General features: G+C 35.5%; 4 protein-coding genes, 3 long non-coding RNA genes and 1 pseudogene across 10 annotated transcripts in view; 5 read left to right on the top strand and 3 right to left on the bottom strand.

Annotated features, from left to right (window-relative positions):
- The window catches only part of LOC113742019 (norfluorocurarine oxidase-like), a 4,238-nt gene extending 3,540 nt beyond the window's left edge, over positions 1-698 (top strand). Inside the window, exon 2 of the mRNA XM_027269695.2 lies at positions 1-698. This exon is cut by the window's left edge and continues 201 nt beyond it. Within this exon, the coding sequence (XP_027125496.2) occupies positions 1-411 (411 nt within the window). The 3' untranslated portion in view covers positions 412-698.
- Positions 699-4,239: 3,541 nt separating this feature from the next.
- LOC113742601 (cytochrome P450 71A8-like) lies at positions 4,240-6,436 on the top strand. Its single transcript, XM_027270476.2, has 2 exons — positions 4,240-5,471; positions 5,665-6,436. The coding sequence occupies exons 1-2, from the start codon at positions 4,512-4,514 to the stop codon at positions 6,271-6,273; spliced, it is 1,569 nt and encodes a 522-aa protein (XP_027126277.1). The 5' UTR covers positions 4,240-4,511; the 3' UTR covers positions 6,274-6,436.
- LOC113723263 (uncharacterized) lies at positions 5,520-10,283 on the bottom strand. The gene is made up of 4 exons (XR_003456943.2): positions 9,914-10,283; positions 8,317-8,408; positions 5,999-6,398; positions 5,520-5,887 (listed from the first exon to the last, which is right to left on the bottom strand). It is a non-coding gene; the product is annotated as an uncharacterized lncRNA (long non-coding RNA).
- Positions 10,284-22,430: 12,147 nt separating this feature from the next.
- Positions 22,431-27,631, top strand: LOC113742577 (V-type proton ATPase 16 kDa proteolipid subunit-like; annotated as a pseudogene).
- An 8,857-nt stretch (positions 27,632-36,488) lies between these two features.
- LOC140006030 (uncharacterized) lies at positions 36,489-39,079 on the bottom strand. Of its 2 annotated transcripts, none has more exons than XR_011813614.1 (3): positions 38,725-39,079; positions 36,624-36,812; positions 36,489-36,542 (listed from the first exon to the last, which is right to left on the bottom strand). It is a non-coding gene; the product is annotated as an uncharacterized lncRNA (long non-coding RNA). The 2 variants fall into 2 exon arrangements; XR_011813615.1 differs by lacking the exon at positions 38,725-39,079 and adding an exon at positions 38,599-38,706 and having other exon boundaries at positions 36,624-36,776.
- A 5,426-nt stretch (positions 39,080-44,505) lies between these two features.
- On the bottom strand, positions 44,506-48,053 carry LOC113741471 (uncharacterized). Of its 3 annotated transcripts, none has more exons than XR_003460631.2 (5): positions 47,862-48,053; positions 46,081-46,200; positions 45,541-45,621; positions 45,342-45,451; positions 44,506-44,812 (listed from the first exon to the last, which is right to left on the bottom strand). It is a non-coding gene; the product is annotated as an uncharacterized lncRNA (long non-coding RNA). The 3 variants fall into 3 exon arrangements; XR_011813613.1 differs by having other exon boundaries at positions 45,342-45,448; XR_011813612.1 differs by having other exon boundaries at positions 46,081-46,137.
- Positions 48,054-51,877: 3,824 nt separating this feature from the next.
- Positions 51,878-52,462, top strand: LOC113740715 (cytochrome P450 71A8-like). Its single transcript, XM_027268245.2, has one exon. The coding sequence runs from the start codon at positions 51,878-51,880 to the stop codon at positions 52,460-52,462; it is 585 nt and encodes a 194-aa protein (XP_027124046.1).
- Positions 52,463-61,780: 9,318 nt separating this feature from the next.
- Positions 61,781-66,161, top strand: LOC113742071 (norfluorocurarine oxidase-like). Its single transcript, XM_027269773.2, has 2 exons — positions 61,781-62,729; positions 65,345-66,161. Exons 1-2 carry the CDS (start codon positions 61,815-61,817, stop codon positions 65,954-65,956), a joined length of 1,527 nt encoding a protein of 508 aa, XP_027125574.1. The 5' UTR covers positions 61,781-61,814; the 3' UTR covers positions 65,957-66,161.
- Positions 66,162-72,089: the final 5,928 nt, after the last annotated feature.

Raw genomic sequence — 72,089 nt, 5'->3', positions numbered from 1 at the left:
GTTCCTGCTCCATTACTGGTTCCTCGAGAATCAACTCGAGACATCAAAATAATGGGGTGTGATATACCAGCAGGCACACTAGTGTTGGTGAATGCTAGTGCAATTGCAAGAGACCCCATTCTATGGGAGAACCCTGAGGAATTTCAACCTGAGAGGTTTTTGAATTCCAAAATAGATTTTCGAGGTCTTAACTTTGAGTTAATTCCTTTTGGTTCTGGACGAAGGGTTTGCCCGGGTATCAACTTCGCCATATCCGTAAATGAACTTGCATTGGCAAAATTGGTCAACAAATTTAATTTTGCATTGCCTGATGGAATGAAGCCAGAGGATCTGGACATGACTGAAGCATCTGGTATCACAGTTCACAGAAAACATCCTCTACATGCTATTGCCACTCCATATCTTTGTTAATGGCTTCGTATTCATATGCTTTCTTTTTTATTTTGTGTCTTATTTCTAGTGGAAGTTCACGCTAGTCATAAAAGTTCTCATATTTCCATCGTTTTATGTTTACTTGATGTCATGTACAAGTATGGTTAGAACAAACAATTGAGTGATCTAAATAACTTATCAAGTAGGTCAACACATAGGAAGCTTAGAACCACCTATGTACAGGTTGAGTGCCTTCGGTTTGCCATTGTTCTGCCCTTGTACTCCTTATAAATGCCTACTCTTAATGACTAGGGATTTGGTCAAAATATTGAATTTCTATATTGTACAATTGAAATCATTTGCATGAGAGAGGCTTGCAAAATAGTATAGAAAAGCTATGAGACAAAAGATTAATGATAATAATAATAATTAAGTTGCTCCACTTTGGATCCAGTGCTGCCGACTTTTGATATGGGTTATAAATGAATAACGGAAAAATGGCCCCGTTTAAATTGTATTTTTCTGGATTTTTTGTAAAAAAATTACTGTAGCGATTTGATATATATGAGATAAAAAAGTGATAGAAAAATGTGTTCACGGAAAACGTAACAATTTTTCTGAGAAAAATCTCAATCCAAACGGGGCCACGTTTTTATGGCTCATGTTCCTACACCATTAGTGGTTCCTGTCAAACTTGGCTCCAAGCATCAACGAAAAGGGCCTTGACCCACAACGGATCTTCTGTCGCACATTCTATGTCACTCTCTATCCCACTTTTTATTATATTGCTATTTCTCCTATATAAACATATGTTTTAGTTCTTTTACTTCCTTAAAATTTAATAACTATTAATTGAGTGAAAAATAAATACAACAGCTTAAAAAAAGTAATATATAATAGAAAATTAAAAAATATAGCAAAAAATTCATAAAAAATCTCATTTTTTATGCATTTTAATTTTTTGAGTTTGTTAAATTTTGTGTATTACTCAATTAATAGTTATTAATTTTAAGGAAACAAAAAAGAACTAAAATATGATCTTTATGTAGAAGAAATAGCAATATAATAAAAAGTGGGACAGAGAGTGGCATAGAGTGTGGGATAGAAGATCCGTTGTGGCCATGACCTGTTGCAGCCGTACCATGTAATTAATATTTGTGAATTATTGGGCAGTTGGCAAAATCCATTATTGAGGAGAAAAGCAGCAAGAATTCCAGGGCAAGGTTCTCCACATTTGATGTTGATTTTCGACGTTCAGCTTTGGATCAATTCTATTTGGTAGTTAGTGGCCGTTAATGACCTTTTGCATTGCCATTAATGACTTCATTTGAGCAACATGTTTGGGCACGTATGATGTTGCATTGCCTGATGGAGGGAAACCAGAGGACATGAACATGAATGAAGGCGGTGTGTTTTGAAAATTGGACTGGAAGGACCGGTTCAACTGATTGAACGAAGAACCAATTGATTGTCCGACCCAAATCTCATGAAAAAAATAAGTGGATGTGGGTGGCTTTGCGCTTTTATTGCTCGAACTTGATGGCAAGTTTAATCAACAATTTATCTAATAAGTTTAATTTGAGGGAAAGATTGAGTTGGATGATAAGATGGGAGAAATTATAAGTAGAATGCCATGAATTCAATATCTCTTATTTACAAAAAAAAAAAAAATTAATTAAACAAATTACTTGTGTCAATTCTTGATCCAACCCGTTCGACTTCCAAACGCATGTGCTAATTATGCCAAAGCATGTGTACTCTTCACAAAAATTCTGCAAATCCAAAAAAATCTTAATTCGATAAAATATATAATATTAAAGTGACTGTATCAATATAATTTCAAGAGATAAAGTGATAATAATAATGCAATAATACTATAAAATAAAAATGTATTTTTGTTCAGAATTTGTTAACATGTTGAATTGAATTACCTATAGAAGTGAAGTGATTAAAAGATAATGTTAGGAGGTAAATTAATAATAGTGATATAGTTTTAAGGAGGTAAAGTGATAATAATCCATTCCGGAAGTACCTAAACTTTGCTCCTCCTTAGCACACTTGCAACATCCACAATGTCTTGGCATTTAGTGGAAAGTTCAATCACGTCGGACCTCGGATTCTTCAATCTTTAAATTTCTGCTAGAATAATTTAATGAGAAGACCGGTTTTCCCTGCTCTTTTACTTCTCTACCTTAACGTTTTGCCTAGTGTGGGGATCAACGCGATTAATCTATTAAAAACTTGAGGGGAACAAAATTACTTGCGAAAAAATTTCAAAAAATTCTGGATGAGAAATGCAGGCAAGGGATTTCGAATCCATTACCTAGCTAGCTCAATAGCTAAAGAGTAGAAATTAACTCCTCCCACATCGTGAATTCTTAAGAGTATGCCCATGTTTAATTTATGTTTTGAAGTCCAGCGAAGCATTGCACCGCGGACGAAGTGAGCGGGTCAAGGTCAACACATATGTGGTGCCAGGCTCTGCAAAGTCCTCGGGCCATTTACTATAGAAATACAGGCTTGGAAACAAGCAAACTTCTTGGACTTGGGAGGCTATCACATTCATGTGATGGGCGGAGACGCGTGTGGAGCCCTGTGACTCTTGTCCAGAAGTACCTTGGCCGAAAAACAGTTATTCACTTGGTCCATTGAGGCTAACAGAACGGGGCTTACGATCCGCGGTGTTTACTTTTTGGACCAATAGTATTGTTTTACCCTTTGTTTTTCCGTCGCCAAATTATGTTCGTGAAGCTGAAATGCGGAAGAATTAATTATTTTCCTCTTTTTTACCCTATAATTGTGGTTTTATTTTTGTTCCCTCTAGTTGCCAAATTCATTTTGGATTATGGATATATGGATTCATTTTGTATGTTAATTTCCATTCTTTAGTATTGGGTTGTACTATTATTTTGATTATAATGCAGTTGTTGTTTAATCATATTTTTCATTTGTGACGGGAATCGAGCAAGATTCAATAAAACAAACAGTTAATCAAGAAATAAAAATATAAAAAACTCAGGTGAAATTGTTTTAGCTTCTCTCCCCTTTTTTTTACTATCCCAAAGTTATAAATTTTAAGTTGTAGTTTTGTTTGAAATTCTTTAGTTCGATGCACGTAGTAAAAAAAAAAAAAAAAAACCAGTCCTTGTTGTTCTCATATGTTCTCATGTTGTAAGAGGTTTCGATTTGTCCTTATTTTTTCGGGCAATTACATTTTATTCCTTGTGGTTTAGTATTTTTGTACATAACCCTCTACAATTTCAAAAGTTATATATAATCTCCTCATGATTTGAATTAAAATATCATAACGGATTCATATAAAATGTCAAAATACCCCTATATAAAGTTGAAAAGTATTTATTAACCACAGGAGGGTTATGTGTATATTTTAAAAATTTTAAGGGGATTATATGATAAAATATTAAACTATAAGGGGGTTATATGATAAATATAAAACCATGCGGAGTTAGTGTGTTATGTATATTATGTTTTATATTTTGGTTTACTTCAACCATTTTAATTTTTAAACAAGGGTGATTTTGATATTTTAAAAAGTTTCATTACGAATGATCATTTTCGTCATTTTAACACTTTAATCCAAACGATGAGGGGTTATATATAATTTTTGAAACTATAGGGGGGTTATATACAAAAATACTAAACTATAAGGGGGTAAAGTGTAATTTTGTCCTTATAGATTTGTCCTTATTTTTCCATCCTCTTTTGTCATTTTTCTGCAAGTCTATCCATATAGATACCACACGCCTGCCAACTGACACAAGCTTGTCCATACTTTTTTTTTTTTTTTTGTCGCAACGATAGATGTTGTATAACTTAATCTAGCCTAGTCTAAGGGGAAGAGGATGGGGTTCGAGCCTAGTCTAAGGGGAAGAGGATGGGGTTCGATGTGAGTACAGACTCCATCGATGAAGGTCAATTAAGACCGCCACAAATGTGGCAAATTTGTGGGAGGCAGGGATTGAACCCCTGACCTCCATCATCACCTTTTTATGGTGATGGCCACTGGACCAAATGGCTAGTGGCCAAGCTTGTCCATACTTGTCCATACTTGTTTTCCAATTTTTTGTCTGAAATCAGAGTCTTGTAGCCTGAGCAAAATACAGGGGAGATTAAAGCAAATGGCAAGCTTATCAGGCTTGGTATCGGAGCTAAAGATTGATGTATATATGTTTCATCCAATCTTTTTTTCGCTTTTTCCTTTAATCTTACTGTGGTTTCTCTTCAAATTAGTTTCAAATTCGAGAAAGAATCAGCCACCATCGCCACCAGGACTTCCGATTATTGGAAATCTTCATCAGCTAAGCTCACTGCTTCACTATCCTCTCCACTCCTTAGCCCAAAAATATGGTCCAATCATGTTTCTCAAATTTGGTAGTGTTCCCACGGTTGTCGTTTCATCAGCTGATGGAGCTAGCCTAATCATGAAAACCCACGATTTGATTTTCTCTGATAGGCCATTTTCGAGCACAGCTAATAAACTTCTCTATAACATGAAGGATATATCGGTAGCACCCTATGGCGAGTATTGGAGACAGTTAAAGAGTATTTGTGTTCTTCAGCTCCTGAGCAACAAAAAAGTTCAGGCGTTTCGTAATATAAGGGAAGAGGAAACGTCGATTATGATGCAGAAGATTAAAGACGCTTCTTTGGATTCAACACCTGTGAATTTGAGCGAAATGTTTGTTTCGCTGACTAATGATATTGTATGCAGATCGGCTTTTGGGAGGAAATACGGTGCAGGGGAAACTGGAAAGAAATTCAAGCTGCTGTTGGGCGAATTCTTGGAGTTACTGAACGGAGGAATTTTAGTCAAATCTGTGCCCTGTCTCAGCTGGATTAATCGAGTTAATGGTTACGATGCCAGAGTGGATCGCGTTGCTAGAGAAGTAGATGAGTTCTTGGAGGGCGTGGTCCAAGAAAGGTTGGATGGTGCAGTGGAAAAATATTCCTGCAGGCCAAGTGGTGAGACGATTGATGGTGAAAGCAGGGAAGACTTTCTTGATATTTTGCTGAAAATCTATAAAGATAACGCAACGGGTGTAACCATGGACAGGGACAGCGTCAAAGCTATAATATTGGTAAGCACAATTTTCTCTGCGCAGTGAAAATAAAATCATTAAGCTTCATTTTCTGAGTATAAAATCATTAAGCTTCTATAAAATCATTTTTTCTGAATATAAAATCATTAAGCTTCATTAAGCGTCATCTCTGATCATTCTCACGGACAATCAACAAATCATTGATTTTAAGTGTATATCTTTTTGACTGTAGGATGTATTCTCTGCTGGAACTGATACCACGGCTACAGTTGCAGAATGGGCAATGGCAGAGATCTTAAGACACCCCATTATCCTAAAGAAATTGCAAACTGAAATAAGAGCGGTTGTTGGTGGCAAAGAACAGATATCCGAGGATGACTTGGCCGAGATGCATTATTTGAAAGCAGTGATCAAGGAAACTCTTCGCTTACATCCTCCAATTCCGTTGCTGGTTCCTAGAGAAGCAAGAGAAGATGTCAAAATAATGGGATATGATATTGCAGCTGGTACAATGGTGATCATCAATGTTTGGGCAATAGGTAGAGATCCTGCATATTGGGATGAACCTGTGAACTTTATGCCAGAGAGATTTATGGATTCGTCTATAGATTTCAAAGGGCATGATTTCCAGTTAATCCCATTTGGTGCTGGTAGGAGGGGTTGTCCTGGAATCGCTTTTGCTGTTGCCAGCAATGAACTTGTGTTGGCAAATTTGGTAAGCAAGTTTGATTGGCAATTTCCTGATGGTGCACAGGGAAAAGAGTTGGATATGACAGAATGCCCTGGCGTTGCAGTTCGTCGCAAAATTCCTCTTCTTGTTATTCCATCTCCACTTTCTTGAATTCTTCACATGGCCGAATGCTGCAGATTCTGTATTCTTGTCTTGATACAAATGTTGGATTGATTCCTGAGAAGGGCTGCAATTGCACTGTGCAATAGAAGGTCTAATCTCTGACCAGATTTGAACTGAAAAAATGAGGAGGCACCAAACTTGTTATCGTGAATAGTGCAATAGTAATTATAACTTGTGATGGGATGGATTAGAGTAATGCCACGACAGCAATCTATTATGCAAAGCATTATGAAATAATCCCTTATAAAATCGATTTAAACAATCTTGTTAGCTGTCAGAAAATTGAAAATTTGAACTTGCCAAGGGACAAGACTACAATCACAACATGATAATCAAATCCAACCAAGAAGCAATATCATTAATTTTGGCGGCTGAAGTTTGGAATTCAGCTCCATGGAGGGCAGAAGACTGCTTTCTAAGATAATTGCTGAAGCTTTTTGTTCGTGGCATCCTTTTTGGCTGCTAGACATTTGGAACAAAATCTAAAGATAGCTTATTTTACATCTCTTGACAAGAAATCAAAACAACTAATTTGGCACGATTTGAACAATTTCAATTTTCTTTTGTAAAAATATGGCTGTTTTTATTTTAAAAGTTAACGACGTATATTTGAGGCACATCAAGTTTGGCTGGACACCTAGATGAGCATGATAACATATCAGAAATGGGTGTGAAGAATTCGGATATTAAGTAAATTTTTTGCATTGGGCAGGAGGGAAGTAGGCGAAGCAAAATAAAATAAAAATGTCTTACATATATTTTGTGTATATATTTTGGAAGTAGGTGAAGCAAAAAAGAACTAAAACGTGATGTTTATACAGGAGAAATATCAATATAATAAAAAGTGGCACAGAGTGTAGGACAGAAGATCCGTTGCGCAATTATTGTGATATATTTGTGTAATATTCAATCTTAAAAAGAATCAACAGCTAATTATTCTGGATCACCACTTTATGCTATTGATAAACTAATTCAATAATTCCAAAAGGGTTAAAAATAAAAAAGCCCCCTGTGGTAAGCCTAATACACAGAAAAGCCCCCTATAGTTTCAAAATATACAATACGACATCTCATGCTTTGAACTAAATTGTAAAAGTGACGGAATCCGTTAAACTTAACGGAAATGACTTATTGGAACTAGGGATGTAATCGAGCCGAGTCGAGCTCGAGTATCACTATACTCGAGCTCGACTCGACTCATACACACAGAGGCTCGAGCTCGACTCGAGCTCGATCGAGCCAAGAAAATCGATACTCGAAGATCGACTCGAAGAATTTCCTCAGGCTCGAGACTCGACTCGATAAGGCTCGATCTTTAATCGAGCCTTATCAAGTCGAGTCTTATCAAGCTTTTTGACTCGATTTGACGAAAAAAACAGATCAAAGGTGATGTTTTGGGAAGAATCAAAGGCAAGCAAGTAGCTATCAGCTGGAGTAAATGAGGCATAAAATCCATGATTCATCAATACAAATACAACTAAAAGTATCCACATTCTACCTCCCACAGTTAGCATCTTTAACACCCCTAAAAATCAGATTCACCACAAAGAAGAATAGAGAAGAAAAAAGGGAAATTCCCACTTGCTGGATTGCTTGACATGAAACTTTCAAATTCAGCAATTACCCACCAATGGTAGGTGCCCACAAGAGCAGAAAATATGGATGATTCTAATTCCTCGGATCATAGTTCCTAAGTGTGCTGCAAAAGTACCCAAACTAACCAAAATTCCCCACAAAATTTCAAAACTCAGCAAAACATGAGCTGAGCCACCAAATTGAGAGACAAACAATTATCTCAAACAGCCACAATATCCCAACTACCACAAGCTCAATTCAGAAACCAATGCCAAGATCTATCCAGAAATTCCTTTTCCCCACAAATATCACTAATTACTAACTAAAGAAAGCTGCTTTAAACAAGAACATGTCAGAAAAATATGTTCCTGGTTCAGAAATGGACCATAGTCCAGCAGAATTACAAGTGTTTGAACAGGATATAGAAGAATGAAGTTGAAAACTCTTGTCACTAACCTGACCCAGCAAAGATGACCTCAATACCACCATTAAAATGCAATCCCAGAGGCTGGAGCCTTTTACAGCAAATTGCAACAGCTCTTTCCAGGCTGTCATTTTAAACAGAGGAAAGAGCAAAAGAATTGAACCCACAAGCAAAACCTCTGAACCTTATACCACACACGACACACTCAAAAAACAAGTTTTCTAGACATTTATCCTACACATTAACATGTCATTAACCAGCGGCCAGCCTGCTCACACAATAGTCATACATTCGGCAAATGAAAGAAAAAGGCTTTAAAATATAAACATACTCCACAATACATAATAAGTTACGTCTCATAAATTAACAAGGTCCAAATAATGAGCTAATCTAGATTTAGAAACATAAATCTTCAAAGCTTTGGCAAGTCGAATTGTTTGATTGTCTTGGCTTCCTACAAAAAGCATAGAGGTAAAAACACAAAAAAAGTTACATAACTTCCCAAAAGAATAAATTAACTTAAAACAGCAAAGTGTGGTCTAAGAAGGAGCAGAAAAAGAAAAAGAATTTTTACAAGCCTAATCAAATATAATTACCCAAAAAACTTAAACCATAATACTAAACCCAATAACATAAACAAATTAACAAAAAATATTAAGCCACAATTATGATCTAAAGTCAAGAATTAATTTATCCCAAAAAGTCATATAAAATAGGCAAACATAGGATTAAGCTCAAGAAAGGCAAAATGGATTTGATTTTTCCAAATTTTGAGGCTACGGTGAACAAGGGGGACTTGAGGGATTAAAATGCAACAAAGCAGGGACCTAATTAAGGGACTTATGATGGTGTTGGAGGCAAATATGAAGCTCAGGAAAAGACAGGACCAAATCACTAAACAAAAAGAAAACGGAGGGACTGAAATTGCAATTTTGGACAAGTGATCATCTTCTCCAACGAGCAAATATCAATTACCATTCAGCAAGACAGCAACCAGAAATCTGGCTTCAATTTCTAACCATTCCAACAAACAATGAGACTCACAACACTCCCTCTCATAACATCAATTCGAATTCACTCGACCGGAAGCATAAGGAGCAGAAAAATGTAAGACATCAACACACCAAAAATTCTTAGATGCGAGGAAGTGAACTGGCCGACTTGGCCAGTATTTTTCATGTGCAAAAATGCAGACCAATCACCCTTCAACTAAAACTTTCAATCAAGCATTTTGTCGAACAGTAAATGGGCATTAAAATTTTGCCGGATTCTCACTCAAATTAAAGCAATAACTAGCCCAAAAATGATCAGAAACCAAGACATTCAGCTCAATCAACGTATGCGGCATGTATATTCAAAAGCATGAGGCCAATCTTTCTAACGGGTAAAAGGTGGAATTTTTCCCCAAGGCCTTAACTTTTAAAGGCTGCACAACTGGAGAGAGCTTCTTGTGTATAAAATACAAAGCTTATGTTATATCACACCTAATCTAAACTACTACAACAGTTAGAGTTTGCAATTGGAAGCTCAGATTTCGTCCCCTTATCAATTCAGGATAACAAGTTTCCTAGTCGATCTTGGCCCATTTTAATGCCAGAGACACAGAGCCAAAAACAGAGGAGCACTTACCTAAGTGAGCCAGAGATGAGCAGTGATGAACCAGCGATGAACTAGTGAGATCTTGGTGCTTCGTCTTCGACACTCGGCAGCGATGAACCAGCACGGCAGGACACAGCCGACAGGAGACGTACAGCGCGGCGGACTGGCGGAGGCCGGAGAGGCAGAGAGCAGCTTCGATTTGGGACTTGGGACTTGGGACTTGTTAAGGCGATGGCGATGGCGATGGAGTCTCACAGATGTGGCGAGCAACGGCGTCGGCGACGAACGGAGTGAGGGTGTAGATTGGTAAAGTGAATTTTTTTGCTAGGCTTCGAACAGAGAAGAAAGTCGCACAGTCGGCACAGAGAACTGAGAGAAGGAAGAAAGTCTTTTCTTCCTTTTTTTTTAGACATTTTTTCTTTTTAGTGTTTTTTACACTTATGTTATTACTTTTTTGCCATTATAGGATTTTATTATAAAGAAGGTAATATTGTAAATTTCATATAACTTATACCCATAATAGTCATTTTATAATTATAATAAATATATATTATTTAAATTATAAATATTTTATTTAATTAACTCTGGCTCGTCGAGCTACTCGACGAGCCACGAGCTCGGAAAATGGGACTCGATACTCGACTCGATTTGGAGTCGAGTTACTCGAAACTCGACTCGAACTCGGTCAACCCGAGTTCGAGTCGAGTTGTTGACCGAGCTACTCGCGAGCTACTCGCGAGTAGCTCGGCTCACCAACAACCCTAATTGGAACCTAAAAAAAAATTTTTATACCTATTTTTTATCAAATATACCAATTCTACCCCTTAACCCTCAATTCTCTCTATTTAGAAAATAAAACAAATGATTTTTTTGAGCTGTCTTTTGCTTAATTATATCAGGGTATTTTGGTCATTTTGACCATTTCCGTTAAGTTTAACGGATTCCGTCACCTTTACAATTTAGTTCAAAGTATGAGGAGTCGTGTTGTATATTTTGAAACCACGGGAGGCTTTTCTGTGTATTAGGTTTACCACAGGGGGCTTTTTTATTTTTTACCCATTCCAAAATGATGTAACATCCAGCCCTTTTGACTCAAGTGCAAAAGCACAGAATACCTAGTCTAACCTATCACAATCAGTTAAGACTGAAAATGATCGATTTGGCTATGTCTGCAATGTGTTGATGATCATACATTTGAATCAAAGACCCTATGCTCTCTTGTTTTTCAAATATTATAAAAATTTTTAAAAAATACTCTAAAACGTACTCTAAAAAGTATTCTAAATTTTTTTTAATGTTTAAAAAATATTTCAAAATATTTCAAAATATATTTTAAAAACTCTACTACTCATAAATATTTCAAAATATTTTCTAAAAATATCCCAAAATATACTGTAAAAACTCTGCTACAATAAAATTTTTCAAAAACACCCCTAAAAACAGCTAATCCAAACGAAAATGATCGAGCATATTTTGCCTCGCTTAATTAGAGCACACGGAGTCGTTAATAATATTTAAGAGCAGGGCTAAGAATAAGATAAGTTCTTATTGTATACGTGTTTATCAAGCAATTGGCCAAAGGTAAACATCATGATGTGGTGTTTTGTTTTCAGATCATTGAAAATTCTTAGATCGAGCATCAAATGTGAACCATTTAGGAGTAGCGAAAGCTAGCCGTCCAAATCCTTATTCGTCTAATTATTTCTACATTGGACGGAAAGTTTTTGATGAGATGAGAGATGCATGGCAGGCCTCAAGGACCACTCACATTATCCTTCCTTTATCTTCTTTGTTTGTATTCTTATGCAGTATTGCCAATTCATTACTCAAGTCAATAGCTAATATTAGCATCTAATCAATTTGGGTTTTAAGTACTAAGCGCTCAGTTGGGTAAAATTCATATGTGATGATATCTTTTGGAGGAGAGATCCTTCAGATTTTGTTGTGCCATTTCTAATGGCGGATTTATTAGAAGGTTAACGAAATTGCAACATCAATACTCAGAGGTAGAAAATGCAAAATCAAGTAGTATATTCATCCAAGAAAGAAATAGAACTACAACCACAAAACGTTAATCTGAATTCAAGAGTTGAAAAATTTTCTGTGTTTTCACATCGGTCCAAAATCATCATATATATATATCCTTACTACTATAAAGACGAGACGTGAATGAGTGGAATTGGATTGCTGAATTATACAAAATTGATTGGATGTTATCCGGCAACTGATTGGTCCAATTTTTCAATGGCAATTGCTATAATTTTGAGCAATATTAGTTATCAATTTTCATAGCATCAATGGTGGAGATTGCTGTAATTTTGAGCGACTTTCGCGGCAATTCCATAACTTAAACATACGACTCTATCGTTTTCTCCATCCAGAATTTCTAAAATTCTCTGCCGGTTTCCCTGCATTCTTAAGTTCGTCCAACGATTCCTCACCTTAACCACAACTTTAAATTTGGCAAAAGGACAAATTACATTTTACCCCTCTATGTTTAGTATTTTTATACATAACCCCCTATAGTTTCAAAACTTATGCGTAACTCCCTCATAATTTGGATTAAAGTATCAAAGTAATGAAAATGATCATTCGTAATAGAATCTTTGAAAATGTCGAAATTAGTCTTGTTTAAAAATTAAAATGGTTGAAATGATCAAAATATATAAACATAATATACATAATACACTAACCCCGTAGGATTTTATATTTTACCATATAACCCCCTTATGGTTTTCAAAATATACACATAACTCCCCTATTTTTAACAAATAATTTTCAACTTTACATAGGGGTATTTTTGACATTTTAGATGACTTCGTTATGGATTGCAAATTCTATCACTTTGACACTTTAATCAAAACTATGAGGGAGTTATGTATAGCTTTTGAAACCATAGAGGAGTTATGTACAAAAACTCTAAACCACATGGGGGTAAAGTATAATTTGTCCAAAAGAAAAATAAAAGAAAACCACCGTTCTAATTGTCTCCTTGCAGGGATGATTTCTGGCCCTTTTTCATCCTTGAAGTGGTTATATTTCGGCATTTTTTGGATCATTTAATTTGTCCCCATTTTTCTAATTCGGTCAAGTGAGGGTGTTCATTCAATTTGTCCCTATTTTCCTAATTTAGTCAAGTGAGGGTGTTCATCAGAGTTATTCACAAGTTGGGATTTATAATCTGTTCGATTTTCTACCCCCTCCCTATTTACTATATTTTCCCAAAATTTCTGCAATTCGAGGGGAATTCTCCATTCAGCAATCAATTTCCAGTTTTCGTACGTTTTTGGTACACCCCTCCGTGAAGCTCCAATATGACGAATAGTGTCAATGATATGCTGCAACCACCGGATATAAACTACCATTCTGAAATAGCACCAAGTTTCTGGTTCTCCACAAGTAGTGTACTGTAATAGCCAGGGCTAGTCTATGAAATCTGCACATACATGAATATTCCTTTCAATGTTCACTTAACTACAGTACTTCTTCAGACTCTTATAGCACCATATAATATAAGGATTAAACTTTGTTACATTGACTAATGGTTTTAGATGAAGACACACTCAAATAAATGATTTTGATTTTTAAATTTTGCACATTTCTGATATACATTTAGACTCATTAGTGCATAAAACTTCTAATAGTAATTTTTTTTTTCCATTGGGTTATGTAGAACAAAAAATTTACATGGCTTGTGAGGGATTTATTTATTTTTTTTAAAAAAGAAGGATTTTGAGGGATTTTTAAAAATACGCAGGGGGACCAATTTATGACTTCCATATACTGGTGTTATGATGAGCATAGTCTAAGATAAAATTTCCTATTTTCTATCTTCAATCCTTTAATCTTTGCTTGGTGAAATGTGCATCTCATTTCCAAAATTGAAAGACAAGATAATTATAAGTTTATTATTTTACTTCTCGCTTTAGGACATTGTCGCTGGTGGAACGGAAACTACCTATACCGTGCTAGAATGGGCAATGACAGAGCTTTTAAGGCACCCAAAAGCGATGAAGGATCTACAAACGGAGGTGAGAGGAATTGCTGGTGGCAGACCAGAGATCACTGATGAGGATTTGGAAAAGATGAAGTATTTGAAATCAGTGCTTAAAGAAACACTGCGTTTATATCTGCCGATACCCTTACTGGTCCCGCGCCAGGCAATCGACGACGCTAAAGTAATGGACTTTGACATTTCAGCTGGAACTGTGATCATTACCAATGCTTTTGCCATTGGAAGACACCCTTCATTCTGGGAAGAACCAGATGAGTTTAGGCCTGAGATTCTTGAATTCTGGCATTGATTTCAGAGGTCATGACTTTCAATTGATTCCATTTGGAGCCGGAAGAAGCGGTTGTCCTGGAATCTCTTTCGCGATGGCTACAGATGAGCATGTTTTAGCTAATCTTATGCTTAAGTTATTTGTCTGATGGAGCTAAGGGCACAGATTTGGACATGACTGAATGCATGGTTTAATAATTCACAAAAAAGTTCCTCTTCTTGCTGTTGCAACTCCAGTTTGGTGATATATATAATAATGCAGCTTAACATGGTGACAATTTGGTGATATAATAATTCAGCTTACCTAAATAACAATAATAATGAGGGCAAATTCCATTTTACCCCCCTATGATTTAACCTTTTTTTACATAACTCCCCTATGGTTTCAAAAGCTATACATAACTCTCTCATGATTTGGATTAAAGTGTCAAAGTGACGAGAATGATCATTTGTAACGGAGTCACCTAAAATATCAAAAATACCCTTATATAAAGTTGAAAATTATTTATTAACCAAGGGGAGTTATGTGTATATTTTAAAAATTATAAGGGGTTATATGGTAAAATAATTAAACCATAAGGGGGTTATATGGTAAAATATAAAAATCATACGGGGTTAGTGTGTCATGTATTTATAAGGGTAATTTTGACATTTTTAGAAGTTCCGTTATGAATGACTATTTCCATCACTTTGATACTTCAATCCAAACCATGAGAGGATTATGTATAGCTTTTGAAACCAAAGGAGGATTATGTAAAAAAAATGTTAAACCACAGGGGGTAAAATGTAATTTGCCCTAATAATGATGATGATGATAATTCAGCTTAAATAGAAGTTTCCATCTTCAGAGTTGCGGTGCTGGTAATGCATGCATCAATAGATGTTCAATTTCATATCTTTCTTCATGCAATAGATGTTACATTTGCGCTCCTTTCAATTGATTTTTTTTTTTTTTTTTTGGCAAATGATCGAAATCATCTTCCAACTTTTTTACGGGACCATTTTTGGTTCTTCAACTTTAATTTAGGATAATATTATCCCTTAACTTTTGTAATTAAACTAATTTGGCACCTCTACGTGGAACAATGTCGTACTTTGATTGTTGGACCAATTTGCTTTTTACTCACTAGCTTATGGAGGGGCAAAGTCATCAATTCATATCTTCTTTTACATGGACCAAATAAGAAAAAACCTAAATGCTCACCTTCCAGTTCTTACTTTTGTTCATGCTATAGATGTATAATTCCACTCCCTTCGTTTTATTTCTTTTGGGTCCCTCTTCTCCCCATTTTACCTTCAACCTAAAGGGTTGTTAATGACTTTATTTACTCCATCTCAACATTAGTTTCAAGGAACTTGGTCGACTTATTGTGCACCAAGTATTATGTTGGCCGTTCATTCTTAAGTTTATCGCCTGATTTGCTTTGGAGTTCACTATATGTAGAAAATTACCATGGCGGCATTAGGACAAATTTCCGAACCATAAACAATTTTACTGGAAAATAATTGACTTACATTTGAGTTATTAAGAAAAACTCCGTAGTTTGATATATAAATCACCTGCTGTTTGCGATAATGAGTTAATACAGAACATGTTCTTTACATATTATCTAGGTGCATGACATCTGAATGGCATCGATTTTCAACTAAACCTTCTGCCTGCATTATAGTTGTCGACTACTCTCAGTTTTTTTAACTCTGCAAGTTCCAAGTAAGGTTTGGTCCATCGAGTTTTACACCTTACAAGTTTTATCCCACAAATAATACATGATCAAGACACATTACATAATTAAAATACTGAATGCTTCGAACATTTGTTTTTACCTTCTTCACTTCCTAAAACACTATAAACTCGTATTTCAGTAATGCAAATAGGTTCGTCCACAACCAAGTATAAAAGCTTTAAAATTTGGAAAAACAAAAATGAGTATAGTGAAAAAGCATGCAAACTTTATGAGCAAAGAAAAGAAAATTTGGAGGAGGCAAAGAAACAAGAGCCAGTAGAGTGAATGGAATTAGTGGCGGTGAATGTAAGAATTGGGGAGGTTAGGTAAATTAACTACTTGTTATGTTCACAGCCAAAAATAAATAAATAAATATAAATGTGTAATGGGCTTCCTAACTTGATTTACTAATGGTGATTGACTAAATGGTTCCTACTCGAGGTTTAACCAACTTATACATATGTGGATAGGCTCGGATAAAAGCGATTTTCAAAAATCAGAAGCCATTCCCTGACCTATTCAAATAGGTTTGGGTAGCCTAACCATTTTCAAAATGTTGAATTGATTACCCTATTTGTTTATTTGAACCAATTCAGTTCTCCAAGTTACCGGCTTTTTTATTTGATTATCTTTTCTTGTTAACACCCTAAGTGGTGACGGATTTTATCACATTAAGAGAATTCCCAATACCTGACGGAGAGTGTACCACAATTAGTTGGAGTTCCAAAATAAACCAGAACAGAAATTCTTTCTTCTGACGGACTTCCAAATTAGTAGAATGGGCAACACAAGGAGAAGCATATACTATTTTAGATTTTGATTTTGACCAAAAAAAATCAATTTGTTAATGCTTTCATTTGCTTTTAGCTTAGATCTTTAAACTTTTTATTAGGCAAAGATGCTAAAATACTAACTCTAGCCAAGAGTGGATTTTGCTGATCGGGATTAATTACCATGTTACCAAATTTACATCAAACGATAAACATCCCTGTATCTATAGCTCTGGTATTAACGTCTTCCCCCTAGTGACGGGAAAATAATGGCTGTAGTGATTGGTTATTGGAATAGTTTCCAATAGGGGTGAGCAAATTCGGCACACATCGAATTTATAATCCAATTCAAATTCAATTTGGTAATTTGAAATCGGATATTTGGTAATTTGGTACAAATTCGGTACGTACCAAATTCTAATATGGTATGAAATAGGTAATGAGATTATGAATTTGGTAATAACCGATTTCGCATTCAAATTCGGTAAAATGAAATAGGGTACCGCATTACAACATTCGAATACCAAATTAGTTTATAAAATTATATAATATATAGATAAATGCTATTTAGTATTAGTATATACTACTAATATATTATTATATTATATAGGTAAATGCTATTAATAATAATCATGTACTTATAATAATAATATGCAATATATTTTAGTATTTGTTAATTGTTATATGACTATAATAATACAAATATATAGTAATACATAATAATATAACATAACTATAATACTTATTATTTTATACATGAGTAATATGACTAGAATTAGATAATAATTATAACATATATGTATAATACTAAATACTAAACAATAAACATAATTAGTAATTAGAATTTAGATATTGGTAATTTGATACATCATTTATATTTGAATTATTGAATATTTGAATGCGTAACCTATAATTTGCAAGTATTAGTATGCTCTAAATTTACATTACATATTTAACATAAAAATTCATATTCTCTATTCACTAATCTTAAGGCTTTAAGTATAGACAAGACAACTAAGCAGTGTAAGTGAATGCATATGAATTGCAAATCAATGTACTAGTGTATTGACTTTCACAATAACATATGTAACTAAATAAGTTTTATTTTGATTTGAAATAAATTATAAGTTTGTAACTAATATAACTTATCACTAATCATTGTAATTTGTAAGTTTGTAACTAACATTACTTATTATTAATCATGGCAAATTATAAATTCATAAATTATTACTAATCATTATACAGTCGAAGGTATATTCTAGTTTAAATTAATCACTTTTTATGTGTTTCTTAAATCATAGACTAAGGATTCTAGGTATAAGTGATCAAATAAATGCCAATTAAACCACAAAATGATTAGAACATAAGTAATGTGTTAAATTATGAATAAGTTTGGGGATCAAATCAATAATAATTTTTAAATTATTGAAGAGCATAATGAACGTATTATAATTTAGGAGCCCTAATTTGTAAATTAAAAATTACACAATCACTTCCTTCAGGACCATAACAGGGTTATCTCATCAGTTTTTTTTTTTAATAAATGAATTCGGTTAGACCGAATTGATAAGTGACTAATTTAAGTAATAATTGTATGACTTTTTATATTATTTTTAGTCACTTTGGGTATATTATTGGAAGAAAATAAATCATTTTGGCTATAATTGGTGAAAAATGCTTTTAAGTGGTTAAATGAGGTTTTTATCACTTTTTACTTGGATTTTGTGCATTTTGACAGTTTTGACACATTTTCGTATTTTGGCTATAGCTTGAGCTACAATGATCGGATTGAGATGATTATTAAACCAATTTGAAGATAAGAGATAGATCTACAACTTTGATGAAGACATCTGAATCCAGTTTGAAGGTTTTCTAGGTCAAAAAGCCGAATTACAGTAGCTAATTTCTATTGGTCGAAGCTGAAACAGGGCAGTGAGCAGTCAAGGGTATTTCGGTCATTTATCAGCCTACACAAATCCAAATGAGGTGATTCTTGATGCATTGGAAAGTTAACTCAAAGGGCTACAAGTTTTATGTTTTGGTCAAGAGCTAAATCAGCTTTTATCATCAAGAAAAGTTCACTTGAAGTTGATGCAAAATTAGAGCAGAGCTGGAAATTGAACAACAGTGCACCAAAATGTCACTGTAGCAATCCGGCCGGAACTTGGCCGGATTTGTGGCCGGATTGTGGTCAGAGAAGTCTGCTCTTTACGCGGAAAACTCAATTTCACCTCCACTAAGTCACATGTGATGCTAGACATGTGAGAAACATTCCCAGCTGTAAAAGGGAGGTGTAAACCTCACTTCTTGACCAACTTTCACCTTGATATAGTCAAAGCTTGCAAGATTGAAGGGAGAATAGAGAGAGATACGGGAGAAAGCTTGGAGTGTAGAAATGTAGCTCTTTCATCTTCTGAGTGTTAGATTAGTTTAGTGGAGACTAGTATAGTTCATCCATTCTTGTAGATTGACTAGAATAGGATGAAGATGGAGATGAAGAAGAAGGAGTTGAAACTCAAATGACATGGGTTATCTCTTTTCCAACTCTTTATCTTTTGTATCAGATTCTTAAGTATAGTTAATATGCAAGTTCTGGATTTTGTGTTCAATATGTGTCTCTAAAGTTTATGCCTTGGGTTTGGTTGAACTTTCTATAATTGTTAGTGCTTATTATTTGGTTATTTGATTGCTATGATTTGAGCAAGTTATTTAGCACTTTGGCTCTTTAAATCATGATTAATCTGGTACCATTGATTGTGATTATCTAAGGTGTTGTTTCTGCAATGAAAATTGAGATTTAACACTAGTTCAAGAAGTGCTAAACATAGGGAGTACACTCACGAAAGTAGAGGTGCACCTATGTGGTTTTTAGTGATTTATTTCATGTAATTTTACTGAAGAAATGAACTTGTAGCTAATTTCAAAATCATGAGAACAGGTATGGATTAGTTTTAAGTGTAATTGATTCACTATGAAAGGAGGATTCAAATGCATAAGGAAATTACACCATAACTAACCTAGATGTAGTACTAAATGATCCAAATATAGCACTTGCATGAGTAGTTAGGGATACCACAACCTAAGTAGTTTTTATTTGTCATTTTGTATAATTTCAGTAGGTTAAATTTGTTATAATTCATTGATAGTCTAAATAATAGAGAAGCTTTAGTAATACCGATAATTGTTCACTCTTCCCTGTGGGATCGACCCGATATATACCCTAAACTATTAGTTAACATGTATACTTATAGTGAACGGGTGTAATTCAGTTTTTTTTTTAACTTGTACGTATATTAAAATCCTGTCACGAATTCATTACCATTTTTGAATTCGAAATCAGTTGCGAAATGAATTCGGTTATAGTCAATTCGAAATTAAAAGCGGTTTAGATTTCTATAAGTCAAATAACCGAATTCACCGAATTCAACTAACCGAATTACCGAATTTGTACCGTTTGCTCACCCCTAGTTTCCAAGCTCTTAAAGATAGCTCTGTTTGGATCCCCTGTTTTTGGAGTGTTTTTCAAATACAATAAAAATTTTTAAAAAGTATTCTAAAAGGTAATCTAAAAATTAGTTTAAATTTTTTAAAAATTTTAAAAAATATCTCAAAATATATTCTAAAAACTCTTCTACTCTTAAATATCCCAAAATATTTTCTAAAAATATTCCAAAATATATTCTAAAAACTCTGCTACAGCAAAGTTTTTCAAAAACAGCTAATCCAATACGATCTCTTTTTCCGGACTAGCTCGCCTATTATATTAATAACCTAGCCATGAATAACCTTTTCTGGGCACCACAAAGGGGAGTAATAGAAACATGGACCAAGATAATCCATAGGGTGGCGTAGTGCCTAAAATTCCAGTATGTTTTGGACTGGATAACTTTGACAGAAGTAATATGAACATTATAAGCATATCAAGGATAAAAATTGCCAGTGTTTTTCTGCAAAATCGATTAATGGTTTACTAATAGTCCAAGTCTAAAGCAAGAGACTTGGACCCTTACAAAATTGTTTATAAAATTTCCTTGGGGTGGCTAAAACCTACGGTCATCTATACTGTATCTAAATCTGTGCATATATGGCTTGTACTATTAAAATTAGGTATTGCAAATCTAAATCAAGAAGAGAGGGGGTGTGAACTTATTATCAATTCACGAAAAGTCTTATGAAACATTAACAGTTGATTTTTCCGTATCAATATAGTAGTCACGTCACTATTTTTTCACGTGGAAAAAATGGAAAAAGAAGAATAGTTAAAATGTTTAGCTTTTAATTATTGACACCAAAAGTAATAAAATAGAAGCTTGCTAAGGTACATTATTTCAAGATGGCCTCATAAATAGCTTTTGAATCACTTGCATATGGGGTTTTAATTCATACCGATGAGTGTGTGAATTGCGGAACTAAAATAAATGATAATTGTGAGGATTCATTGTGAGTTTTGGTGTATGCATAGTTATGATATATGTTTCTTTTGTAGTTTAGTTCGGGTGTATCTAAAAACTCTAAGCATGCAATTTATTAGTTTTTCTTTTCAAACAATGTACTCACCAACTATGAGCTTATGATCATGAATGCGAAGATTATATGAAATCCAGTTCTCGTAAATTTGTTGGTAAGTCTTGTGATTAAAATTCTTGTACAGTCCACACTAGGGTTATAAATGAATCAAGCCCTTAATAAACAGTTAGGCCTCAATTTGAATTCAATTTTTAGCGAGCTCAAGATTGAATTTGAAAGATAATTAGGATTCTATTGAAGTATTGAATTGATTTTGAACTTGCAAGTATTTAGCTTGTTAAGGATCGAATAATTTGTTTATATTTTTAAATATTTTTTATTATTTTGATATAGAAAAGTTTTATATTAAAAATAAGTAAATAAAATGAATTTTAGCTTTCGAATCTGAGTTTGATCATATCAAATACAATGTTAAATCAAATTTGAACTCAAATTTAAAACTCGTATATGATTCAAGTTATTCAAATTTGTATCTGAACTTCAGAATCAAAGTTAAAAGTTTGATTTGATTTGATTTGTGTATACTCTCATTTCAATTTGCAGAATTTTTAGTGACTACATTCGCTATCTTTGTTGCTTAGTCAAAAATCAAGTTGGAAATGAATTTATTCGAGGTTACATGTTTGAAAAAAAGATTACGTATAAACTAATTACCAAACAATTTAACTAAATCATATTAGCATAAAAGAAGCCACCCAAAATGTAAATTAGTGCAGGCACATGCATCTGTGATTTCTTTTACCTCTCCGAAATATTTTTAGTGATGAAAAACTCAAGGATTGGTCAAGAAGGCGCTAGTAATAGTTTATGTTTAGGATGGTTATGGCTTCAATAATCTCAAAGAAATTGACTAATAGACCACCAATTGCGGGATAAACAAATTGTCATTGGCTTAGCCAAACTCTGACTCGATCCAAATACTGGGTGTTTAGGGTTAATTTCTCAAAATATACCAAAAAAAAAGTCCGTCAAATCACTACAATAAAAAATGGCCTTTCCTGACATGTCTATAAAGACACTTGTTGGTTTTTGTCATTATAGTACCTCTATTATGACACTTATTATCAACTCAATAATATATACTTTAATTTTTTTATTTTATCTGATATAAGAATAATAATGTGCTTTTAAACTACCTAACATGACACTTGAAAAAATGTTATTGTTCACAAGTTTTTCGTCATACTCATGTGAGGTGCACGTGTTTCTTTTTCTTCTCTTCCCTAAGTAGGGCAAACACAAGTTCACCTCTTGTTTTCTCCTCCGCCGCTCTTGCTCTCCTTTCTTCCTCTGGCTCTCCAATCTCCAATCCCTCATCGCATCCTTCGTTTTTCATTCTCATTTAAATTATTCCATATTCTTCTCTTTCTTCTCGTTCTTTTCTTTTTTTTTTTTAACCCAGAAAAGAGAGCAATCAAACCAGTCATATTATACATGAATTACATCTCGAATCTTTTTAAAATTTCACATAATTTCTGGAGTGAGAAGGCCCATGGCATGGCGTTTTTGGTCGTATTTCTTCCATCCAAAAGAGCAGCTATAGACAAGTGCCCAACCCAAGGGTTTCTTGGTCATCTCCCTCCTTTCGGCCTTCCTGGATAGCAGAGAAGTCTGTAATGGAGTAGAACAAGGAACTTTAAAAAGACATTTTACTCCTGAACTAAATCAATATTTGTAGAGTGACGTCATTAGCTCATGCAGCTTCGACGTCCATACCGGCAGCTCGGTGAAGGATTTCGTAAAATTCTCCTCTCTTGAGCTACACAAGCCTTCGGCCACATCGCACAGCCTTGCTACATCTCCAATTATAGATTTTTGGGCCACTTGCAAGAGAAGTTCATCAACAAGATGTCAGCAAGCGGAGTCTGACGATTGTTCCGGAGAGACTGGGGAAGTTGTTGTGACTCGGTCAGACGACGTAGCAGCGTCATTGGGTTGTCGATATTTTTGCTGCTGACTAATAACAATTGGGGATTTTTACTGCATATCCTTCAAGGTGTTCGACAAATGTACCCACTGTTCGATCTCTTGTTGGTACTTGTGTTTGAGCTTGAGAAGAGCTCTTTTCTTCCTTTGCCGGCAGTTCTGCTCTTCAACGGCCGGATCCGGTAGCCCCGATGCCGAAGTGGAGGAAAGAAGGTCGATACGGGAACGTTTCCTGTGTTTGTAGACGAAACCGTCATCGTTGATGAGTTCCCACTCATCGTCAGGTTCCCAGCTCACTGGGGTGGTGGCCATTGGGCTTCTCCATCTCGTTCTTTCCTTCAATTGCCAAGAAGGGTACGTTTTCCTTGGGTTTGTTACTGCTTCATTCTCATTTGCACCTGGAATTTATATTCCTCCTTTGCAGGTACTAAAACATGTCACATCCAGTTTGAATATGCATTTTGTTAAGTAATTAATTATTTCTTTACTTGAAACTGTAGGTACTAAAACATGGTGGTGGATAACTTTTGTCCCCCTTCTCAGAAAGTGCCAATGACTAATTTTAGACCCTGTTGCTATTATTAGTGGTCGCAAAGTCTGTCCTCGTGGAAAAGAGATTGATAGCCCAAGGAATCAATGCATGCTCTATGCTCTGGAGATCATGAGTTCAATTCTTGACTTCTCCACAAAGAAAGACTACAAAATAATGGTACTCCATAGCTAAAGAAAAGATCCTGACAAAAGCCCTTATTGTCTACTTTTTAGAGCTTCTTATTATAGGTGGAAGAATCCAATGCACGCATTGCAGTGCCTGTCAGAGTAGTAGAAATAACTGGCATAATATCCCAAAACTAGTAGGGCAAAAGGACATGTATTTTGTTTGTTTTTCCTCTGGCTAAAATTGAAAATAATCCACAACATGATTACAGCCTGGCATAATACTAGGGGCTGGCAAATGTAGAATGAACAGCAGTATTTTTTGCAACTCAAATGCTGCGTACAAAGAAGATAAGCACTAGGCTTTTGTTTTCTAATTTGTATGAAGGGAAAATGAAGAAGCTCATATGCATTGTTTTGCTGTTGCAGATGATTATTTGCTTTTGTCTAAGTTCATACTATTTTGATGCATGTTTGGTTAGTGCCATTTCAGAAAAGGTTAACTGAGGGCGTTCCAATGCAATTATTCTGTACTCTGAATTATAGTCTTTTTACTTTTGTCTTTTGGAAATTGATATGGTGTCCTTATTGGAAGTGTTACCGCACTTTTCTTCTTTCTTTCTGTTCAATTAAATCCCCTGCTTTATTAAAGTGACTGACAAAGTGGTTAGCTGGGATTTCGCTTAACCAATTCTAGAAATAACAACATTTAATAAGCGATTCAGAACACGTAAGATAATGTATAATTTTAAAAGAAGTTGCGAAAATTAAAAAAAAAAAGTAAGATGCGTTTATTCGTATCCTCTGATTATCACAAGATGCGTTTATATTTGCAGGTAAATCATTTGAAGCTCAAGAACAATACAAGGAAGCTTTTGTTGTATTCTCAGTTTCACTCTCCATAGAGCCAAATTATGTACCAAGCATTGTCTCAAGTGCCACTACTACAAAAATAGTCTTTAATGACACATCTATTATGACACTTTTAGAAAAATGTTATAATACAATCTTAATATGACATGCAATAGGAATGGTCATTAAAAAGAAAAAGAAGAAACCATAACGACATCGTAATGGTTGGAAACAGATTGAAAAAAAAAATAGAAAATGCTGAAACTCTCCACTAAGGCGCCTTTTTTTCAAAAAATTTGTAAGCCCTTCTCCAGAACCTACCTGTTCTCAAGCTTTACTCTTTCATCCCCCAAATTTTCCTCTCCGGATAAAACCAATCATTCCAATTGAAACGTGTGATCTGGAGCGGAACAGCGCAGCAGTGTCAAAACACCCAAAATTACCAATCGGATCGCTGCAATAGAGAGAGAGAGAGAGAGAGAGCCCCCAATTCCGGAAAGCTCTTTCGATCAAATTTCCGATCAATTTTCTAGTTTGTAACCTAAAAGCGATCTTAATCTGAAGAAAAATGTCATCAACTTTTAGCAGCGAGGAAATTGCTCCTTTTTTTGGCTTCCTCAGCGCGGCTGCCGCCCTTGTCTTCTCCTGTACGATCCCTAACCCTAACATAGATAACTACGTTTACATTTTTTTTATCAAATTTCATGTCGATTTATGTTTTTCATTTTTCCTATTTATTATGGGAATTTAGGCATGGGAGCTGCTTATGGGACAGCGAAGAGTGGGTAGGAGTGGAATCAATGGGGGTGATGCGGCCAGAGCTTGTGATGAAGTCGATCGTCCCGGTTGTTATGGCTGGTGTGCTGGGTATCTACGGTTTGATTATTGCTGTCATCATCAGTACTGGAATTAATCCTAAGACCAAAGCTTATTACCTCTTTGATGGCTATGCACATCTTTCTTCTGGCTTGGCTTGCGGTCTCGCTGGCCTTTCCGCGGGAATGGCCATCAGAATTGTCGGCGATGCTAGTGTCAGGTAGTTTAACTTGTTTTTGTCCTGATTAAAGAGATGTATTGTCTATTTGTGTTGGTTCTTGCAGCTATTTTTTTGCTGATGTTTGTAAATTGTGCTTCTATTGGTTGGATATTTGTGTCTAACTAACTAACTTACATTTAGTTTAGGCCTTTTTTGTTTGAAACATATATCGGTTTCACTTTTTGGAGCTTGTTTCTGCTCATTTTGCTGGGATTTCAGGATAGAGTCCCTTGTAGAATAGTAGAGCTCATGAGAATACATGGTACTTCTAACAGATATTATAAGGTACATGTTAGTATGGGATAAGCCTACTGCATCTGAGATTGTTTGACTCTAATTAGGGGCTTGTCTTCCTAGAAAACTATGTGAATGTGTTATGCATTTCTGGTCTCCATGTTTTATTGTAACTTTACTTCAGGGTTAATTCGCATTTCCATATTGTATTACTATTCGTGCTCCTTATCTTGTGGAATTTCTGGTTTTGTAATAAATCAGCCTGCTATTTATTGTTGCCTCTTGAATTTCACTAGAAACCTAAAGATCATGAAGTGAAGTATGGTAGTTGCCTTTTTGCATTTCAACCTGCATTAGATAGATGATTATTAATGAACTTCGGTAGCTGACAAACTAGTGGTTATGTTGACTTTCTAAACATAGTAGCTCTGTACCATTAGTAGACAAACATGTAGAGATCGTAAGCTGATATGAAGAAACTTGATTTTGTTGCAAAGATGAAGGTAGTAAGTAAAATTATGAAACTATAATTACGAGAAACTGTCTCAAATGCCATTGTAAAGGGCATGTATTAAGTTAGAGGATCCAAGGGTCTTGGGTAGGCCTGACTTCCTCAATGCCCAGATTCTGCTACCCAATTGGCAAGCTCAATGTCAATGTCAGTGCCCAGATATGTTGTTCCTTATATTAAAGTACCTAATACTTTCCAGTTTCTTTGTATTTTAATATTTGTTTCATGAACCTACTTTTCAATGTAGTTGTGTTAAAAAATAAAAAAGAAGAACAAGAAGAAAGAAAGAAAGAGAGACTTGAATCTCTGATGCTTTACATAACTTATAATATTCCTTATCATAAAATACTTATGGCGGGTAAACATGCAAAAAAGAAAAGTAAGTGTTGTGAGGTTACTTTGAAGGACTACTCTTTAGTGATTGTGTCCTTCTATTGCTTGTTTCAACTGATAAACTTCTTGCTCTACTTATTACAACCTGTCAGTCACCTTTGGGTTGTAATTAGTAAAATGGTTTCCCACTCTTAGCATAGTCTTTAAACTTAGAACAGAAAAGCTTTTAGTTTGATTTTTGTTCATTTATGATTTATGATGAATCTCCTGGGCTCAGCAGTTATCATGTTGTTATGCACCATTAGTGATTTTCTGTATCTAACGTTACTTATTTTATGTCCACTATCAAGTGTGCTTCAGAATTTTTATGTTACTACTGCAGAGCAAATGCACAACAGCCAAAGCTTTTTTGTTGGGATTATCCTTTCTTCCCGAGCAGGCCAATCCAGAGCTGATTGAGAATTTTTATTCCAGTTTAACTTATAAGCTGGAATATTTTTGCTTGTCCACGTGTGGGGATTGGAGTTATGCTAGTCACGGAGTGGATTCTTTTTCTCTTATATTTGCTTGTGTTTCTTATTCATCATCTCATTTGCCTGTGTGAATTGTAATTTGTCTTGTTTGGTTTACGACACTTGTAGGTGAGTATTGAAGAAAACTAAAGCAACATTGGGTCAAGTGGCAGTTTTTTGAAGACGTCTTCCTTGCTTTGTAGTTGAGTTGCTATTAAAGGTGTCCTTCATATGTACACGACTAATTTAAAATCATCTAAATTAGTATGTAATTTGTAGACGCTTTTGGTGTGGATTTTTTGGTTGATGTACTTTTGCTCAAGTTTGGATGATTGTATTGCTTCTTTTATATTATTGTACTAGCTACGTTACAATCCTTCAAAATTTAGGATCTGAGATGCTTGTGCAGCAGGATGAAATGTGATTTCTGACGTTAGATAATATGCAACAGGAAGTTGGAACACTTTAATTTGGATGCTATACTAACAAGTAGAAAATGTCATAAAGGCCTGATCTAGTTACTCTTCAAAAGTGTCATAATATTTCTATCTATTTATATTAAAAAAGTGTTGTGATATGTTATTGTACTCAAGCATTTCTTGTCATTATAAAGTGTCATAATAGGCATAAATAATGACATTTAATAATGTCATAATAATGATAAATTGGGACACTTAAAACTGTCATAAACCTATCGTGACGCGAGAATGGATGACGCTTTCAGTAGAGCGTCATTATAGCCTAAACGTCATAACATAGATCTATAATGACGCTTTTGAATGTCATAAAAGGACACTTTTGTAGTAGTGTGCTGGAGTGCTGATAAAATTGGGTAGACAGAATCTTCCTATTGCAAGAAGCTTGTTGATGTTGCTCTTTGACTAGAGCCGACAAACCACCATGCGTGGTTCCTTCTTGGAGTGCTATCAAGTCTCAAGGCTTGAAACAAGCAGCCGCAGATTACTTCCAAGCCGTACATGAACTAAACTTTCTGCTCCTGTTCAAGACTTTGCTTAACAACGCATTGAGCACCAAGGTTCCAGAGATAAAGGAACTTCTATTTGGGACTTTAGATGTTGGTTTTGGCTATTATATACTGACGGTGTAGACAATTAGTTACATTAGCTGGTGTTGGTTTTGGCTTTTGATTAGCTATGTTAGTACTTGTTGTTGATTTTAGTTCAACAAATGATATTTGAGCATTGACTTTTGCTTTTAAATTACTATATGCATTCTGTTCTTTGGGATAATTTTACAAGTCCTTTGGGTATCTAATTGACGGAATGTATAGCAGGGAGCACAACCAGGTTGCTTCTTTATTTAAAAAGAAAAAGAAAAAACAACTCCTGGTAGTTAAAAGTGTCAACATAGCTCAACAACTTCGACAATATCCTGACACTTTCAATTGTCAAGAAAAGAGATTTTTGTTGGCAGATGGGATGCTATAATAGCATAGTTTTCCTAACACATTGAATAGTACGAGTCTATCCCCACATTGGAAGAGACAACACTCGTCCGAGGTGTGAGAAAAGGTAAACTGTCAGTTTAGATTATCTATACTGACACTTTTAAACGTCGTTAAAGGTCATTTTTATTGTAGTGAATGTATGTCTGACAAACGTATTGTACAAAACTATACCTGCCGTGCCCATTCAACATGGCAGGGAATTTTTTTTTATTGTTGCAGGCTACCATGCTAACTGTGCACGGCAACTTGCGGCCAAATTTTTTTTTTTTTTTTTTTAAATGGAGCCTGCTACCGTGCTAATTAAAAAACAAAAAAGTCAACCAAAATTTGTTTTCAGTGCTTGACCAAACTGTTTTCTGTAACCCTCAGCTTTTGTACTCAAGAGTTTGACGGTTTTGTGGTTTTAAGACAAAAGAAGGTTACCAAGCTAGCGTTTTGCAGGAGAGGAAGAAATTGAACTGAGATTTCGGAGGATTCCTGGACAGGATTTGATGAATTTTTGGAGGGGACCATGGGGAAGCTAGAAATTTTTGGAGGGGAACATGGAGATTTCAGTGCTTGTCATAGAATAGTGAATAGTGAATTTCTAGACAAAGAAGGAGAATATAATTGGGAGAAGCAGAGAATATGCATGCGGGATAAGTACATCCGAAAACTTTCTACAACTGAATAATCTTGAAACTGCGCTTGAATGAATCACAAATACTACAAGCATAAGATCTTGTTTGATAAAAAGTAATTGATTTGACGGAACCATACCAAAGTGAATAAAATAGTAGCGCATTCGTCATCTCATCTCTTCACACATTCTGCGGAAAACAAATGTTCAACCAAAGAAGCCGAGTGATAGTTGCAGGATCAATGCTCAAAAAAAGAAAGCGTGGATAGCTGTGATAAGTTATTCTGAGCTTGAAGTAGAGCAAGAAGGGGTCCCCTTTTCAGCTTTCACCACTTTACCACCGTTCCGTGTTGAGGGATTGAGAGAAGCAGAGAATATGCACGGCAGCAAGAAGGGGTCCCTTTTTTTTCTGACTTACTGCCTGCTACCGTGCTGACTGCTCCATTTTAAGAAAAAAAAAATTTGGTCGCAAGTAGGACAAATTTAACAACTACAGACAAAGAAGTTTACCCTATAAATCCCATAATGCTGTAGAAGAGAAGCTCAACCCAAACAAGTAGAACAAGAGATCAAGTTCACTGCTAAAATGAAGTCAAGTTTTTCACAAATTTTTGAGTAAAAAATCAGCTCATTTTTCTTGCATCCAATCTTCCTCGCTTTTCTTCCTTTGTTACTCATTCTCTTTCTTATAAAATGGCAATTTACGACAAAAACCAGCAGCAAAAACCTTCCTCCATCACCATGAAAGTTCCCAGTTGTGGGACACATGCATCTTCTTGGGACACATTGTTAGGATCCAAGTACGGAATAAACAACTATTGGGATATCAAATACACAACAATTTGATGACAAATAAGCCACAAGCATGAAAGATAAGCAACACACAATATTTAATGTGGTTCGACTCTACCATTGAGCTTACGTCCACGAAAAGAAATCCGTTCTTTATTATGAGAGAAAAACCCTATATAAGAATACAATTTGAACACAAACTCAACCCTTGTCTACCATCTCTCATCTCCCAATAACCTTCTCTCACCACCCCATGTATAAGACTACATGTCGCCTCTTGTATGCCCTTGTATGCTCTTGTGTAGTATGTCAACTCACCTATTTATAGGAAACATTATTTGGATAAAACCCAAATAACAATAGGAAACTAATTCTAATTCTTACACTTGTAGGAACTAACTTCTAATCCTAAATTAAATAGAATATTTCTTGACTACTATTTCAAGTAACTAAAATCAATTAGCAAACTAGTTACTTCCACACAAAATAAGAAACCTACCTAAAAGAAATTATGCCAATTTTCTAATAAATTTCTACCTTGGTGAAAATTTATTTTAACAACCATTTGCTTTCAACTACCAAATAATATGGTACGGAACTACAACCCAAATCAACACAGTCCTGACACCAAATTCATTCAATTGGCAAATTAACATATGTAGTTACCCCAAGTTCAACCTCTAGTTGACTCGTGAGAAGGGTTTCAATTCACTATCTCTTTTTGCAGGATTTTTTTTCATCACCACTTGCAATCTATGATCCTTATCTGTGAGCTCTAACCATAATCATTGAGGCAACCAAGTGATAAAATCATCATACTTCTTCCCATCCTCAGGACTGTCTCGCTACGTGTGGTTTTCAAGACTCCACCTAAAACAAAAAACTCGTAACTGTCAGAGTCTTCTGACGCATGGAAATTAGATCTCTTTGTTTCTTTGGGACACATACCACACTACCCAAAAAACAGAATCAAAATCTAAAATCCACCAGGATGAAGCATCAACCGTTGGAGATATGAGAAAATCTCCACCGATTCACGTCCAAAATCAACATTGGGCTCCACTTTTTCCTTGACTCTTGAATCATCTGCTTAGATTCACCGTCAAGTATCTCCATACTTTTCGATTTTCCTATCCTTCACCATCAATGTTTTTTTACTAAACTATTGAAATAAGGACACCATTCATTAAATTGTTCAATGAGTAACAGCTATTAATCCATTTGATCTCAATAGTTAACCAGGATCCAATCTTGAACAACCAAACTCTTGATCCAACCATTTAGTTTGTTGAGATCCAAGTGCTTGTGAGCAGCCCAGTCTCGCAATCAAGCTCTAATACCACTTGTTAGGATCCAAACATGGAATAAACAATTATTGAGATATCAAGCACACAACAATTTAATGACAAACAAGCTACAAGCATGAAAGATAAACAACACATAATATTTAACGTGCTTCGGTCCACCATTGAGTCTACGTTCACGGAGAGAAAATCCGTTCTTTATTATGAGAGGAAAATTCTATACAAGAATACAACTTGAACCCAAACCCAATCCTTGTATACTATCTCTCATCTCGCAAGAACTCTCTTTCACCATCCCATGTATAATGTTACATGGCGCCTCTTGTATGCTCTTGTGTGTTCTTGTGTAGTATGCCAACTTACCTATTTATATGGAACATTATTTGGCCAAAACCCAAATAACAATAGGAAATTAATTCTAATTCCTACACTTGTAGGAAATAACTTCTAATTCTAAACTAAATAGAATATTCCTTGGCTACTATTTCAAGTAAGTAAAATTAATTAGGGAACTAGTTACTTCCATACAAAACAAGAAACCTGCCTAAAAGAAATTAAGTCAATTTCCTAACACACATCCACATAGATCTCTTCAGAAATTGGCTCAAAAGCATGGGCCAATGATGATGCTCCAACTTGGCAATGTCAAAACGCTCGTAGTTTCATCAGCTGAAGCAGCTGAATTAATCATGAAAACCCATGATTTGAACTTCTTTAACAGGCCTGAATCTAAGGTCAATCGGAAGCTTTTATATGATTTGAAGGAGGTCTCAGTGGCACCCTACGGAGAGTACTGGAAGCAAATGAAGAGAATTTGTGTGCATCACCTTCTAAGTAACACAAGGGGTTCAATCCATTCGTTACATAAGAGAGGAGGAAACAAACCTCTTGATCACAAAAGTTCGCGAAGGATCAGTTGCTGCACCATCATCAGGTGTCGATCTTAATGAAATGTTCATGGCCTTGACGAGTGATGTGGTGAGTAGAGCTGCTTTTGGGGAGAAGTATAGTGAAGGAGAAAGTGGGAGAAAGTTTAGAAAATTAATGAGTGAGTTGGTGAGTGTTTTGGGAGGATTTGATTTTGAGACATTTTTGCCATGGCTTGGATGGATTGATCGTGTTAGTGGTCTAACGGCTAGAGTGGAGAGAATTGCCAAGGAAATGGATAAGTTTCTTGAGGGTGCTATAGAAGAGCATTTAGATGGTGATGGGAAGAATAATGAGAGCAGTGAACAAAAAAGTAGAGAAGATTTTGCTGATGTTTTGCTGGGAATTCGTAACAACAATGTAGTTGGCATGCCCAGTTTCTCTCCTTCTTTCTGTTCTTCATTTTTCTTTTTCCTCTCCCTTTTTCTTTCTATTTTTGTGTTGCCGCCGCCTCTCTTCTATTTCCCTCTCGTTGTTCTACCCTAATGCTGCATTTCGCTGCCTTTTATATGAGACAAGACCTTCCCCCAACCCTAGAAGTGATAGTGCAAATTTTGCTGCACTTTTTTGGCAATCTTTGTGCCACTAGATAGTTCTTAATTCTGGAACTTTCTTGATGTTTCAGATTAAGGCCAGATGGCCTTTGTACTAGGAAAGAAAATTGTAAAAAAAAAAAAAGAATGGAAAAGAGGCCAAATTGATGTCGCAACATAATTTTGTACTACTATCCATGGCTTCTGGTACGAAACCATAGAGAAGGATGGTGCACGTGGATTTTTTTTTTTTCAAAAATTGATTTTGATTGATTTTTTTCTTTTCTTTTCTTTTCTGCCTTGCCTTTCTTTTCTTTTCTTTTTAATTTTCTAAAAAATGAATTGAAATGATTTTCTTAAGAAATAAAAATATCATGAGATGAAATGAATAAATAGATAAATAAATAATAATTAAAAAACAAAAATAAAATAATAATAATAATAAAATAAAATAAAATAAAAGTAAATACAAATTTTGGTGTCTACAATGCTCTTCATTGTTTAAGCGGTTTTGTTGAGTTAATCCTATCTAAATTTATTTAGACAAACATAATGGATAAGCTAATTATTACATTTCGGATACAGATCTTTGGAAAAATTAAGGACAAGGTTAAACTAATTTCTTTAGAGAAATAGTCTGATTTGGATTATACACTGAAATCACTTCGTTTTCAGAAGATCAAGATTCAATGTTGCCAAAAATAAGCTGACCAATGAAGGAGTTAAAAAAAACTGATGATTCTTGGTTGATTAGTCCGATCGGTTTGACTAGTTAGGTTAACTAATTTTTCAATTTTTTTTATTGATAATTAGAAATTAATTTAGGGTAAGCATAAATTATAGAAAGCATCACGACCGTGTCTTACCAAAATGTAATGTTATTTTTTCAATTTTGACTTATAGGCAATGTGAAAGAGGTATTAGAGTTACAAAATGAACAAACAATATAGCAATTCAAAATGGCTTTTCTAACCTGATTCCTAAGGGCACTATATGTGATAGGTTGCGATTTATTCAATTATTTTATTATTAATTTCTCCTATTATCTAACCCGATGTGGATTAATTACTAGATTCTACTCACTTTTCGTAATTTGCATTTATTTCAGAGAGTAGATCAAAAATATCATAACAAGAGTCAATTTGATGATTTTCAGAAAAGAGCTCAAAGGGCAGGCATCCAGGGGTATTTTTGGAATATCAAGGCGTGATCTTTTTTTCGTAATTTACGAAAGACAACATAAAAGGAGGAAAGGAACGAAGGGCTGGGGGTCGTCCTCTCCGCAAGGGGGGCCGCCGCACAGGAGCCAAGCATTAGAGTAGCTTTGATTTTTCCTTTCTTAGCTTTTTAGTAGTAGTTCTCTCGTTGGTGATGACAAGGAAAAACAATGGACTTCCTTTAGCTTTCTTTGACTTTTTCCTTTTGTCTTTTGTGGTTGCCCCCTGCGCATGCCAAGAGCTTTTCACCAATTAAACGAATTGAGTTTTTCCTAGTTTCGAAGTACAATGGCCGCAGTTATTCCTTCAATTTTCTGTGGATTTTCTTCATCAATATGAACTAATCTCCTCACTCTAGTCAAGAAACAACGGATGCTTTGATTCGCCTAAAAACTGTGAGATCGATTTAATTTTATCTTTTCTTTTTATTTATTGGTATCCGCATATTCTTTGATTACAGTGCTTATGATTGTTTAATTAATTGATTGTCTTGGATTCGGATAATTAGGTAATTTGATAATCTATTGTCAATTGGGACGTTAAATCCGTAATTGTTTAATTGTCTCAAAATAGTGATAATTGGCATGATTAGGTTTGTGTCAAGGGAATACGCGGACTAATCTAAAATAACCCTGGTAGTGTGTTATTTGGTTAGAATAGGGCTCCTCTAATATGTAAGGCAATTGAAAAATTAAATCTTACGGGCGTACCTAAGATTATTTCTCAATTAGAGTAGTGATTAACGGGCGTACCTTAATCACCGACACAGTAAGGAGGGGTTGACTGTCATCGCTTGTTTGGCAGTTATAATATATTTATTAGTAAATAATTGGAATTGCCTTTGTTTCGATGATCAATTAGGTGCACCATTGCTGAAGTTATTTCTTGGTTAGATTCTTAATTATCACCCATTTGATTTTAGTAATTTGTTATTTAATTTTTAGTAGATTCTTAGATTTTATTTGAAGTTCTTTGATTGTCACCTTCTGCACAAAAACACCCCATTTGTTACTGTGAATTTGAAAAGACACAGTTACACCTAATCTCTGTGGATTCGACCCTACTTACCACTATCTACAGAAATTAACTTTAGTTGAGCAGGTTTTTATTATTGCACAGGCTGACAACCTGTCAATTTTTGGCGCCGTTGCCGGGGACTGGTGCCAAATTAATTTGTTTCTTTTTGAGTTCATCTTGTTTTTGCTTCTTATTTATTTTTCTCTTTTTTTTATATTATTTATGGCTGCTAACATTCCGTATTTTGATGATAGACTGGACTTTATTCCTGAATGGGGTTATGAAACTCGTGTTTTTCCTAATGATCAATTGGCTGTTGCAAATTGTGGAACTTATTTTGCTCCAGATTATTCAACCGACATATGCCCTGCATTTCAAGATAACCTGAGTGCTTTAATTGATACTTTTGGAGATTTTTCACCTCAATACCAAACGTGGTATGACCCTTATTCAAACGGGTATGATCAAGGATGGTGGGATGATTCCAATTTTAATTATGCGACCAGACCAATGGATTTTCAACAGCAAGAGTCTCAACAACCATCTTCCATGTCAGGGATGTCTCTTCAGGAAATGATTGAATTATTCGCTACTAATACATATCGATTTCATCAGGAGACACAAGTAAACATTAGTAACTTGACGGATCAAATGCATCAATTGATATCCTGGTAGAGGTGGCAAAATGGGCGGGATGGGCGGGATTTGCTTGGGTTTAATATGGAACCGAGTCATATGGGTTTGGGCCTAACCTTACCCATATGTGATATGAGATTAACTTGGGCGGGATCACTTTGGGATGGGTTTAGATTGATCCCGCCCAAACCCAAATCTATTTTCTACATATTTTTTTTCCTTTAATTCATTTTTTATTTTTTAAATAACTTTAATATCTTCTACACTTTTTAAATAACAACAATTACTTCACAAAGACATACATTTTGATAAGAACAAAATGAACTTCAAAACCTTCTATCATAGCACATAAATACATACAACAAGCATTGCTACACTGTGCAGCTAGTCTGTGTGTAGAAGTCATCAGTCCAAAATCAAGCCTCTGTCATCAAGACGCTATCCATCAAGAAGTGATCTTTCCATTCACCAAGGCTTGTAAAAGATAAAAATCCACATAACAGTGGGAGAAACAGAGAAATGGTACTATAGAATAGACATCTTCTCAACCAATATGGAAAACACGGATTGTTGCCATTGACTTTGGTATCCACCAAAGATTTGGATTCCTGGGGCAAAAAGAGTAAAGAGGTTGACAAAGAAAACTTTTGAGAACATGCAATATAAACTTTTGAGATTACAAACTGTCAAATATGTTTATACTCCACTACCAAGTTTAGCCACCAATCTTTGGACATCAACACTCATTTCTGCGTCCTCTTCTACCTCAGAAGCATCATAACCTGCTATTATTTAAAAAGAATCAAAATTAATAGAAAAGAAAATAAACATATTTGACATTTAAAATTTCAAATTAATATTACCTTCGCCACCATAAATCCAGTCCCGAGAACATAGCAATGCTTCAACATTGCTTGGCAAAAGTGCATTTCGAAACTTTCCAAGGATTCGACCTCCATGACTGAATGCAGATTCAGATGCAACCGTTGTAATGGGAATGCTCAAAATGTCTCTTGCTAATAAGGAAAGTTCAGGACATCTCAGCATATTTCCTTTCCAAAAATCAAGAATATTAAATTTCTTATCTCTTGGAAGTAATTTATCCTCCAAGTAAATACCTAATTGGGACTTGGAAATAGATGCCTCATGTTGGCTATTATAGGAATCAAACTCCAAATCTAACTCATCCCTTATTTCACCATCATTTTCAGCATTAGCAATCCTATCTTGGGATTCTAAACAAGCAAGAGACTGGCCTTGTAAATATACCTCAAACAATGCTTCTAACTTGTCTTTAAGATTTTTAACCTTTTCCTCAGCAGTCAAAGGATCAAGCTTTTCAAAACAAAATTGCAAGTAGCGTAATTTATACCTCGGATCCAAAATGAAAGCCAAAGATAGAATGACACTGTAGCAGTCCCAATACTTTTTAAACTTCTCATTCATAAACTCAGCCATACCATGTATAAAATCATCAGAACTATGAAGATTTTTTCGAATCAACAATTCTATTCTCCACACCTTGAGAAAATACAAATTTGCAGTAGGATAATATGACCCAGAAAACAGTAATGTCATTTCATAAAAAGGTTGTAAAAATTCAGCAACCTTCTTAATCTTCATCCACTCATAATCTGATGGGCAGTGTTCGTACAGTCCATCTACTCTCTGCAAACGATGAAATGCTGCTTGATAAGGTAACGCACTATCCAACATCAAATAAGTGGAATTCCACCTTGTTGGCACATCTTGTTGTAATTTCTTGCTAGCATCCAAGGAAACATATTTCACACATTCAGCAAATTTCATGCCTCTCATCTCCGAACCTCTAACAAATTTGACACTCTCTCTAATCTTGACCACAGAAGAATCAATAGCTTTAAGACCATGCTGAACTATCAAATTTAAAATATGTGCACCACAACGCACATGAAGATGGTCACCATTACATATTAAAGAATCTATCACCAAAAAATGATCCTTTAGTGCTTCTATTATCCCACTTTGGTAACTTGCATTATCTAATGTAACACTAAAAATTTTTCGCTCAATACCCCATTCCTTCAAAAACTGAATCAACTGATCACCTAAAAGTGGACCATTATGTGGGGGAGGTATGTGGCGAAAAATCAATACTTTTTTTCTCAAAGTCCAACTCTCATCAATATAGTGCCCTGTCACAGCCATGTAGCCATCTGTAGTTAACGAACTCCATAAATCTGAAGTTAAACAAATCCAACCAGGAATCATCTCTAATTCCTTTTTTAATTTTTCCTTTTCCCTATTGTATAATTTTAATATATCAGACTTGGCTGTATTTCTTGAGAGAGTTTGGACAGTTGGATTCAAAAATTTGTGCAAGTCCCTTATACCTTGATGTTCTACAAAGCTAAAAGGATAGTTATGCCGTGCTATTGCCAAAGATATATGCTCTCGATACACGTCATGGTCAACTATCAAGTATTGTGCTGCTTGTTCTTTGCTATTCGAACATCCTCTAGATATGTGACGGTTCATTCCTGATGTACCTGATATGCCGTCTGCCAGTAATACAGCACCACATAACATACATTCGGCTCTTTGTCTTCCATCAGGATCAACCTCCTTTTTTTTGAAAACATCCCAAACTTTAGAATATCTTCCTCGCTTAGAAGAACTTGCATGGCTTGCTTGAATATAGTCATCTTCAGGTTCTAAACTACCTTGTTGATCCATTGGAACCTATTAAATAGCATGAACACAACCCAAAAAATTACAACCACCTAGCACCTCTTTGGTCAAATAATATAATATGTAATTCATTGCCAAAAACGAACGTATTGAGTAAATAAAACCAACCTAGGAGTAGTGGTTGGAGATCAAACTTTAAAATTTAACCAACCCAAGTGCACTTGGAAATTAAACTTAAAAAAGTTGATCAACATTAGGCATTAGGCAGGCAGCAGCATTGGCTTGGATATTCACCTGCCACTGTCCTTTTCCTCTGCTTTTCCCTTGCAGCAGAACAAGGTTGGCTTGTAACCCTTTTCACTGGTTTGAAAGGAGAATGCAGCAAACAAATGTGGCATATAGAAAAATAAACACCATTTATCTTAAAGTATACTACTATAGTACTGCTACTAGCAGACTAGTAGTAGAAGGCTAGAAGCAGTTGTATACTTAAATGAATTTGGATGAGGTGTGAATTTGTGTGAGCCGTCAAGGACCAACGTAAGCCGTGACCTTGTGGGTTTTAGCCACTCGGAGTCGTGTTTGGCGAGCCTGAGCAAAGTCCTACTCAGAATATTCAGTCTTCCAGAAGATTTTCTCACCTGGTTCCTCCGGTTTACTGCCACACATCCTGCTAGTATGCAAGTATCCGTCAATATGTCCCCTTGAAAAGAAAAAGGTTGGAATCGAACTAGTTTTTGAAATATACCATACATCAATTTCACAATCCAAAAAGATGATAGAAACAGCTGTATATAACAGATCAAAGCATATAGGTATATTTGTACCGATGCTTAGTACCGAAATTAAGAGGGTTTTACTTTTATCATCTCAGCTGCTTTGTCAAGTTTCTTCAGATAAACATACTTCTCATCCTCTACAAAAAATTTACAGCAATGCCCACATCATCAAATAGCGAAGCAGACAATTCACAGCAGGTGCTTTTCTATATTTCCTCAATTAAACATATTTCTTATCCTTCACAACACATTTACAGCAATTCCCACTACATCAAATAGGAAAATACCCAAATATAAACAAGAAAACTGAGTAAATTAGGAAGGAAGGTATATGAGGATGAAATAACTACCGGGAGAGCGGAGGTCGGAGTAGCCGTGGAGAGCGGAGGAAGAAAGGGAGGTGGAGGAATCGTTGAGGGAGCTGCGGATGAAGAAAGGAGAGGAGTTTCGAAGTATATTTTTTAGGAAGATATTTGGGCCAGTGGGTACCCAAGTATTTCCCATCCTTTCACATTCACTGCTGGGTATAATTGGGATGTGTCCCAACTTAAACCCAATACTAAATTATAATACCCATCCCGCCCAAAATTCCTTTGGGCTTGGGTAGCCCATTGGGACTTGGGACAAATTGCCAACTCTACATCCAGGATAACGTGATTAGCTTCTCATCCACGATAACGTGATTAGCTTCTCACCTTGAAGAATTTGCCGCACAAACCAATATCAACCTTGAGGAAGATGAGAGTGCAATTGTCCGGCCAAATGACATGGAACTGCAAGAGTTTCAAGAAAACAGATCTAAAGCTGCTGTTGAAAAGGAAACTAAAGTGCAAGAAATGAGACCCCAGTATCAACTCATTCAAGAGAATGAATCCAGTGAACAATCTTCAAATGCGGTGACATCTCATCCATTCATTCATCAATATTCTCCTGACTCTTATTCTTCAATTCCTGTTACTGAGATTGATTTTATTATACTAGAAAATTTTAAATTTCATGACAGAAATAAGTTAAGAGTGGCGATGGCAAAATATCTTGAATCGATAAATGCGTGTGATGGAGGAGTGAGTGGAGATTCAGATCATTGTTGACTTGTTGTCGCCATCTACTAGTCCATGGAAGACCGTAGCTCGTGTGCTCAAGGATTACTCTACTTACGAGGGCTATCAGGATTACATAGAGTATGAAGCACTGAAACGAGCCACAAGATTTTATCCTCCCTGAACAAACATGACAATCTCTAGCCAAAGATATTAAAGAAAGGCGCTCATTGGGAGGCAATCCAATTGTTTCTTTTAATTGTTTGTTTGATTTCGTGTGATAGTTTAAATATGTTTTCCTTGAGATTGACTGATTTCGGGTTTCAATTTTAGTTTTGATGATTTGTAGGTGTCCTTCTGTCATGACGCGCCCGCGTCATGACGTATAAAGAGCTCACGATTAGAATCGTCAGAAGAGGTTCTTGCCCTCATAACGGGCCTGCATCATGACATATGAAGAGCTCATGGTCAGAATCATCAGAAGGGGTTCTTGCCCTCATGACGTGCCCGCGTCAAATCCCATGAAGAGCTCATGGTCAGATTCGTCAGAAGGGGTTCTTATCCTCATAACGTGCCCGCGTCAAGTAACCTGGAGAGCTCTTCACTTCGTGCCTACATGACGTGCCCGCGTCATGTTCGTAGGAAAGCTCACCTTGCTCCCTCTTCCTCGATCTCACTCTCAACCGCCACTACCTTGCTGCCCAAACTACCCGCCGCCGCTCTCCACCTATGCGTCGCAAGCTCCTGTCCGCAACCAAGCCGCAGCGCCGCCGGCCTTTCCCCTTGCCACACCATCACTCCGTGTAGTCGTCAAGGTGGAGATTCACCACGTAGTTGAGAGAGTGACGAACATCACCCGCCAAGTGGCAAGGATGTCTCAGAATTTGGCCGCGTACTTCCACCACATCGGCTTCCCTCCACCGTTCCTGCCTACCCCTTATCTACTCGAGAGGGAAGTTTCGTTGTTCTCTCCACTTTAATTACTTTATTTCCTCCATTGAGGACAATGTAGGATTTAGGTGTGAGGGGAGCAGTTATGGTGCTAGTGTCTTTAGTTTTGAGTTTTTAGATTTTTTTTCTTTCTTTTTAGTTTGTTATTTGTCCATCTTTCATTCATTTTCTTTTTTTTCTTTTTAGTGATTAGCTCGTATGTGATGCCAAGTTTGATGTTGGATTGTTGCCTCTATTTCTGCTATTGCCAAGATTTAGTAATGGAAGTGTATCAAGTGAATGTGCTTGAGTCTAAGAATATCTCTGTGGTGAATATTGACAACTGTGTGACTTTTATAATTTTTAGTTAACTTTCCTAAGTATAGGGAATGATTGTTGGCATTTTCATGTGAATTGGTCCAGTTATTAATCTTAGTTCTCCATGTTAGAAAATGAGGCTAGCTGATGCAAATTTTCTTTTAATTTTTGTGTTATATTGAGTTTTTGTGTTATTTGGCTGTGAATAAGAGTTGACTGTAATCCGCTAGTCTTTACTACCTAGTAACAGGGGATCTTCACCAAAAGTGTCAATTCTCGCGTCAAAAAGTAGTAATTGCTATGAGTACGTGGTCACGTGGCGATCGAAGCTGAGTAACCGGGCTCTTTTATCTAACAAATGTCAGAGTTCGCGTCAAAAGGCTCCAATGGCTAGCGACTAAATCTTTTGTTACTATTGAGAAAAGCAAAAAAAAATCAAAAAAAGAGAAAAGCAAAAAATCGTGATAAAAAAGTGAAGGTTGTGTTAGTGTATAATAAAAGTCAGCTTGCCGATTTATGGATTTAATATGGAGATTTTGGTTAATAGTTGGACCATTCACTGATAAATGTTGAGCGACCACTCCTTTTTCTTAGATTAGTTAACCTGAAATTGGAAGAATTTATGGTTCAGAAGCTAACCGGAGTGATTTTTCTTGGACTTGGCCATTGATGCTTGATTATTATTTTTCTTGGTATCTTGGCAATATGGTAGATAGAGCAATAGTCATTGTCAAATACTGATGTTTGTTTACTGTTCTCATGCTTGAGGACAAGCATGATTTAGGTGTGGAGGGAAGTGATAGGTTGCGATTTATTCAATTATTTTATTGTTAATTTCTCCTATTATCTAACTCGATGTGGATTAATTATTAGATTCTACTCACTTTTCGTAATTTGCATTTATTTCAGAGAGTAGATCAAAAATATCATAACAAGAGTCAATTTGATGATTTTCAAAATAGAGCTCAAAGGGCAGGCATCCAGGGGTATTTTTGGAATATCAAGGCGTGATCTTTTTTTGGTAATTTGCGAAAGACAGCATAAAAGGAGGAAAGGAACGAAGGGCTGGGGGTCATCCTCTCCGCAAGGGGGGCCGCCGCACAAGAGCCAAGCATTAGAGTAGCTTTGATTTTTCCTTTCTTAGCTTTTTAGTAGTAGTTCTCTCGTTGGTGATGACAAGGAAAAACAATGGACTTCCTTTCGCTTTCTTTGACTTTTTCCTTTTGTCTTTTGTGGTTGCCCCCTGCGCATGCCAAGAGCTTTCCACCAATTAAACGAATTGAGTTTTTCCTAGTTTCGAAGTACAATGGCCGCAGTTATTCCTTCAATTTTCTGTGGATTTTCTTCATCAATATGAACTAATCTCCTCACTCTAGTCAAGAAACAACGGATGCTTTGATTCGCCTAAAAACTGTGAGATCAATTTAATTTTATCTTTTCTTTTTATTTATTGGTATCCGCATATTCTTTGATTATAGTGCTTATGATTGTTTAATTAATTGATTGTCTTGGATCCGGATAATTAGTTAATTTGATAATCTATTGTCAATTGGGACGTTAAATCCGTAATTGTTTAATTGTCTCAAAATAGTGATAATTGGCATGATTAGGTTTGTGTCAAGGGAATACGCGGACTAATCTAAAATAACCCTGGTAGTGTGTTATTTGGTTAGAATAGGGCTCCTCTAATATGTAAGGCAATTGGAAAATTAAATCTTACGGGCGTACCTAAGATTATTTCTCAATTAGAGTAGTGATTAACGGGCGTACCTTAATCACCGACACAGTAAGGAGGGGTTGACTGTCATCGCTTCTTTGGCAGTTATAACATATTTTTTAGTAAATAATTGGAATTGCCTTTGTTTCGATGATCAATTAGATGCACCATTGCTGAAGTTATTTCTTTGTTAGATTCTTAATTATCACCAATTTGATTTTAGTAATTTGTTATTTAATTTTTAGTAGCTTCTTAGATTTTATTTGAAATTCTTTGATTATCACCTTCTGCACAAAAACACCCCATTTGTTACTGTGAATTTGAAAAGAAACAGTTACACCTAATCTCTGTGGATTCGACCCTACTTACCACTATCTACAGAAATTAACTTTAGTTGAGCAGGTTTTTATTATTGCACAGGCTGACAACCTGTCAATATGAGCACACCCAAATTAGGACACCATGTAAGCACACAAAAGGAGAGTAAAAGCCCACTGTAAAATTTAGATACCCAATCCCCATTCCGTAATTAAGAATTTTACATTTTTGCCAAAAAATAATGATAGTCCCTACTATTATCCTATGGGCTAAAACCCTTTGCTACTGGCTCGGGAAATTTTAATAAGGCATACGAGTGCTGGAATTTTAACTGAAGGATAGGTGGAATGATCAATCAGATTCACCAGTCAACTATTCTCTTCAATTCTAATGAGTTCCAATATCACTACAAGAAATTTGGTCATCAGTGACAACTGATTATTATCACAGAAAATGTAAAAGTCGTCACTAACGTGTTTTACTGACAACATTTTAGTTGTCACAAAGTCGTCAGTGAATCTCTGTCGGTAAAGGTACACAGTCACAACATTAAATGTCGTCAGTAAATGTTATTCATTAGTGACAATATTTTTTGTCAATAATAAATACATATATAGTGACGACATTTCACCTTATCAATGATGCTCGTAGTAGTGTCGTCAGTAAAATCCTTTTCATAGTTGCCGTTGGTATTGATTGGTTACTCACAACTCTTTAGAGTCGTCACTAAAAATGGCTCTTTACTGACAACATTTATCATCACTATATACCTTTTTGTTATACACCCTATTTAGTGACAACTTTTTGTTGTTAGTGGAGAAATCTGATTAGTAACAATATATTGTCACTATGAAACCTGATACAAACGATTGTCCTAAAAGCAACCAATCCAACAATACATCAAATTAGAACCATATAAGGCCTGCTAATTAATATCTAAAAGCATCCATTATACTAAAAAGGAATCCAACAATTCATCAAATCAAAAGAACCATAAAAGGCCTGCTAATTAATAGCTAAAAGCATCCATTATGCTACAAAGGACCAAAATATAATGTTTAAGTTCAATGTCATCCTACAAATACTACAATAGAAGTGGTACTGTGTAACCCAAATTGTTCATGCAAAGTCAATCAAGTTTACAAAAAGCATCCGAGCCTGAAAAGTCATAAAAACTTCCAAAACACTTCACGAGCCAAAAAAGCAGCTTTATCTTCATCCTTCTTGAGTCCACTTAGTAGCTATGAATTTTGCACAAAATCTGACATAGTAGCATTTGTCTGCATAAAGTAGTATAACAATAGTAAGTAACAAGCATTTTGAAAAGGAAAAAAATCTTAGATTTACTTATCACAAACTCAAATAATGAGTAGGAAATTAGTAAGGAAAAGAATAAAGAAGGTGATTAATTGTCATAACAAGAACAATATCCCAAATGAACTCAAAAGTTAGCTATTGAAGTATTAGTAATGTCAATAACTTATTTATATTCTATATGTTCTACTGAAGACAAAGGATTGTTACTTATAAAAATTAGCCATGGATAACATAAAACAATGATTCGCTGCAAATTGTTGTGCTACAATAACTTGATTAAGTTCATTCTTCAACCCGTAAAAGGTTATTTTAAATTAGCTTACTACCCAAAATTAAACCATCTATATAAATGCCCTCATTAAGTCAATTGGGCAGAAAATTATGTCCATGATTCATATTGCACTTGATTTGTACTATTACAAATCTACCTTATTAAAAGTATGATCAGAAAAAGGTTTTGCCATGAATTTCGAGCATATGTGCTCTCATTACCTTGCTGCCTAGCTTCCAGTTGTGTTTAGAGATTTAAGCAGGCTCTGCATTTCATTCTGCTGTTTCTGCATCTAAGTTTGTTGGCTCACAAGTGTTTCCATCAGTTGCTGCTGAGATTGGATAGTCATTTCCAATTAAGTGCGCATGTGATCACAAAAACAAAGGAAAAAGGAAAAAAAGAGAGTTCGTATTAACTCACCTTAAAGTAAAAAATGCAGCTATATGACAATCTCCTAGTGAGACATTGAACCTATGTCCGTAGCTTCAATCACTGCAAAAGCTAATAATCACAGTACAAACAATTTAAGTTTTGGGAGTTTAATTCACATCAAATTGTACATATGCAGATTGATCTAGCAATACCTACAACTATCAATCTGAATAGAGCATTATTGCTCAAAAATTAAAAGATAGTCAAGCATAGTCATTACAATCAACTTTAGTCAAGCGTAATCTATATTTGAGCTAACCAGTCGTAAATGATTTTTATTAACTAGGGATGACTATGCTCTAGAGATTATTTCAACTAATCAAAATAATCTATGCTCCAGAGATGTCTTTTTAACAAGCAAAAAATAGAACATTTAGAGGATTAAATGAGACAAAATAGACCAAACAAGTTGCTAGATGGATTGCACAACTTTTTTAGAAATTAAGAGTAAATAGATGGATTGCACAACTTATTTGTGCTTAGTTTAATCTGTCAAAACCAAATCAAGGCATGTCCTGGTACCAATACCTTTTGCTCTTCATGGTATTTTGTAGGCCTTGTCCATAAGTCGCTCGTTGACTGAAGCTAAATTTACAGCAGAAAATGGACAAGTTAATTGCAGAGAATTACTCAACTCAGTGATCCAATCTGTACAAGAAGCCGGTGGATTAATTGATTATGCAAAGGTCAGGCATCATACGTAATTACATGAAAGTCTATACTACAATGCAACTTTTCTACAAAAATTCTGTTCAAAGCTGTATTACATTAAATAAATAGATAGCCGTTCTAGTTGCCACTTAGCATATATCACTTTACTCTGGTATAGAGTTGTAACAAATTAACTTTGCTTTCCTAAGACTAAAAAGTACCTAATAGTTAAGTGAAAAGCTATTGAGCTGATAAGCTCTCAATTAATTAATGAAAAATAAGATAAGGATGAATTTTTCACCGCTCAGAATATGCAAAGGTGAACTCCATGATCCACCTATAAGACACAACTATGTATGTATCTATCTATAAAGTCATCTCATCTTAAACTTCATGCCTCATTCTTAAGTGATTCAATCTGAGTTGGTTAATTATCCACAGTGAAATTACAGCAGCACTATATATCAATCTCAAATAACAAGCCAAACTCCTAGTAGGTAAATACTAAATTGAACTAACTTGTGAAAGCTTTTAACTGGCTTTCCATTTTAGGTTAATGTGCTCAAGCTTTTCTTGTATCAAGGCATACAAGTTAAGACCCAACTAAAATGTGACTAATTCCATATCAGCTCCACTATTTTCCTATTGTCAAGACTATTTCAAGTGATTCTTTTAAGTTCATAAGACCCCAGATGAATCAGCAGATTATCATGATCACTTAATATTGTTTGGATAGCCATAGGTCTATAGCAATTGCCTTTCCTTGTATCATTTCCAACATCTTTTAAGTGAAGTGACATAATGCAGTAATAGGAACACAAAGGACTCGTATGGTAGACATAATGCAGATTGACCTAACTATTAAGTGAAGTGACAAATTTGACTATATATTTAGATGTTTAGAACAACAGGCGGAACACAAAGAACTGGTATGGTAATGGTTGAAGTTAGTATCATAAAGCCCACCATCAAATCCATCTTACAAAAATCTATTTTTTCCTTTTTTTCTTAATGAGATCGCTTTTTGGGAAATAGGAAAAAATTACCACTCCAAATCAAACAAACAAGAAACAGGGCCATACACGCTTTGGCAATGTGAAGGAGAAAGCACACTCCAACTAAATAAATAGTTTATTGGTGAAATTCCCATTACAGTTAACCAAATTTCAACAAAACAAAAGATATCTTTGACAGTACAAAAATTTTCACCAAACCTTGTACCTAGATCTTGAGCTACTTATCCACTTAATTAAATCCCGAATCACTATTTTTCATTTCCCTCTTAACCCAACACCATTCTACCAACTAGTTTCCTCGCATGCAACCACTCACTAGCAAAAAATTCACAAAATCACTCCTAATTCTCTTCCATTTTACTAACACAAAAAATGAAACACTAAATTTGCCCTCCTAGGCCCATCACAAATCGGTATGTACCCACAATCGAATCTCTCTAAAGCCTCTTGTCTTGTATAAGAAAAAGTTGGGAAAAAATTTTAGGGTAGAAATCCACAACAAAACAAATTCCACAATCATGAGATGACTCCATCCATAAATCAAAAGAAACCCAAAAAAATTGGAGAGAAATTTTTAGCAAAAAATTAATTAGGGCAAAAAATTTGGGAAAAATTTCAGGAGAAAAAAGAGAAAGGGCGGACCTTCTATTGTAGAGCGTTGGTGGTAGAGGAAGTCTTCGATTCAGCACTGCAGAGCCATAATCAATCAACAGATATAAGGAGGAGAAGTTCTTCTATTTTGTTTGGCAAAGATGAAGAGATGAAGAGGGAGAAACTCATTTTGGTTCTAAGTGTTGGGCGTATAGTGTATAGTGAAAGAGTACTAGGAGCCGGTCTTGATTTCTAAGTGTTTTATGTACACCCGCGCCTCTTCTTTGTTTACTCACTTTTAATGAAATTTCAATTCCTTAGCTTCCCCCCTTTCTTGTTTAGTTGCAAAATTTCAAATAAAGTTTTTTAGTTTTACTTTTTAGTTGAAGTATAATTTTAGTAATATATTATTAATTTCTATTTGTTTATGCTTTTTTGAAACTATTCATAAAGGATGAGAAATTTGCTGCATTAATACTAGTGGTAAATGTACATTTTTCTACTTCAAATAGTTCGCTTTTTCATGATATCAAATAGCTCATCCAGTGTTAATATTCACGTCATTGTCTAGAAATTGTGAAATTACTACAACTTATTTATGTTTCTTTCATTATTTTAGCCTAATAGTACAGTAGTATTTTCAATTATTTTACATTGAGAAGCACGAATTTTGATGGCTATTCTTGCTTTAAATTATTGTACGATAACCTGAAACTTGTCATAAAACATGACTTTTTGCAGTGAATTAGACTTTTGTAAAAAATTACCTTGTCATAAAAAGTACCTTTTGCAATACCGTAGTTCTTAAAGTCAACTCTTTCTTATTAAAAATTTTTTTAAAAAAAGATCAATTAGATAGGAAAAATATTTTTTCATAAATAATTCATTTACTATTAGTCAAACATAAAACTTCACATTTAATTTATTACCTTTGACTAAAAAATAAATAATTAAAGCAATAAATTGATTTAATTAATTAACTAAAGAGTTTAGGATTTATTTGCTTTAATAACTAGTTCAATTTACAAACTCTTACAGCTTAACATTTTTCAGGTATTGGGAAATTAACTACAAAATTTCTTTAGTCTTTTTTCCTTTAACAAGTCATTCTTTGACAAATTAATATGACCAATTTGACTAAACTAGTCAAATTGCGAATTCATATGAAAATCAAGAGGCTCGAAATTGTATGATAGTCAAACGGTTTCATTAGAAACAAATCAATATTAATATTAATATATTGCCAAAGTTGTAAAAATTCTAAGATAGTTTAGTAACAACATATAATTATCACTAAAGCTATCCATTATTATAGTGACAACAGAGAGTTGCCAGTAACGAAAGTACACAAGCTTCAGTGACGACATTGCAAAGTTGTCAAAAAAAAAATAGAGCTAGTAATAGTGATGATATTCATCAAGTCGTCACTAAAAGTATTCACCAACAACTCCGGCTCTCTTGGATCTTGTTAGAGGGAATATGTTTGTGATGACAAATACAAGTCGTCACTAATTAGTTAGCTCTATGAGACATTTGTGACGACTTTCAAAGTTGTTGGTAGAGGACCTCATTTTGTGACAACTTTTCTGTTGTCACTAAGAAATGTTGTCACTGATGACCAAATTTCTTGTAGTGTATATTCTGATAATAAATTTACTTCATTCCAAATAAAATCTTGAAGCATAATATATTTTCTTCTTAAGTAATTTGCGTATAAAGGATTATGGTGGTATTCCATGTTCTGTTATATATCGTTACATATTTCTAAATTAATTGATATAGTTGACTTAAATGTGTTTTAATTCCTCTTGAAATCGTACATGCTGTTTAATCTCTCTTTATTCCTAATCCAAATCCAACTATATATTCAATTTAAGTTGTATGATTATCAATTTAGAATAGATTAAAATTGGTTCTCTTTCATAATCTTTACTTGTTTTGCTTTTGCCTAAAAGAACTGGTCTAGAAAAAAAAAAAAAAAAAAGAAAAGGTCAACGCGTACATGTTTGCTCACTGGGAAAAAATTTTCTTCAAATGCTTAAGGAAAAATAGCTAATTTCATTCCTAAACTTTTTTCATGATATCAATTTAGGCCTTAACTTTTATTTCTGACCAATTTGATACTTGAATTTATGTTGCAATTCCAATTAAGGACCTTCGCGATGGCATGATTACCTAAATCTAATTTGGCTCCTAATTGATTAACTAGATAGAGGTTACTCATGGGATTGTAATAGAGCAACTAAATTGTGTAAAAAAACTACTAGATAAAACTTTTAAATCGTGTAAAAATTCTCCGAATAAAACTTTCGTAATGTTTAATCTTATGATTTTTTTTACATGATTTTCTTGATTTATTAAAACCACGTGAGTGACATTCTCAAAATACCCCATTTAGTTCATCAATTAGGAGTTCGATCAATTTTATGTGGTCGTGCCAACATAGAGGTCCTTAATTAAAATCACAAACTAAGTTCATGTATCAAATTGGATAGGAATAAAAGTTAGGGTCTGAATCGGCACTATCAAAAAATTTTAGGAACTAAATTGGTCATTTTTCCTCAAAAGAAGAAAAGAGGGAAAAACCATTTCTCATGTTGTAGTGATTTTATTTTATGCTACTAAACTTTCAATTTACTATGATAGTGAATGGATATTTTCAAAGTTAAATTTGAAATTAATTATTCTAATGTCACATATTGCAAGTAACAAGCCAAAAAGGCAGCAAATTTATTAGGGATAAATTTAGAAACAATCCTTCAATTTTTTAAAATAAAAGTAGCTGTCGTTTAAGTTACTTGAGATAATTAGACTTGTTTCCCTTGAGGAATTTGAATGACTATCCTACCCTTGAATGTATACAAGTTTTATTTCATTTTTTCATGAAAAACAGAAAAAGATAAACTAAATATACTCACACTATTGCCCTATCTGTAGGCAATTGGCAATAGTTGTGGTGGTGATAGAGGATGTTGGCACTAACTATAGTAGAGAATCATGCGAGGATTAATTGGATGTAGGTGATGATGGTTTATAAGGGGCATTTCAGGATAGGAGAATTTTACACTAAACCACATACGAATTAATTGATAAAATCAAACTAAAAAATGATCTTATCTTCTTGATTTTAGAATTCTTATATTTGTGCATGTCGATTGTCATTTAGAAATATCATAATTTTCAGTTGCCTTTTATAGGTTGACTCTTTATAATATTTAACAGGTATTTTTGGCTCACATCAAACAAACTCAATTTTGTATTGGTCACAAAAACATATGAAAATAAGGGTGTAACTATAACTACTGAAATTGGAGGAGAACTATATATCAGCAATTATCGAAAACCTCAGGACACGTTTCCAAAGATATCCCTTTCTGTAAGAATATCATATAGGAACATTATTGGAGACATAATAGAAATTGAATAATATTGACTAATAGCCCATTGATGAATACTTAATCTTAAGTAGGAGTCCTTGTTCTCATATGTTACTATGTCCGAAGAGGTTTCCGTGACGATTTGTCCTTATTTTTCGATTCCTCCTTTGTCTCATTTCTGCAAATCTATCCATACAGATACCAAGCCCTGCAGCCTCTTTAGACTGCCAACTGAAACAAACTTGTCCCATACTTCTTTTCCTGTTTTGGTCCAAAATCATAGTCTTATTGTATACTGAGCAAAATACAAGGGAGATTAAAAGCAATGGCAAGCTCATCAGGCTTGGTATCGGAGCTAAAGATTGATATATTTATGTTTTATCCAATCTTCTTTTCGCTTTTTCCTTTAATCTTACTGTGGTTTCTCTTCAAATTATTTTCAACTTCGAGGAAAAATGAGCCACCATCGCCACCAGGACTTCCAATTATTGGAAATCTTCATCAGCTAAGCTCACTGCTTCACCATTCCCTCTACTCCTTAGCCCAAAAATATGGTCCATTCATGTTTCTTAAATTTGGTAGTGTTCCAACGGTTGTCGTTTCATCAGCTGATGGAGCTAGCCTAATCAGGATGATTTGATTTTCTCCAATAGGCCATTTTCGAGCACTATTAGTAAACTTCTCTATAACATGAAGGGTATATCGGTCGCACCCTATGGCGAGTATTGGAGACAGTTAAAGAGCATTTGTGTTCTTCAGCTCTTGAGCAACCAAAAAGTTCATTCATTTCGCAATATAAGGGAACAGGAAATGTCGATTATGATGCAGAAGATTAAAGACGCTTCTTTGGATTCAACACCTGTGAATTTGAGCAAAATTTTTTTTTCACTGACTAATGATATTGTATGCAGATCAGCTTTTGGGAGGAAATATGGTGAAGGTGAAATTGGAAAGAAATTCAAGCAGCTGTTGGATGAATTCTTGAAGTTACTGAATGAAGGAAGTTTATTTGAATTTGTGCCCTGTCTCAAGTGGATTAATCGAGTTAATGGTTACGATGCCAGAGTGGATCGTGTTGCTAGAGAAATTGATGAGTTCTTGGAGGGCGTGGTCCAAGAAAGGTTGGATGGTGCAGTGGAAAAACATTCCTGCAGATCAAGTGGTGAGACAGCTGATGGCGTAAGCAGAGGAGATTTTCTTGATATGTTTGATGAAGAGAATCTAAATAATGAGATATTAATTCAACTCATTCTCATATTTCCAAATTTCTTTTAACCTTACATGTGTAAAAGGTCATCTCAGTGATTACAACAAATTTAATGTTGTCATGACTTGTACCCAATGTTTTAACGATACTCCAAATATTCTCATATTCCCAAACTCTTACTAGCTTTGTGGTTGAAATTCAAACACAACCTTTGACCACAACTCATTTTTATGTAGTATAAGAATATATATTAAGATGGTAACAACAAGGATTTCACCTAATTTTCTAAAAGGTTTTCTCAGGAACTCATATCAATAAAGGATATTAAGATCAGTCTAGAACTTCATGTACAACTTATTCAACAGGCAGGAAAAGTAAAGTTAGTAGGAAAAGAATCCTAAAACACATACCGTAAGTTCCATTCCATCATGTAGGGTAGCATTCTATAGTAGAGGAGTATAGCTCCTTTGTGCCTAGTTTCATAAGTTTCAGCTATAGATTATATGCTTTTGCGGTTGCTAAAATTTATAGGCTTTTATAACAAACCGCTTTGCAGTTAATCTATTGTAGAATTTTTTTTGTAGCGAATACCAATATTTACAAGTATATATATATATATATATATAGAAGATGAAGAAAATCTAACGGAAGAAGGTAGAGAAGTAACCATTAGAACAGATCTGCGTAACAGTCGAAAACTGTTACTCAAAAATAACAAGATATTAATTCAATCACTAAACGGCAAAAAAGCATTACTCTTATATTTAATGATGAAAACAACATTTAAGTAATTACAACTAAATAAGAGTTAGAATGACTTGTACCCAATGCTCCAATCACAGTCCAAACATTCTCATATTTCTAAACTTCTCTCAACCTTAAATATCTAAAAGGTCATTGCAGTGATTACAACAAATTTAAAACTGTCATGACTTTTATCAAATGCTCTAATGATACTCCAAATATTTTCATATTTCCAAACTCTCCCTGGCCTTGCGGTTGAAATTCAAACACAACCTTAGACCACAACTCATTCTCATATAGTATAAGGATGTAAGGGTAAAATTGTCATTTTAAATGACAAGGAAGGTATCTATAATTTTTCAAACATCAGGGAAGCTCAGTGAAATTGTTAGAAACCTCAGGGGAGGTTTCTAAAATTATCCCTAAAATAAACCGCACTCTTTAAGTTAGCTTGTTTAACATAATTAATATGGTAGTTTCTTGTGGTTGTAGAAACTTATTCCAGCCTCTCTAATTTATGCTTAATTAACTGTTGGCTTTGTTGAGTTTCAACAAATGTTGGCTGCCTCAATTCTTGAATTTGGAAGCCAACATTGTTGACTTCTCTTTGGCACAATTTAATCCCACATCGGTTGGGTTATTGGAAGAAGCTTAGCTTGAGAACTATAAATAGCTCTCAAGTCTTTCCAATTAAAATGTACCAAGAACAACAAAGAATTACCCATAAGGATTTTGTAATTCTTTGTATTCTTTCTCCTCTCCTAAATTATAAAAGCAGGTCGCTTGAGTGGTGCTCGGAGAGTAGGCAAAATTGGCCGAACTCCGTTATCCATTTTTCGGGTGCGTTCTTTCCTTATCTCTTTTATTTGTTCCGCATTATTTATTAGTTTCTTTTCTATTGTAGTATGGTATTCAATATATTTGTCTATATTTGTCGGGTATATTTGTAGTGTTTTATACGGTTCATTTGGGTGTATTTTTCTTATTCGTGTGTACGTATTATTTATGTATACACGGGTATAGTTGTGATAATACACCGTGCACGTAAGTTCTGTCTAGGAGACTGGGTTTTAAGTGGGACCACTTGTGACCCCTCCAGCCTTTCCTGAGAATTTACTTGGAATGGTAATTCTGTCTAAGGAGATTGTTTTGACGATCTTTCCTGGGAATTACTGAATCGGTTTAATCACTAGTTGTAATTTTGAGTGGGAAAATACCCGATTTCCCCAACAAGTGGTATCAGAGCCGAAGGTTAGTCCTTTGGCTTGTTTGTAGTTTGTTATATTGAATACTATCATTTGAGTCTGTAATGGCATCTGACAATTCCACGTCAAGAATTGTATCTGGGGCATCGGCTTCCTCGTCCACATGGTCGAGAATTCCAATGTCAAGTTTAAAGGTGGCGGTGGAGACATTTGACGGTACTGGCCATTTCGGCATATGGCAAGGCGAAGTCATGGACTCCCTTTTCCAACAGGGTCTTGACATTGCCATTGAAGAAAAGAAACCAGATGACATAGAAGAGAAGGAGTGGAGTACCATAAATCGGTTGGCATGCGGAACTATTCGATCGTGTTTGTCCAAAGAGCAAAAATATGCTTTCAAAAACGAGACTTGTGCATGGAAATTGTGGAGGGCATTGGAGGAGAAATTTCTGAAGAAGAGTGGTCAGAATAAACTCCTAATGAAGAAAAGATTGTTCCGATTTGATTACCAACCAGGTACTATTATGAATGAACACATCACTATGTTTAATCAATTAGTAGCAGACCTGTTAAATTTAGATATAAATTTTGAAGATGAAGATTTGGCTTTGATGTTGTTGTCATCCCTTCCTGATGAATTTGAACATTTGGAAACTACGTTACTTCATGGGAAGGAAAATGTGTCTTTAGATGCTGTATGTTCTGCTTTGTATAGTCGTGAATTGAGAAAGCAGGATAAAATGAAAAAGAAAGTAGCTGCAGCAGATGAAGCGTTAGTGGCAAGAGGTCGTCAACAAAGCCAATCAAAGGGGAGAAGAGGAAGGTCCAAATCGAAAAGTAGAGTTGCCAAAGATGAGTGTGCTTTCTGTCGTGAGAAAGGGCACTGGAAGAAAGACTGTCCAAAGTTAAAGAAGAAAGGGAAAGCTCCGCAAGACGTAAATGTTGCAGAATGCAAAAGTGATGCGGAATCAGATTTCTCTTTGGCTGTATCACCTTTAACATCCCATCCAGATGAGTGGATTTTGGATTCAGCTTGTACCTACCATATGACTCCCATGCGGGAGTGGTTCTTTGAATTTGAAGAACTTGATGGTGGAGTTGTGTACATGGGAAATGACAATCCATGTAAAACAGTTGGGATAGGTTCAATCAAGCTGCGTAATCATGATGGTTCCACTAGAATCTTGAAGGATGTTCGGTACGTGCCCAATTTGAAGAGGAATCTCATCTCCTTGGGACTCTTGGAGTCAAAAGGCCTGGAAGTGAAGATGCGAGATGGAATTCTTAAAGTAACTTCAGGAGCACTTGTGATGTTGAAAGGTGTGAGGAAGAATAATCTGTATTACTACCAAGGTAGTACAGTTGTTGGGACAGCAGCAGCAGCAACATCTTCCAGTAGCAAGAAGGATGCGGAAGCAACAAAGTTGTGGCACATGCGATTGGGACATGCTGGTGAAAAATCCTTGTAAAATATTGCCAAACAAGGATTATTGAAAGGTACGAAAGTTTGCAAATTAGAATTTTGTGAGCATTGTGTTCTGGGAAAACAAAGAAAAGTGAAATTTGGCACTGGTATCCATAATACCAAGGGTATTTTGGATTATGTGCACTCAGATGTGTGGGGACCTGCCAAGACTCCATCCCTTGGTGGCAGGTATTATTTTGTCACTTTTATTGATGATTTTTCCAGAAGAGTTTGGGTGTTTACTATGAAGAGCAAGGATGAGGTGCTAGAGATTTTCCTTAAATGGAAAGCTCAGGTTGAAAACCAGACGGGAAGAAAGATCAAGATCCTCCGAACAGACAACGGTGGAGAATACAAGAGTGATCCCTTCCAGAAGATATGCCAAGAATGTGGCATAGTTCGGCACTTCACAGTTAGAAAAACACCGCAGCAGAATGGGGTGTCAGAACGTATGAACAAGACACTAGTGGAGAAAGTACGTTGCATGCTGTCTAATGCTGGGTTAGGCAGAAAATTTTGGGCTGAGGCTGTGACATACGCTCAACATCTCATCAATCGCTTGCCATCATCTGCAATCGGTGGCAAGACTCCATTAGAGGTATGGTCTGGAAAAATTGCAACAGATTATGATTCTTTGCGTATTTTTGGTTCTACTGCATATTATCATGTAAATGAATCAAAATTGGATCCACGTGCAAAGAAGGCTCTCTTTATGGGCTTTAGTGCTGGAGTTAAGGGATATCGGTTGTGGTGTCTAGAAGCAAAGAAAACCATTATCAGCAGGGATGTTACCTTTGACGAATCTGTCATGTTGAATAAGGTATCACAAGATGGGACCAATGGTACTCCGCAACAGGTGGAGTGTACGCCAAAGCAGGTGGAGTTTGAGCAAATAATGGTGAGTCCAGCAAACAGCACCATCAGTGACTCTCCCATGGCAGAAGAGGAGTCAGATGAGGAAGAGGTTTCAACCCAAGAACCTCAACAGCAGCAAGAGTCAATTGCCATCAATAGGGCAAGATGAGAAATTCATAAACCTGCTCGTTTTGTTGACATGGTGGCCTATGCACTTCCAGTTGTTGATGATGTTCCATCCACATTTTCTGAAGCAGTTCGAAATACAGAAAATGATAGATGGAAAGATGTTATGGAAGAAGAGATGCAATCTCTTCAGAAGAACAATACGTGGAAGTTGACACAACTACCGAAGGACAAGAAGGCAATTGGATGCAAATGGATATTTGTAAAGAAAGAAGGATTTCCTGACAAGAATGATGTTCGTTACAAGGCAAGATTGGTGGCTAAGGGCTACGCTCAGAAGGAGGGAGTTGATTATAATGAGGTATTTTCTCCAGTTGTTAAACATTCCTCTATTAGAATTTTATTGGCCTTGGTAGCGCAGTTGAATTTGGAGCTAGCTCAACTTGATGTGAAAACTGCGTTCCTTCACGGTGACTTGAAGGAGGAAATCTATATGGCTCAACCAGATGGATTCAAAGTTGCTGCTAAAGAAAATTGGGTTTGTAAACTGAGCAAATCGTTGTACGGATTGAAACAATCACCGAGACAATGGTACAAACGATTTGACCAGTTCATGATGAGTCAGAAGTACACAAGAAGCAAATACGATCACTGTGTGTATTTGCGCAAGCTACGAGATGATTCCTACATCTACTTACTCTTGTACGTTGATGATATGCTGATAGCATCAAAGAGCCAAGTTGAAATTGATAAATTGAAGGCTCAGTTGAGTAAAGAGTTCGAGATGAAGGATTTGGGAGAAGCCAAGAAAATTCTCGGCATGGAGATAAGCAGGGATAGAACGAGAGGCAAGCTTTGTCTGACACAGAAGCAGTATTTGAAGAAGGTACTACAACGTTTTGGCATGAATGAAGATTCAAAACCTGTAAGTACTCCGCTTGCTCCTCATTTGAAACTTAGTAGTCTATTATCTCCAAAGACAGATGAAGAGCGAGCATACATGGCGAAAGTCCCGTATGCTAATGCAGTTGGTAGCTTGATGTATGCAATGGTGTGTACGAGACCCGACATTTCACAGGCAGTTAGTGTGGTAAGCAGGTTTATGCATGATCCGGGCAAGGGTCATTGGCAAGCTGTGAAATGGATTCTACGGTATATCCAAAATACCGTAGATGTTGGATTAGTATTTGAGCAGGATAAATCACTTGGTCAATGTGTAGTTGGATATTGTGATTCTGACTATGCAGGTGATTTGGATAAGCGACGTTCTACAACTGGCTACTTGTTCACATTTGCCAAGGCGCCAGTTAGTTGGAAGTCTACTTTGCAGTCAACGGTGGCTTTGTCTACAACGGAGGCAGAGTATATGGCGATTACAGAAGCTGTGAAAGAGGCAATTTGGCTTCAAGGATTGCTTGAAGACTTGGGAGTTGGTCAAAAACACATTGACGTGTTTTGTGACAGTCAGAGTGCTATTCACTTAGCAAAGAACCAGGTCTTTCATGCAAGAACGAAGCATATTGATGTTCGCTATCACTTTGTGCGGGAAATTCTCGAAGAAGATGAGATTTTTCTCCAGAAGATTCGGACTACGGAGAATCCTGCAGATATGCTGACCAAGGTGGTTACAAGGTCCAAGTTTGAACATTGTTTAAACTTGGTCAATATCCTGCATATTTGAGTTGGCGCCTGAGCGCGCAAATTTGGAAGTGCCACAAGGACCGTTTGTTATTTTGGGTGAAAAGATTTGTATTTTTGGTGGGATTAGAAATTATGCCAAGGTGGAGATTTGTTGAGTTTCAACAAATGTTGGCTGCCTCAATTCTTGAATTTGGAAGCCAACATTGTTGACTTCTCTTTGGCACAATTTAATCCCACATCGGTTGGGTTATTGGAAGAAGCTTAGCTTGAGAACTATAAATAGCTCTCAAGTCTTTCCAATTAAAATGTACCAAGAACAACAAAGAATTACCCATAAGGATTTTGTAATTCTTTGTATTCTTTCTCCTCTCCTAAATTATAAAAGCAGGTCGCTTGAGTGGTGCTCGGAGAGTAGGCAAAATTGGCCGAACTCCGTTATCCATTTTTCGGGTGCGTTCTTTCCTTATCTCTTTTATTTGTTCCGCATTATTTATTAGTTTCTTTTCTATTGTAGTATGGTATTCAATATATTTGTCTATATTTGTCGGGTATATTTGTAGTGTTTTATACGGTTCATTTGGGTGTATTTTTCTTATTCGTGTGTACGTATTATTTATGTATACACGGGTATAGTTGTGATAATACACCGTGCACGTAAGTTCTGTCTAGGAGACTGGGTTTTAAGTGGGACCGCTTGTGACCCCTCCAGCCTTTCCTGAGAATTTACTTGGAATGGTAATTCTGTCTAAGGAGATTGTTTTGACGATCTTTCCTGGGAATTACTGAATCGGTTTAATCACTAGTTGTAATTTTGAGTGGGAAAATACCCAATTTCCCCAACAGGCTTCTGGAAAAAGGAATGGTGATCACAAAGACATTAGTCATGTGACTCATGCATATGCAACAGTTTACGTAGAGTGTCTATTTCTGCAATTTGAACCGTTTAGGTTAAACAAAGTTTCTTCACATGATAGACACATCAAATTAAAAAGTGATCCTATAATTAAATTATGATATTTATTATTTACGTATAGACACATCAAATTACGAAGTGATCCTGAAGCTTTTTATCCGTGGTACCCATTTGGCTGCTAGACATTTGGAACAAAATCAAAAGATAGCTTATTTTACACATGATAGAGATCTAATTGTGTATTCTATTTGTGAATATTTTCTGTTGATTTTGGTAAAATAATGTGTATACTTTGTATTTGGTGATGTGTACAGGAGTTTGAGGTAAAAATTATCTTAAAAAATTTTTCCAGAAGATTACTTTCGATATGGCGTTGGCACGCTCTATGAAACTTGTGAAGCTAAAGTCCATGCAAAGCTCTACGGATACGTGTTTTATTTTTGAATATCCATAGATATCCGATCTTGTACCCGCATATTTGAGTTTAGCATAAGTTTTAAAATTGTAGGGTTTTTTTTTATAATATTTAATTAGTTACATCTATATGGTATGCTATTTTTACTCACCAAAATATTGGGCCTCTTGCTATCATTGTTTGCTGTTTATTTAACTTCCTTTCTTGAAGAATTTGGTTAATGTATTTGGCTAGCAAAATTATAAAATGTGTAATCTGTTAAAAATGATGATGTTTTATAGTTGATCTCTTTATTATTTGAGTGGTTCTGTCACTTTAATCTTATCTAAATTTATTTAGACAAACACATTGGATAAACTAATTAATAAATTTTGGATATGGATCAAATACCTGATTTTTTCCTGATTCTTGGGGACTATTATGCAAAATGTGAATGGTTTGATGATTTGATTACTCTATGATATTAGAGGGCCAATATTAAGAGTGCAGAGAGAGTGGCCAAGGGACAATTCCATCATAGCATAGCTTCAAATGCTACGTATAGGTTTTTGGGGCAGAAATTTTATTGTATAACAAATACAACAAGGGATAATATCAGAAATCTCCCTTGAGGTTTCTCCAAATATCACTTGGCACCCTTGAGATTTTAAAAATATCACCTATCTCCCCTAATAATTGCAAAAAGGCAATACATAATTCACATATCAAATAAATGGAGTTCAAAAAAATTTAAAAAATGAAACAAAATTCACTTTCTTCTATTTCTTCTTTCTCCAACATTCTCTCTTATTCTTTTTTTTAGATGACTATACAATTTTTTATTTATAAGTTGTAGTAAATTGAATTTTATTTGTCTTTTACATTTTGTGATTGTGATAGAGTAGGATATGATTTCTTTGATTATTTTGAATTGATTTTTATAATGATCAATACAATTTAAAGGTTTGGGTACGAATTGAGAATAAGTTGGAAGAAAATATAAGGTTCATAAGAAATTAGTTTTGAGCATATAGAGTTAACTTATGCTAATATATTTCTTTGCAAATATCTTTTCTATTTTTCAAATTTCTTTGCAAAACTTTAGAGGTGTTAAATGATATTAAGAGAAACCTTGTGGGAGGTTTCAGTTATTATCCCATAAAACAAAGTCAAAGCAAAATCTTTTGATCATCCAACGAGTTAGACTAATCATTAGTTTTAAAAGGCCTAACAATTGCCAAATTTACTATAGATAAAACTCATAACCTTCAAATCACGTGGTTAGATCTTTAATGATCCCATCACACTCACCTACAGAAGCCAGTATGAGCATAAACTAATTACATCTTAATCAGCTCCTGGTAAAACATTTCATGAGGTAACATTTTATATTCGAATATTTTTAGAGTTGAAGAATATCGTGCCATGGTAGAAAAAGTTAATTAATAAAGCTTCCAAATATTAGTTCCTCAAAATGCCGAAAGAAAATTCAAACTCAGAAGTCACAAGTCACAAGCATATGGTGCATTTGTACTATTAAACATTAGTTCAAACTTTTTTTTTTTTTTTTTTTTCAAACTTAAGATTATGAAAATTGCATGTCAAATTTTCGTCAAAGACCCAAAATGATGGCCATAATTGATTGGGCAACCTAGACGGAGTTACCTGTTTTTGGACCTAACCGTTGAAATTTTGTAACATAATTTGACAAGACGTACGTGGCAACAGGGAGAATCAACTGCCAGCTGTGGGCTATGGACGAAAGATGTTTGACGTTTGAAAAGTTATGCTATGCTAAATGTCTTTTCCTCTTTCTTGGGGTAAAAAATTTTGCAAAATGTGAATGGTTATTCTCTCATGAGTCATACTGGAGTTTTCTCCATGATTCGAATACCATAGCTCCAAAAGATAGATCAGAGACCAATCAATTTGTCCTACGATATAGTTTTGTCCTATGTAACGTGCGGGCTTAAATCATCCCTTGTATTTAATAATTAAATATTCATCGGTGGTCCTGATGTTGTCATTAGATAAGAAGAGTAGCCCATTAATAGGCAAACACAAGATCATATGACTCATGGCGTTCTCTTTTGATCTTGTATGTTTCTCAGTTTCCTCAGTTGTATTCCTTCTAGCCCTTTTGAAATGGTTCGATGCCGCTTCTAAACCCCAAAAAAGGCTACCACCATCTCCACCAAAGCTCCCAATTATTGGAAATATTCACCAGCTTGGCTTGTTTCCACACAGATCCCTCCAATCATTGTCAAGAAAATATGGCCCACTCATGCTACTTCATTTTGGAAGCAAGCCAGCGCTGGTTGCCTCTTCCTCTGATGCAGCTAGCCAGATCATGAAAACCCATGATCTGGTTTTTTCAAACAGGCCTAAATCGAGCGTTATAAATAGACTATTCTACGGAAGTAGGGACGTAGCATTTACACCGTACGGTGAGTATTGGAGACAAGCCAAAAGCATTTGTGTGCTGCATCTTTTGAGTAACAAAAGGGTTCAGTCATATCAGCATGTTAGAGAAGAAGAGACTTCACTCATGATCGAAAAGATCGGCCAGATGTGTTCTTCTTCACCTGTAAACTTAACCGAAATATTTGTAACTCTCACAAATGATATAATTTGTAGGGTTGCCCTGGGTAGGAAGTATTGTGAGGAAGAAAAAGGGAGGAAAATTATGGAAAATTTGAGGGTTTTTGTTGAGTTAATGGGTGTTTTTGATGTAGGAGACTACATTCCTTGGCTTGCATGGGTTAATCGTTTCAACGGTTTGGACTTGAAAGTGGAGAAATTTGTTAAACTGACTGATGAATTTCTTGACGGTGTAATAGAAGAGCACATAAATAAGAGGAAAGGTGAGGCTGAAAATGACCATTCCGTTGTGGCAAGATACCTAGACTTTGTGGACATTCTGATCGAGATTAATACGACAAACTCCATCGGCTTCGCTCTTGGCCGTGATGATATGAAAGCTATCATCCTGGTAAATTAGATCTCTCTCCATCTCTTTAATTGCATCGCACTATGAGAAGTTATAATTAGTTTCAACTCTGAAAAGAATTTTGTTTATTGGTAATAAATCATCTAGTACTAGTTTTGAAGGCAGTGACTTGCACTAGGCTGGAAGGTTTAGATTTTGTTTGGTAGTATCATACAAATGTTTTTTAGTTTAGATGACTTGGACGTGACAACTTATTAAATGGCATCCTCCTCCTTTACTCCGATGTGCAAGATCAAAATCTATTTGGTTTTTAAGGTTTACTGAACTCAATATTATTAAACTCGGATGGTTGAATGAACCAAATGATCTTTTGGTTCATGCCTTCATGGTTCAACCACTAGTTCAAATTTTTGTTTTCAGACACAAAGGGTATCCGGACCTTCGACCCGACTAATCCCTCTGAAGAGGCGCTTGCTACTAGAAGAGCTAACCCAGGGAGAGCACTAGTTCAATTAAAAGTCCATTTTTTATATTTAGTCTATAATTAGAAATTTTGAATGATACAAAATATATAAAGCGAAAAAATTTCTAGTGGCTAGCCTGTTCAACTGTTGGAGTTTTATCAGTTTTGTCCAATTTGATCGGTTTATGTCTGAGTTTGACTCATTGTTTATTTTTTCTTACTTCAACCTAAAATCTGGTGACAGACCCGATTCTTGGTTCAATCAGTCAACCTAACTAGTTCAGTCTAGTCATATTTTGAAAACATCAATTTCATTCCGTACCTTAACCATATGTTTGGTATGCAGGAATAGCCTAAAAAAAACTTTATAACTTAGTCATTCCATTCTAAGTTTGGTATAGATCATTTAAACGGAATACTCTTTCCATAGTCAACCTAAATTGCTATAGATCATTTTGAATGATAAATATTTATTATTCTAAGTTGATTCTTCGTTCAATCAGTCAACCAAACGAGTTCAGTCTAATCATCTTTTGAAAACATCGATTTCATTCTGTACCCTAAAACTATGTTTGGCATGTAGGAATAGTCTCGAAAGAAAAGGCTTTTATAACTTATCTATTTCATTGGTTTGACATAGATCATTTAAATGGAAAGTCTATTCTTCTTGAAATGTTTATTCCAACTTTTTCCTAGAATTCTATTTCTAAGAAAACTTTAAGAAAAGTTCTTTCCAACTTCATCTTAAAAAACCCAATATAGCAGAATGTCAAGTTTATCCTTATAAATCTATCTTAAGACATTTGTGAGCCTAATTAATAATTGAATGTATAAAATTTTTCTTATACTTTAAATAAAATTTTCTTTTTACAAGTAAACAAATGTTTTGAGATACTTTATTCTTTGACTTTTGAATAGTTGTTTGGAATATTTTTGAATTACATATAAAAAATGATAACATAATAAAAATAAAAATTATATGATATTCCTTTGGTTCATATAATTTATGTTTTACATAATAAAAATTCCATGTAAACAAAAAATTAAAATAGGAGAGCAAATAAAATAAAAGTCATAAGCATATATAGGATAATTAAGTCAAATATGTATTAGTTGTATTCTATTCTGACATCTAAATATTGATCATAGTGAATATTCAAAAATGAATCAAAATTCCATTATGACTTATGTGTCATACACTAGAATGATACTAATATTTAATTCTGCCATTTTGGGTAAATGACCATTTTATTTTGGACATTACTGTGGACCAGACGAGAGGTAAGGATATTAAATAAACATACAAAAAAGGGTTGATTCACTATAAAAATTCTAAAATTACCACATACCTCTGAATTATATACACTCCTTAATCTATTTAATTTACATCAAAATTACCATATGAATGTATGTAATCACACTCATTTTTTGTCCCTTATATTTGACTACCTTCTCTTGTAAAAATTTTTCAAAAAAAAAAAAAATCTAACACCACTGTATTTGCTTGGGTTAACCGAACTTCATGCACTTAAACTTCAAACCATTTAATGTTTCCAAAACGATAAGGTTCAAGGATTTGTTATCTGTCCAGTGATGCAAAAACTTGACATACATTAAACTTCTGATGATATAAATGTATAACATGTATTAATATTTGGATAACATTTGTATAGAATATCATTCTATAATTTTTTTACCCTAACATGTTTAGATTATATCATATATCATAAATTCAAATTTGAAATTCAAATCATATATATATAGAATATATATTCAAAACTGCTAGTGTAAAAAAGAATCACTATACAGTTAGTGTAAAAAAAGTTAATTCTTAAACTTTTGATATGTTTAACTCTACTACATAAATCTTCAGCGTTTGCACTTCACGATTGAGTTTCTAAGATTGGATTGCATACCAGAACTGTGGATTTTGGGGGAAAATAGAGGAATAATAATCAACATTTTAAAGGGAAAAGCAACACAGTGTTTCGTCTAGAATGTGGTAATGAAACGCTTATTGCGATAGTATGAATATTATTAATTTGTCTTCATTTTTCTTTTTCTTTGGGAAGGTATGACACAAATTTATTGCTTGGATGCAAACGTGCCAATTTTTTGAAATTGGAAATTTAGATTAAAAAAAATGCATCTATGCATGTTCTAAAGCAACACTTTCTTTCATTCCATCATGCAGGACGTTTTTGCCGGTGGAACTGATACAACACAAACAGTTATGGAATGGGCAATGTCTGAACTTCTAAAGAAACCTATAACCTTACAGAAATTGCAGGCTGAGGTAAGAGAAGTGACCCAGGGAAAACCAGAAATAACTCGAGATGATTTGGAGAAGACGAGATACTTAAAAGCGGTGATTAAAGAAACTCTACGATTTCATGTTCCTGTTCCATTACTGGTTCCTCGAGAATCAACTCGAGACATCAAAATAATGGGGTGTGATATAGCAGCAGGCACACTTGTGTTGGTGAATGCTAGTGCAATTGCAAGAGACCCCATGTTGTGGGAGAACCCTGAGGAATTTCAACCTGAGAGGTTTCTGAATTCCAATATAGATTTTCGAGGTTTTAACTTTGAGTTAATTCCTTTTGGTTCCGGACGAAGGGTTTGCCCGGGTATCAACTTTGCCATATCCGTAAATGAACTTGCATTGGCAAAATTGGTCAACAAATTTAATTTTGCATTGCCTGATGGAATGAAGCCAGAGGATTTGGACATGACTGAAGCATCTGGTATCACAGTTCACAGAAAACATCCTCTACATGCTATTGCCACTCCGTATCTTTGTTAATGGCTTTGTATTCATATGCTTTCTTTTTTATTTTTGTGGTGTTATTTCTAGTGGAGTGAGAGACCACATTTTCCGTTGTGATGAAAGTTCTCATATTTCCACCGTTTTATGTTTACTTGATGTCATGTACAAGTATAGTTAGATTTGGAAGGAACTATATATATATGTGTGTGTGTATAAATTCTCCAATGTCCAATTTTATTAACCATTTGAGTGATCTAAATAACTTATCAAGTAGGTCAACACATAGGAAGCTTAGAACCACCCATGTACAGGTTGCGTGCATGCCTTCGGTTCGCCACTGTTCTGCTCTTGTACTCCATATAAATGCCTGCTTACCTGCTTAATGACTAGGGATTTGGCCAAAATATTGTATTTCTATATTTTGTACTCCATTGTTCTGCTCTTGTACAACTGAAATCATTTGCATGAGAGAGGCTATGAGACAAATCATTTGCAAAATAGTATAGAAAAGCTATGAGAGAAAAGATTAATGATAACAATAATAATTAAGTTGCCCCACTTTGGATCCAGTACTGCCGAGTTTTGGTATGGGTTATAAATGAATAACAGAAAAAATTAACGTTTTCATGGCTCATGTTCCTACTCGATTATTGGTTCCTGTCAGACTTGGCTCGAAGCATCAACGAAAAGGGCAATGACCTGTCGCAGCCGTACCATGTAATTAATATTTGAGAATTATTGGGCAGTTGGCAAAATCCATTATCAACATACTCCCTCCGTCCCGAAATGAATGTCGCACTTCGGGTCTTGAGCTTCTTTTCAACAGTGTCGCACTTTGGTCTAAGTTCCAGCGCTGCCCCTTCCGTGCATTACTCCATTGAGTGGTAGAAAGAAAAAGCAAGGATGACAAGATGTGTGGGACCCAAACTTTACAAATGTGTCCAGCCATTTTTTTTAGAAAGTAGCTTGCACGGCCATTGTTTGCATTTGCAGTGAGACTCACGCATATTAGAGCAACTCTTGTAGTTTTATGGGACCCATCAAAAACTTAAAAGGAATCTGGTATATTTAAGGGCATGAGATGGAAATGAGGCAAAGTTTTATTGCCAATTATAGTAAGTGACATTAATTTTGGGACAGACCAAAAAGGAAAGCATGACACTTTCAATGGGACGGAGGGAGTATAAGACTAACAGTCGAAGGAAGGTTACTGTTCACAAGCTTTTTCGTCGTCTTCACGTGCTCAACGTATAAGACTAACAGCAGAAGTTTCGTCGTCCTCACGTGCTCGCCATCCTATTTCGTCTCGGTTTTTCTCATCTTATCTTCTCATCTCACAATGGAAAATTTCGTTATCTTCCCTTTCACCTCTTTTCATCTCGTCTCATCAATGCCGGCACATGCTTTTCCATTTTTCCTCCTTCGTCTGCTTTGGTTATGAATGGGTGTGGTGAGAGTCTTTCTTAATTGGAATAGGGTGTATTACACAATGGATTTTAACCTTTGGATCTATGGCCTCTATCCTTCACCTCAGATTTCTTCTCTTCTACCCAACAACAATTGGAGGTACGTTTCCTTTTCGCCTACCTATTAGGTTTTCTTCCGTCGGAATTTTCTTCTTTTTTTTTTGTTCTTGTTCAGCTTTTTTTTGCTCTTCCTCTTTGTGATTGTGCTATTTTTCTAGGGTTCCTCCCCCAGCTGTTTGCCTTCTTGCGGAGGTTGTTCTTTGATGGAATTTTCTTCTGTGCCTTTTCCCTTCTTCTTTTATTTTCGCTTGCATGCTGGAATAGATGTTTTCGGTCGGAATTTTCTTCTTTTCTTTTGTTCCTATTCAGTTTTTTGCTCTTCCTCTCCCAGCTTTTTGCCTTCTTGCGGAGGTTGTTTTTTTGTCGGACTTTTCTCCTGTGCCTTTGTCCTTTTATGTTTTACGTTATTTTGTTGTTTTTCAAGATAGCCTTGTGCGTTCGTCTTCCAGATCTGCGTGGAGGTACTATCTTTTCCCCCTTCGTTTTTTAAAATCTCCTTTTCGTTTGAGCTGTCTTTTACTTCTCTTTTGCACCGGTCTGTTTATGCATTTCCTTTTCCTAACAGTTCAGTCTGTGCCTCTTTTTTTTGCAAGAATGGCTGCTGCTGCTTCCGTTGTTAGTTTTGAGCCCGAGCTTGACGCTATTCCATCTGAGCCTTTTGACGGATCTTCAGGTCTTTATGTTTTTATTCATTTTTGCCATCTACCGGCTATCAGTCTCGTTTGCTTTTATGTTGACTGCGTTGGCTTTGCCGTCTTTTCCTCGAACTTTTTTGTGATTATTACATAATGTTTTTAGTCTATTATTATTAGGGCGGGTATGCTTGTCCTATATATTTACCTTTATATCTAATATTTCGAGTTACTACTACTGTTGCTTCAGTCGTTGCTGCTGCGCCTAAGCTTGTTCGCATATCAAATGTCTCTGAATCTACACATGGTTGGATGACCTTGGTTCACGTTGTTGAGGCTGATCGTGTAAAGGTTGCTAGCCATGGATCGATTTCGAAGTCGTTCCGTTTATTTCAACTTGGCGATTCGCAGGTTTGCTCTTGGACTTGTTCCTTTGATTAGTGTTCTGGTTCATGCTTATTTGATGTTGTCGTTCTTTGCTTGCTGCGTTGTCTAATTTAATTTTTCAAATAGGGTATTAAAGTGTCTGCCATTGTGTATAATGACAACATTCCTTGTGTGGATGGGCTTCTTCTTCCATTTAGGAAGTATTATATATCGAATGCTGAGGTCCGTCGGATTCCCGAGCTGTTCCCAGCTTGTCTTTATCCCTTTTACTGGGTGATTAATTCTAATACTTCTGTTAGAGAGGCTACTGATGTTGGGCTTCCTGTTCTGCCATTTTATTTTGGCCTTCGATCTTAAGATTCTTTTCTCTTTGTTGCTGACACTGATAACCTCATAAGTAGGTTCTCTCTTCCTTTTTTTTTTCTCTTTTTACTTCAGTGTTTGTTTTCGATTCTTTCACTTTTTTTTGTCTTCCATGGACCCAGATGTCATAGGGGTGGTTGTTAATTCTTTGCCTACACGAGACGTTTATGTAGAAGGGATCCTTCGCCGCGAAAGAGATATTATTATAGTTGACCAGGGTAATCGTGTTGCTCTGTTTACCTTTTTTTTTGTCTTGCTTTTTGTTTTGTTGCTCTTATGATCTTGTTCTTTTATTTGTGTAACTGATGTAGGAAGCGTCCCATCATCATGACTCTATTTGGTGACTACGAATCTATTGAGGGCCGAGCTATTGGAGAATTAATGCGTGCTATGCCTGTTATCATTGCTATCAGGGTTAGGGTGACTACTAAAAAATGTATGATTTTTCCTCTCTTTGTTGGTTTTGTTTTTTTTTATCTTTTTTAGCCTCTTTTTTTAACGGATCTACTGGTCCTTACTCTTGGGTACGTATCTGATTTGCTTTGTTTTTTTTTCGCTTAGGTTTATCTTTGTCTGTTCATCCCTCGTCTATTGCTCTTGTTTCTCCTGATGTTTTGGAGGCACGATTGCTTGATGCTTGGTAAGTGTTGCCTCTTTTGTTTGCTCCCATGCTGTATACGATAGGTCTTTCCCCTTGATGTATACCCTCTCGCTTTGTTTTTATGTTTAGGTGCATTGATAACATTTCTGAGCTAGTTCGTTTGGTTTTTGACGAGCACGCCTACTTGGACCCTACTGTCTTGCTCCCCCCTATTCGTGATCTCACTGTTACTACCATTGCCGATGTCCTGTCTTGTGACCCCTTCGTTAGTGTTTTTACTGTTTCTCGTTGTCATGCCTTTTCTTTGTCGTATTTTTCGCTTTCTTCGTTTTTACTGGTTTCGATACCAGGATTGGCGAAATGCATGGATCAAGGGCCATGTTGAGGTTGCTTGGCCCTCTGCTCGCTTTTGGCATATGGCTTGTCCCCATTGTTATGAACCATATGATTACGCTACAACGCTTGGAGTTTTATGTCTTTCTTGTGGTCAGGGAATATATGCTTTCCCTAGGTGTGTTTTGTTTTTTATTAGTTGTTGTAGGATCCCTGTGTTCCTTATTTTAGTTTTTCATGGTGGTTTTTTTTTAAAAGCAGAGCATGGATTAGGCTTACTGTTCACGATGATACCGGGTATATGAATGTTATTGTGCTGGGCGCTGAAGCTGAGAAGCTAATTGGTATTAGTGCGGTCCACATATATGCATCTACTGATAATGAGGTTGTGTTCTGCTCTTTTGTTGTGTGTGCATACTTTATTTTGATGGTTGTTCCTCTATATTGCTTGTCGCTTATTTTGATGGTTGTTCCTTCATTTCTTACAGAATTTTGCGTTGTACCGGCGTGTGTCTCGTCAAATTAAACGCGCAAGGCTCTTGTGCTATATTAGCCGTTCTACTGATGTGATCAGAACAGAGGCGTGCGCTAGATACACTGATGAGCAACCCTAGGGGAAGACCCTCCTAGAACTTCCCAACCTTATAATTATCAGAGTTGGATCTTTTCTCCCAACAGAAATTGAACTCGATTGTTCTCATGAACTCAAGACCTCTGACACACAAACGTAATCAGCAACCTTAAGCAAATAAGGATGGATGAAGCGACACCACGATTAGGGAACAAACTAATCGATAAAGTCTGATTTGAATCCTAAGCTATAAACTCAAGAATTCAAGAGTAAGTTCGATTAAGAACTTGAAGGAAAATTCCTCACGATTTCTAGTTGTAATAATCTGCCCTTTCGCTCATACAGTAGGTGCCTTTTATAGGCTAAAATTAGGGCAAATCCGGCCCACATAAACCTGGAATAGGAATTCGGTCCGTATAAAGAGCCAACTCTTTAAGGCTTCCCGATAAGGTCCAATAAGTAATAAAATAGCCAGCTCTTTAAGGCTTCCGGATAAGACCCAATAAGTAATAAAAATACTCAACGACTAACAACTACTAAATTAGGCAGTCTTAAGACAACTACCAACTAAGCTAACAATTATGAGATCATTCTTTCACTTCAAACGTACAAGTGAACAAGGTAACTTCATGGTCCATCAAATCTTCAAACTTAGCTTGCTCCTTGCTTGTATGGTGAATGATCAAGGCTCGTAAAGCTTCCTTCACCTTCTTGGATCTTGATCTTGTCATCGAACCACCAATGTTGACCAAAGGATCCTTGACCCAAGATTGAAGTTGTTGCACACCCGTATCCGCATCATACACTGCTGTTGCCTGCTACCCAGCTTAGTCGAGCTATTTATTGAGCTATTTTTTTTGTCTCATGAGAATCTCTGAACTCGTATTTTGTAATAGCTCTTAGGGCTTATGTACTATTCAATTAGTTGTGCTTCTCTCTGTAGCAAGCTTATACCTTGTTCTACAGGAAATTACCTCAGGCCTTGTTCTTAGCTAGGAAATGTTGCTCTGTTTTTTGTACTTGACTTTTCCTCTCCTCGCGTGTCTGCTGAAAATTTGTGCTTGTTTAGCTTGGATTGGGCCGTCTATTATTCATTTCCTGCATTTTTTACTCATGATAAATCGGTATTCAAAGGTCTTTACTTTGGCCTGTAAAGAAAATATTACGGCCCTTCAAGATAGCATATTATCCTCTGCATATTAATCTTGAATTCATGGCTCAAGATAAGCCATGTCGATTCGTTTATTGCGATGGATTTACTACAATCCAAAAGGATAGCTTTTTTTAGGCTTTCTGCTCATTCACATTGCTTGTTTGCCTTCGGAAAAAAATTAATCTTACGTCGAAGTCTCTTTTTCTCACAAAAAAGAATACATTTTTGTGTGATTTTCCTTTGGGCTGCTCTGCACCTGGTCTTTTGTCGAAACCTACATCTTTGGGCCTTATTAAAGTGGTTCCCCTCTATCCACTATCCATGCATTGCTCTTTTCATGCACCGTAGGTAATTTTGTTGGCAAAAGGAGTTCCATTCATTACTCTTTTCATGCACCGTGGGTGCGTGCGTAAGAAAAGAAATTTTCACATGTCTTCATTCTTTTGATCTTTTCTATGCCTTTCGCTTAGTTTCGCTTTTGTGCACAAGCCTTGCTGCTGACACCTTCTAACTCTTTGGGCAATGTGATTTACTTCAAAATGCAGTAATGCTGCTCTTAGCTGGGTTGTTTATTTGACCATTTCTCTCCTGGTCTGGAATTTT

This window comes from Coffea arabica, chromosome 4e (assembly GCF_036785885.1).
Source record: "Coffea arabica cultivar ET-39 chromosome 4e, Coffea Arabica ET-39 HiFi, whole genome shotgun sequence".
In the NCBI taxonomy this organism is placed as follows: Eukaryota; Viridiplantae; Streptophyta; class Magnoliopsida; order Gentianales; family Rubiaceae; genus Coffea; species Coffea arabica.
This window is presented reverse-complemented; position numbering and strand designations above follow the sequence as displayed.

Bases quoted from the DNA above. Each gene is read 5' to 3' on its own strand.
- LOC113742601 (XM_027270476.2), top strand. From the start codon at position 4,512: ATGGCAAGCTTATCAGGCTTGGTATCGGAGCTAAAGATTGATGTATAT. The intron at 5,472-5,664 runs GTAAGCACAATT...TTTTGACTGTAG, and splicing joins GCGTCAAAGCTATAATATTG to GATGTATTCTCTGCTGGAAC.
- LOC113740715 (XM_027268245.2), top strand. From the start codon at position 51,878: ATGAAGGGTATATCGGTCGCACCCTATGGCGAGTATTGGAGACAGTTA.
- LOC113742071 (XM_027269773.2), top strand. From the start codon at position 61,815: ATGGCGTTCTCTTTTGATCTTGTATGTTTCTCAGTTTCCTCAGTTGTA. The intron at 62,730-65,344 runs GTAAATTAGATC...TCCATCATGCAG, and splicing joins ATATGAAAGCTATCATCCTG to GACGTTTTTGCCGGTGGAAC.